We start from the raw sequence: 65,000 nt of genomic DNA, 5'->3' as shown, positions 1-65,000 counted from the left end.
CAGTGCGCCTTATAACCCGATGCGTCTAATGTACGGAATAATTCTGGTTTTGCTTACCGACCTCAAAGCTATTTTATTTGGTACATGGTGTAATGATAAGTGTGGCATTCAAACAGAGATACGTGTAGACTGCAATATGATGGCAATATGACTCAAGTAAATACCAACATTTTAAATGTTACATTGAAAATATAGAACATTACACACGGCGTTCAAAAATCTGTCAAAATGTTTTAGTACGACTTTGGTAAGGTATGAATCCGCACCACTTCATGGATTGTACTGTGCTTCAACATAGGAGTATTATTATGGTGTGTATAAGGTAAGACATATTATCTGGCGTTGTGTTTTGCAATATTATGCAAAAGCAACTCTTCTTACCTTCTGGTACCTGCTGATCTGTATTTGGGATCTGCATAAATCCTGAAAAATTGCTCATTTCCACCTTTGTAGTCCGTGCTGACAACGTAGTCGATAAGCTTCTTCTTTTTGTCTATCTACTTGTTATGTGACATTCATCCTCCGCTGTTGCCATTTCTAATATAAAGTAGTGTAAAGTTCTTACTTATATTTGTGAGTAAACTCGCCATGAAAGCGCTAAAACATACCGGTGTAGTGAGTTTACATTATTCACCCAAGGAACTTTAGTTATTGGAGAGTTCCGGTCGGACGGTTTTTCACGGGACAACATTGTTGTTGTTTCCGGATGAGGAGATGCTGCTCCGTTATTGATTGAAGTAAAGTCTGAATGTCATTCAAACAGTTTGCTCCATCATTTGACACTTCTTCCACACCCGTCCTGGCACGCTACACCGCCACAAAAAAAATGACGGGAAGAAGACGCTGCCGAAGGTGAGCCATGTAAATAAGACCGCCCACAAAACGGCGCATCCTGAAGCGACTGTCAGAAAGCGACTTGAAGATGATCTGTAAAACATCATCCATGCAACATTTTGACCAAAGAACCACCATTACATGTTATGTAGACCACAAGGAAGTGTTTTAAATAATAATAATAATATAACTCCTTTAATGCACCTTATAATCTGTTGTGCCTTAAATATGAAACAAGCTCGAAAATAGACCATTCATCGGCAGCGCGCCTTATAATACGGTGCGCCCTATGGTCTGGAAAATACGGTATACAAAGTGTATCAAATAAAATATTAAAAGTACATTAAATTGCGTATGTTATATTGTAAAATTGGATAATGCATGTGTGATGCCTTCATAATGTGGGATATATATGTTTTTTTGTCGATCACTTTTTTTATTGACAAAGTTTATAGCTGTTTTCCATCCGTGTTAGTGTAAAGACAGAAATGAAGAGCGGAACTAAGGTGTAGTGAAGTAGTTGTCCGCCTTAACAACAAAACGCTACGGGAAACCCTGCATTATAAAAGCTATTGTGCTATGGATAAGATATGTTTTGAGAATGTAATATTTAATTTAGAGAATAATAATTATATTTTTATTGTGGATTATAGGAAATATAAATAATGTGTAATAAAGAGAGGAAACTTGGGAAGCTTCAAGGATTGTTTGTGTCTTCACTCTCCTTAAACATTGCCTGTGTTTTCCAGGGGTTAGACTATGAACACAACCTTTTGTCTACCGAACTCACACCTGTGAGACCTGTAACACATGCATACCTTTATCTGGATTTGCACCATAAAAGGTATTCTATTGAGACATCCTGGATATGCCACATGCATATACCCTGGAAAATGAAGGAAAATGTTATTATTATTATACAACAAATGTAACTAAATGAGGCAATTCCTGAAGGAATTGCATGTGAGTGCTCCAATGCTGAAGTTGAACTGAAATGCTGACAGAATGTAGTATGAATGTAAGAATAGTTTGAATGTTGAAGAGTTTGTATTTACAGGAAAACCGGAATTTGGTTTGGAACTTGGGAAAGTGTTAGTTTGAATGGTCCAGGATGAGTGGAATGTGTTAATGTTGGAATGGTTTGAATAGTCCTGGTCGTGGAACTGTGGACCAGCTCTATACTCTCGGCAGGGTCCTTGAGGGTGCATGGGAGTTTGCCCAACCAGTCTACATGTGTTTTGTGGACTTGGAGAAGGCATTGGACCGTGTCCCTCGGGAAGTCCTGTGGGGAGTGCTCAGAGAGTATGGGGTATCGGACTGTCTGATTGTGGCGGTCCGCTCCCTGTATGATCAGTGCCAGAGTTTGGTCCGCATTGCCGGCAGTAAGTTGGGCACGTTTCCAGTGAGGGTTGGACTCCGCCAAGGCTGCCCTTTGTCACCCATTCTGTTCATAACTTTTATGGACAGAATTTCTAGGCGCAGTCAAGGCGTTGAGGGGATCCGGTTTGGTGGCTGCAGGATTAGGTCTCTGCTTTTTGCAGATGATGTGGTCCTGATGGCTTCACCTGGCCAGGATCTTCAGCTCTCGCTGGATCGGTTCGCAGCTGAGTGTGAAGCGACTGGGATGAGAATCAGCACCTCCAAGTCCGAATCCATGGTTCTCGGCCGGAAAAGGGTGGAGTGCCATCTCCGGGTTGGGGAGGAGACCCTGCCCCAAGTGGAGGAGTTCAAGTACCTCGGAGTCTTGTTCACGAGTGAGGGAAGAGTGGATCGTGAGATCGACAGGCGGATCGGTGCGGCGTCTTCAGTAATGCGGACGCTGTATCGATCCGTTGTGGTGAAGAAGGAGCTGAGCCGGAAGGCAAAGCTCTCAATTTACCGGTCGATCTACATTCCCATCCTCACCTATGGTCATGAGCTTTGGGTTATGACCGAAAGGACAAGATCACGGGTACAAGCGGCCGAAATGAGTTTCCTCCGCCGGGTGGCGGGGCTCTCCCTTAGAGATAGGGTGAGAAGCTCTGCCATCCGGGGGGAGCTCAAAATAAAGCCGCTGCTCCTCCACATCGAGAGGAGCCAGATGAGGTGGTTCGGGCATCTGGTCAGGATGCCACCCGAACGCCTCTCTAGGGAGGTGTTTAGGGCACGTCCGACCGGTAGGAGGCCCCGGGGAAGACCCAGGACACGTTGGGAAGACTATGTCTCCCGGCTGGCCTGGGAACGCCTCGGGATCCCCCGGGAGGAGCTGGACGAAGTGGCTGGGGAGAGGGAAGTCTGGGCTTCCCTGCTTAAGCTGCTGCCCCCGCGACCCGACCTCAGATAAGCGGAAGAAGATGGATGGATGGATGGATGGTTTGAATAGGTTGAAAAATGTGGGAATTGTGCAACTTGGAAAAATGTCCATTCATTTCAATGGGAACTTCCTGGAAATTTGGGATTTTTGGGAAAAGCGGGATTTTCTTGATTAGGTTTGAAATGATTAGGAGCACGAATGTCCTGAATGAGCTGAATTGGTTGGTGTTGGAATTGTTTAAATCGGTCAAGAAATTTTGAAGTAGAAACAGTTTTTTAATTAAGAAATTGTAGTATGGTATTCCTGGAATTTCGTGAAAACCGGGAACGTTTCTAGTTCCTAAACCAACTTGTTTTTTTGTCCTGACTAAGAAATTTTTTTTGACAGTGGAACGGTTGAAATGGGATGAAGGGAAAAGGAGCAGACGAGGGGTTAAAAAAAAGCAGGAATTCCTGGAAATTTGTTGAACGTGAAATGTCCAGTATGAGTTGAATTGTTCGAATCGGTTGAAAAATGTGAAAATGGTGAAAGTTTGAAAAATTAAATTCATTTTAATTCTGGGAAATCTGGGAATTTTTGGAATTTGTCAAGGGAAAGCCCGCAATTCCCGAATAGGTTGAACAGTTTGAAGTTGGAACGGTTTGAATTGGGTGAAAAATGTGGAAGTTAGATCATGCCAAAATCTGGAAGAGAAGAAGAACTAGAGGAATCATAATAGATCAATTTTGGTGTAGAAAACCATATGTGTGAATGTTTTGGAGCATTCACACAATACAAACATAATAATAAACATAATACTCACCCATGCTTGCTTGGGACCTTTAAGGCAAAATCCACAACAAAAAGTCAGAGTTTAAGAGCTTTTATTTGTCTTCCTTTCCAGCACACGAAGAACATCTCCAGCAGTAAGATGATCCAAAATACAAAACAACCTATAAAAATAGTATCTATTCTCACACTGACCGTATGATATCAAGCAGCAGCAATATGGTATTAAATATCAAAGTGGTGACACACGCCTTCTCACACACACGTCACGACGCTCATTTTGCAAAAACAGAGGCGGGGATATCAAGAAGCTGCAACGTGACATTCTGCTTCTTCCTTTATCGGACAAATGACGCTAATAAATACTGAGTGACCATCTGAAGATTGCTGGAATACAAAACCTATAGGGTTCTAAGTGTGACCCTTTTCAGCAGTAACGTTCAGGATTGGTAAGAAAGTCTGCAACCTTTGTATCCACCTCAACACGCCATCTTGTAGCTTTCTAAACAAGCTTTGACCTTTTCCCCCCCGGATTTATAGCTTCCGGGTTTCTAAAATTTCAACCACATTCGATTAAAAGTGACACCAGTTGTGTTGACCTTAGGTTTGGCCACAGAAAATGAGCGAGTATGATCGATCACCATCTCCGACGATGAAAGCCTGAAAGTTCCCGGTTTGTCCGATCCAGGGGAGAACATCGGTGAGTCCGTTAGCTAGAAGCTAATGCAGTGCTTGCTAAAAAGTTATGGTACTGGATGTACTGTACATTCATTGGAAGTGCATACCATGCCAAGAACGCTTAGAGCAGCTTTAGTATAATGCAGGGGTGTCCAAAGTGCGTTGTTTACCTGAAAAAAGCTAATTTTTTAACATCCTGCGGCACAATCGTTAGTGTTATATTCATACTTGCCAACCTTGAGCCCTCCAATATCGGGAGGTGGGGGGTAGGGGGCGGGGGGCGTGGTTGGGGGCGTGGTTATTTACAGCTAGAATTCACCAACTTGAGTATTTCATATATATATATATATATATATATATATATATATATATATATATATATATATATATATATATATATATATATATGTATGAAATACTTGACTTTCAGTGAATTCTAGCTATATATATATATATATATATATATATATATATATATATATATATATATATATATATATATATATATATATATATATATATATATATATTTATTTATTTTATTTACATAAAATAAATACTTGAATTTCAGTGTTCCGGTGGCTATCCATTAGATGGCAGTATTGTCCTGTTTAACTTCTCCGTTCATGATGAGTATATCATTTCGGCCACCGTGTTCAATGGAGAAGTCTGTTCGACATATTTACAGGCAACATACACCTTCCCCTTCGAACTGTCCTGGATGAACTGAAATTCTTGTTTAGTTTTGGAACTTGCAAGCGTATTTCTTCATCTTGCTCGTCGACGGCGTCGCCATGTCTGTAATTTCCTCGTTCTTCTGCTTCGTCTCCTTGTTGTGTGCGCAGTTGTGCACTCTACTCTCTAAAAGCCCTAGATGTTATGATGTCATTGGGCAGGCAAGCTGTTTATATTGTGGGAAAGCGGACGTGGGAACAGGCTGTCCCCACTCAGTCTCAGGTCCGCATTGAGCTGGAGGGGGCGTGGCCTCCAGCTCCGGCTGAATACAGGGAGTTTGTCGGGAGAAAATCTCTGCCGGGAGGTTGTCGGGAGAGGCGCTGAATACCGGGATTCTCCCGCTAAAAACGGGAGGGTTGGCAAGTATGGTTATATTAGCATGGCAGCTATTTTTTTGCAAGCGTACACCAAATATAGCATGCTAACTTTTTTAACTGATTTTTTCAGGTATACATCGCAGAGTAATATATTTTGGTACTTGATCCATGCTACAGTTGGTAAGATTAGCATGCTAGCTTTTTTTTTTAGCTAATTTTACTGGTATACAACTCAGTGTCATAGTTTGGTATTTCACTAATGCTAACTGTAAAGTGGCAATTGATGGTATGTCAGCCTCATACTGTTAGCATGCTATCTTTTTTTAGCCCATTTTGCCCATATTTCTTGTTGCGTGACGCCATCTGGCCAGCGTACTTCGGTTTTGGCTCTTCAGAAATCTCATGAAATTTATACAAAGATTGCATTTTCTGGTTCTTTGAAAATAATCTCAATTTTGTACTGGTTTTGAAGGTGAAAACTACCAAAACAGGCCCCGCATCTTTTTATTTGTCAATCTGTGGCCTTCAGTGGGAAATGTTTGGGAATAGTTTGGTATAATAGTTGTTAAAAATACTCGCGGATGTTTTGCCAGCTGAACCACCGACGGTTTCCTCGGTCTGAGGCCTCTTAGTCGGAGGACCGGGACTGGACCATGTTTTCTTGCTTGCTGTGCATTCCCACTAATCGTCACGACTACCGACATAAATAACGGTCACGCTGCTTACACAAGGTGTGACTTGAAGACGGGAACAGTGCATTTGACAACCAGTTGACCTCAGATTTTCTGTCATCCCAACTCCGCGACTAAACCAGAGCAGAGAAACCAAACTCAACATGAAGTACCAGACTTAGGCAGCGACGACAGTTTACGTCTGAATCCCAATTCTCACATTTACCCTCGTCTTGACCCTTTGCATTCACGTTAACTTTAGCATGCTAGCTTTTTTCAGCTAATTTACAGGTATACATTTCAGCGTCAAATTTTGCCTGCTAAAAATTTGTTTAAAAAAAGTTAGCTTGTTAACTTTTTTAACAAATTCTTCAGGTAAACAACGCAGAATAATATATTTTGGTACTTGATTCGTGCTACAGTTGGTATTTTAGCATGCTAGCTTTTTAGCTAATTTTACAGGTATACATTACAGCGTCAAATGCTACCTGCTATGAATGTGTTTACAAAATTTAGCATGCTATTTTTTTTAGGTATACGTCGCAGAGTAATATATATATATATATATATATATATATATATATATATATATATATATATATATATATATATATATATATGTATATATAAATATATATTGTGTCTTGAAAACCCCTTATTTCGCCACATTCGGGCATTGAAATGATTTTAAAACATTTTAACGCACAATTTTAACTTGAAACATGCCTTTTAAAAATAAAAACTAACTACTACAGTAGTTGTATTTAGTAATTTACAGCATTTGGACAGACAACTTCTACGATTCCTGCGTCAACTCGCCATCAGCAGCTTCTTTATATTTTCATGGATAAATGTCCGTCAAGGTATATATTATTTCAACGTCCTTGGCTGGCGTTATCAACTCATTCTGTGCAGGCTAGCAGTGGGGAGGCTCGTTTCTCGCAACCTCAATTTAACAATTAGTTGAGAGACTGCTCGTATCTGAAAAAACTGGTAAAATACAGTTGTATTCATTGTAATGACACTCATGTTTTTTTCAGGTTTTCAATCCTTTGCTACTCCAAAAAAATGTTTCAAATGTTCTTTTTTTAATCTTAAATTGTTCGTCATACGGGCTAACTAACGCAGCTGTAGCTAATAAATTACGATGTCAGACAAAACATTAATGATTAGATGGCTAATTTAAATTAGCCATGTGCGGAATTCTTTATATCTATTCCAAATTTGCTGGTCACACGAGCTAGCTAACGCAGCAGTAAACTACGATGTCAAACTAGCAGAAAATTGACTTTACTACTTTTCATGAATGACTAGACGGCTAATTTACTTTCAGAATTAACATTAGCCATGTTTAGAATGTTTTTTTTCCCCCATTATAAACTGGCTCGTAACATGAGCTAGCTAGACTGTAGCTTGTAAACTATGATGTCAGACAAGCAAACTACATTTCATGAATGATTGGATGACTAATTTACATCAGACATGTTTAGAATGATTTCTATTCTAAACTTGCTTGACTACCTAATAAAACTATAACGTCAGGGTAGCAAAATATGTACTTTACTACAATGTATTACATTTCATGAATGACTAGACGGACAATGTAAGTTAGCCATGTTTAGAATGTTTTCTATTCTAAACTCGCTTGTCACACGAGCTAGCCAACGCGACTGTAGCTAACAAACTACAATGTCAGGGTAGCAGAATACGGACTTTACTATAATTTACTACATTTCATGATTGATTAAATTGCTAATTTACTTTCAGAATTTACATTAGCCATGTTAAGATTTATTTTTTTTCTATTCTAAAGTCGCTTGCCACACGAGCTAGCTAACGCAGCCGTTGGTATTAAATTACGGTATCAGACTAGCAGCAAGCAGATTTTACTACAATTCACTAAATTTCATGAATTGTTAGACAGCTAATTTAGATTTGCCATGTTTAGAATGTTTTCTATTCTAAACTCGCTCGTCACACAAGCTAGCTGACGCGACTGTAGCTAATAAACTATGACGTCAGGGTAGCAAAATATGGACTTTACTACAATGTATTACATTTCATGAATGACTAGACGGATAATTTAAGTTAGCCATGTTTAGAATGTTTTCTATTCTAAACTTGCTCGTCACATGAGCTAGCTAACATGACTGTAGCTCAGAAACTACAGTGTCAGGGTAGCAGAATACAGACTTTGAAACAATTTACTACATTTGATGAATGATTAGATTGCTAATTTACTTTCAGAATTTACATTAGCCATGTTAAGAATTGTTTTTTTCCTATTCCAAAGTCGCTCGTCACACGAGCGAGCTAACGCATCTCCATCCATCCATTTCTACCGCTTGTCCCTTTTAGGGTCGCGGGGGGTCTGGAGCATCTGTTGGTATTAAATTACAGTATCAGGCTAGCAGCAAACAGACTTCACTACAATTGACTACATTTCATGAATTGTTAGACGGCTAATTTAGATTAGCCATGTTGAGAATGTTTTCTATTCTAAATTTGCTTATCACACGAGCTAGCTAACGTGACTGTAGCTAATAAACTGACGTCAGGGTTGCAAAATACGGATTTTATATAATATAAAATAAGACATATAATTTAAGTTAGCCATGTTTAGAATGTTTTCTGTTATGAACTTGCTTGTCACACGAGCTAGCTAACACGACTGTAGCTAAAAAACTACGGGGTCAGGGTAGCAGAATAAAGACTTTGATACAATTTACCACATTTGATGAATGATTAGCTTGCTAATTTACTTTCAGAATTTACATTAGCCATGTTAAGAATGTTTTTTTTTTCCTATTCTAAAGTCACTTATCACACGAGCTAGCTAACGTGACTGTAGCTAATAAAGTGACATCAGGGTAGCAAAATACGGACTTTACTACAATGTATCACATTCCATGAATGACATATAATTTAAGTTAACCATGTTTAGAATGTTTTCTATTATGAACTTGATTGTCACACAAGCTAGCTAACACGACTGTAGCTAAAAAACTTCGAGCTCAGGGTAGCAGAATAAAGACTTTAAAACAATTTACTACATTTCATGAATGATTAGAATGTTAATTTACTTTCAGAATTTACACTAGCCATGTTTAGAATGTGTGTTTTTTTGTAGTCGCTCGTTACACGCGCTAGCTAATGCAGCTGTTGGTATTAAATTACGGTATCAGACTAGCAGCAAACAAACTACACTACAATTAACTCCATTTCATGAATGATTAGACGGCTAATTTACATGAGCCATGTTTGGAATGTTTTCTATTATAAACGCGCTTGTCACACGAGCCAACACGACTGTAGCTAATAAACGACGATGTCAGGGTAGCAGAATACGGAATAATTTACTACATTTCATGATTGATTAGATTGCTAATTTACTTTCAGAATTTACATTAGCCATGTTTAGAATGTTTTTTTTCTATTGTAAAATTGCTCGTCAAGCGGGCTAGCTCACGCAGCTGTAGCTATTAAACTACGGTATCAGACGAGCAGCAAACAAACTACACTACAATTTACTACATTTCATGAATGATTAGACGGCTAATTTACATGAGCTATGTTTAGAATGTGTTCTATCCTAAACTCGCTTGTCACATGAGCTAGCTAACGCGACTGCATCTAGGAAACTACTCTGTCAAAATATTAGACAATGGACTTCAATTGACTACATTTCCTGAATGATTCAACAGCTAATCTATTTTCAGAATTTACATGAACCATTTTCAAAACTTTTTTTTGTTTTAAAATCGCTCGTCCTGACAACCTAGCTAGCACAACTATTGTACATACTGTAGATTCTGAATACCGTGACAACCGCTTGTTACAGATTATCTGTATCATAGTAACATCCACCAAGCGGCCAGGGGTATCAAGGACACGAGTGGTGTCCTTAAGGTGTGTTTTCCACCGCTTGGCCCCCTGGTTCGAGGGGTGAGGGCTCGGGATAAGACCAAGGGGATGTGTTTAGGGCAAGAATTGGGATTCAGCCTAAGCCCGAGTTGTTCGGCGGGTTACAAGTTAGGCTTTGTTCTGCTTCTGAACATATACCAGCTAAGAAGAGTTTGAAAAAAAAAAAAACAGCTAACTGTGTTTTACATGGCATGGACTGAGGAACACATTTTAAATTGAAGATACCTTTTGGGCTAATGTTGAGACCTTAAGTATTGTTACAAAATGTGAAACACGATCCAAAAAAAAAGCAGTGCCGTGTTCTGTGTACAAAACAATGTATGGTTGCTGGTTTCCCAAGTACTTATCAAAGGTTAAAGGCCTACTGAAATGATTTTTATTTATTTAAACGGGAATAGCAGATCCATTCTATGTGTCATACTTGATCATTTCGCGATATTGCCATATTTTTGCTGAAAGGATTTAGTAGAGAAAATCGACGATAAAGTTCGCAACTTTTGCTCGCTGATAAAAAAAAGCCTTGCCTGTACCGGAAGTAGCGTGACGTCACAGGAGCTAGGATTCCTCACAATTCCCCGTTGTTTACAATGGAGCGAGAGAGATTCGGACCGAGAAAGTGATGATTACACCATTAATTTGAGCGAGGATGAAAGATTCGTAGATGAGGAACGTTACAGTGAATGACTTGAGAGGCAGCGATGGACGTATCTTTTTTCGCTTTGACCGTAACTTAGGTACAAGCTGACTCATTGGATTCCACACTCTCCTTTTTCTATTGTAGATCACAGATTTGTATTTTAAACCACCTCGGATACTATATCCTCTTGAAAATGAGTCGAGAACGCGAAATGGACATTCAGTGCCTTTTATCTCCACGACAATACATCGGCGAAATGCTTTAGCTACGAGCTAACGTGATAGCATCTTGCTTTAACTGCATATAGAAACAAAATAAATAAACCCCTGACGGGAAGTATAGATAGAAAATCAACAATACTATTAAACCGTGGACATGTAAATACACGGTTAATGCTTTCCAGGCTGGCGAAGGTTAACAATGCTGTGCTAACGACGCCATTGAAGCTAACTTAGCAACCAGACTGCACAGAGCTATGCTAAAAACATTAGCTCTCCACCTACGCCAGCCAGCCCTCATTTGCTCATCAACACCCTTGCTCACCTGCGTTCCAGCGATCGGCAGAAGGACGAAGGACTTCACCCGATGCGTTTGGCGGCCCGGAGACGTAGGAAGTCAAGGTGAAGTCGGCGGCTAGCGCGGCTAGCGCGGCTAGCGCTCCAACAAAGTCCTCCTGGTTGTGTTGCTGTAGTCTGCTGCTAATACACTGATCCCACCTACAACTGTCTTCTTTGCAGCCTTCATTGTTCATTAAAAAAATTGCAAAAGATGTCCAGAATACTGTGGAATTATGAAATGAAAACAGAGCTTTTTGTATAGGATTCTACGGGGTACCATAACTTCCGTTACTCGGACTTCGTCACGCGCATACGTCATCATACCGCGATGTTTCAGCCGGATATTTCCAGGGAATTTTAAAATGTCACTTTATAAGTTAACCCGGCCGTATTGGCATGTGTTGCAATGTTAAGATTTCATCATTGATATATAAACTATCAGACTGCGTGGTCGGTAGTAGTGGCTTTCAGTAGGCCTTTAATAGTTTGGTGATAAAATCAACCAACCTTGATTTTATCAGTTGAACGACAGACTTTAAAAAAAAAGTATTTGAGGAGTTGGGAGCAGAAAGTTGTAGCCTCAAATCTAACGTCTCAGCAAAGTTTTCTTCATCTTTTGGTTTTCTGTCGTTGGACTGAACTTTAGTTGCCTTAGAATTGTTTTGTGCTGCCCATTGTACAGCACTTTGGCTACTCCTGTGGTAAATTTTAAATGTACTTTATAAATAAAGTTGATTTGATTTGTGTGTCCACAACACAAATACTACAAGACACCTCAGGAAAATACACGTACTTTGAAGTATTCTAAGTAGTTTAACAGTTAATAAAACCTTACGGTGTGTGAAATGTATCAATGCCCCTTTTTTATAGGGTTAGGGGCCGAATGTACAAAAGAGGACTTTGGCGCTGACGTTTTCCTCGTTCTTTTCTTCTACAGTAAAAGTAGTGATTGCTTCAAAACGTCAAGCTTAACAAGAGCAGGTGTGTCGGAATAAATGAGTCTCCAAAGATCACAGCTGTGCCAGGCAGTGTGGACTTACAGTACCTTCCTTCACTGCCATCACACCTAAGGCACCAACGTTCTTTCAACCCCGTCCCAGGTTAGCCCTTTGACGACATGGGCAGAAAGAGTATAGCCTTCTGACCCGGTCCGGTTTTGCTTCCAGACTTGTACTGGCCGGTCCGCTTCAGCGCCACATACATGGTGGGGTATTTCCTGGAGCGATAGGTGTTGTAGTTGTTGCTCTCGAGACGCTCCAAGAAGTAACATTCCTCAGTTGCTCGTCTCTGAGGTAAAAGACGAAGACGACTTAGACAAGATATCAAAAAGAGTCATTCAACTTTTAACCCAGCGTTGAAATCGCAATCCCCCCAGCATTCCATGATCCGAACCCAACTTAACTGTGCTTGATACTTTTGTATTAACGGGGACAGATGTGGTCGCTCACCGCTCCAAACAGTCGTCCGTCTCTGTTCATGGCCAGGTAGCGATTGGCTCGAACCCCTTTGATGACCACCTCCCCTACTGAGGTCGCCTGCAGCTGAAGCATTACTAGGGGAAAACAAAGTAGAGAGTATCAGAACTGTCCGGACACAAAGTCAGACTGATATACAGTTGATTAATATTGCATTTGGTTATTTGTCGCTACCAAAACAAGGGGAACCATTGAAAGGTATTGTCCATCAACAGTCTTCCTTCTAATCCAACAGGTTAGGGATGGACCTCAAGATGTTACCACAGAACACCTTCCTTAAGAAGTTCAACTCATGGATAGACAGACTACGCAATCATTCACACTGGTCTTTTTATAGCTCTTGTGGATTTGAAGCCACGTAGCGCTTTTTTCCAGAGTTTCCGTCAACACAGGAGTCAACACAGGAGTCAACACAGCTCCGAGTAGACGTCTAAGGCCCAATCCGAATATTCCCCTTCCTCCTTGTCTTAACCCCTTAGCACTCGGTTTTGCGTGTCCACGTCAATCAAGTGGTGTCCGATTTCTCCATCAGGTAAGGGCAAATCCCTCGAAGCGAGGTGAGCTCAGATACCTCCCTAGATATCGAGGGGTAGAAGAAATTTCCCACATCAAATGCCTGCTAAAAGCGATGGCAGACAACAAAGAACAGCCTGAAAATAAAGCTTAATTATTGATTTTCATAATAATGACACTCATGGTTTTGTTCAGATGTTTATCCTTTGCTACTCCACATATAATGTATATTGGCTATTTGTAATTGTTTGTTGTATTTTTTTTTATCTCTTGTTAAAATGATCGAGTCCCAGTATATTTTGCAAAAACTAGCTCTAACTAAATTTGTTTTTTCAAGGTGGATAGAATAAAATGCACAGCTACATAAGCCATGTTTATTGTATGTTGCAACTGCTCCTTAGAACAAGCTAGCAACACGGCTGAAGCTACCGTAGATTATTGCTTCCGAAAACTGTGTTATCTGTTTCTTATCTGCCTCATCAGCAAAGTAACATGATACGTGTTTGTGAAACGTCTGTACATTCAACGGCAAAATTATCAGATGCATTTTTCTGTAATGAGATACGCATCAACTGATCCACTTCAGAAACGACCATAAAAAGGTCTGTTTTCTCGATGTAATCAGGTGAAAGAAAAGGGCCCAGGCAAAGACGACAGCACTTTAAAAGTAAATAAACATTTGTTGCATCTGTTTTACGTCACAGCTGGCAAACGACGAGGGTTGATGACGCGAGACTCGAGCCACGTCCGAATTCCCAGGGGCATATTTTGAACACTTCACCATGACACTAGATTCTAGGCGCCAAGAGTGAAAGGATTAAGACGAAGGGGTAAGAGGGAGAATTCAAATTGGGCCTCGGTTTGGAGCAGTTTTAAGGTGAAGAGCATTTAACCAATCCCTTTCCGCCAAACACACAGCACCCCCATGACAAAGAGGTCAATTTGGGCAACAATCTCCAAGAAACCTAACAGCTGATCCTGAAAGCAGAGGTAAAATTTAGATTTCAGATGCGGGCGAGGACACAAACTGGTCTGAGTTTGGGTGCGGAGTTCGGTTGAAGGGATTAGATGCATGGTTTGGAGTACTAATAATACACGGAAAAACATTTCTTCAAGAACGCATGATGATTCAGCTGTTGATCAAATCATCGACCTTTGCGACAAAAGGCCAGAACTTGAGCCATCGGAGGTGTAATCGGTTTTCTTATTCTCTCTCTCTATGTCCACTACTTGATGTCCATATCCCCCCCCCACACCCCTGATTGTAAATAATGTAAATAATTCAATGTGATTATCTTGTGTGATGACTGTATTATGATGATAGTATATATGATAGTATATATCTGTATCATGAATCAATTTAAGTGGACCCCGACTTAAACAAGTTGAAAAACTTATTCGGGTGTTACCATTTAGTGGTCAATTGTACGGAATATGTACATCACTGTGCAACCTACTAATAAAAGTCTCAATCAATCAATCAATGCCACAACATTTTAAGTCAACAAGTGAAGCACACGACTCCTCTTATTTTGATCTAGTCCAGGGGTCGGCAACCTTTTTGCAAGTTTCATAAATTAAAGAAAATAATGGGAGCCACAAAAAAAATTTTTAAATTTAAAATGAAAAACACTGCATACAAAGCTTAAATTGCTTTGTGCTATGTTAACCAGGGGTCTCAGACACACGGCACGCACTTTAATATGGAAATTTGATGTTAGTGCGGCCTGCGAGTTTTGAATGAATGGCGCTTGATAGCGTCATACTTGCCAACCCTCTCATTATTTCCGGGAGACTCCCGAATATCAGGACGTGATGGCACTGCTTTTGGCGCCCTCTACAGCCGGCCCAAACAGTGTACCTGCTCAACCACATGTAGAATGCAGCTTCAGCTTGCTCATGTAAGTGACAGCAAGTAGTGTTGTGTCGTTCGCGAACGATTCGTTCGAAAGAACGAATCTTTTGAGTGAACGTACTGAACCGAATCACTTCATGAACTGATTCGTTCCTTTCTCAGTTCAGTTGAGCTCCGCCGCGACCATGCCGGTATGAACCCTCGACGTCGGCGAACGACGCAGCCAATGAGAGGGCGGGGGAAGGGACTGAGCGAACGATTCGTTCACCGCGGATTAACGACATGAATCACTCAGTGAACGTCAACGCTCTCACTCTCTGCTCTGCTTGCCCCAATGCCGCGAGTGATTCTCCCCCCGTCACGGGGATATGTTTCATGCCATTGGCATCCGTTCTCCATTCATTCTCCAAGCTAACGGCTAATGTTGACTCAAGCCACATGAAAACAAACACATGTCCCCATTATCTCAACACATAAAGAAAATCCGTGCAGGCTGAGCAGCAGCGACGCGAGGGCGAGGGGCGGAGGGTAACGTGTAGGGCAGGCTGTTTTGAGAAGATTTAAAATAAAAATAATAACTAATGTATGTACACATACATAGGCTATTATTTACACAGTTATTGTAACAAAAATAAATTTCTCCTTGGGGATCAATTCTGATTCATATTATTATTATTATTATTATCCATTCTACTGTAACTGTTGTTGTTGTTGTTTAGTAGCTATCATCATCATTATAATAATGCTGATTTGCAATTAAACTGTACTGCTGCTGCAGAAGTGATTCGGTACACGTACTGAACTGGCCACAGTGTGGCGTTGTCAGTCACTGATTCTAGTGATTCGTACTGTCAAAAGAACTGCAGAAGAGATTTGGTACACGTACTGAACTGGCCACCGTGTGGCGTTGTCAGTCACTGATTCTAGTGATTCGTACTGTCAAAAGAACTGCAGAAGAGATTCGGTACACGTACTGAACTGGCCACCGTGTGGCGTTGTCAGTCACTGATTCTAGTGATTCGTACTGTCAAAAGAACTGCAGAAGAGATTCGGTACACGTACTGAACTGGCCACCGTGTGGCGTTGTCAGTCACTGATTCTAGTGATTCGTACTGTCAAAAGAACTGCAGAAGAGATTCGGTACACGTACTGAACTGGCCACCGTGTGGCGTTGTCAGTCACTGATTCTAGTGATTCGTACTGTCTAAAGAACTGCAGAAGAGATTCGGTACACGTACTGAACTGCGGCCACCGTGTGGCGTTGTCAGTCACTGATTCTAGTGATTCGTACTGTCAAAAGAACTGCAGAAGTGGTTCGGTACACGTAATGAACTGCGGCCACCGTGTGGCGTTGTCAGTCACTGATTCTAGTGATTCGTACAGTCAAAAGAACTGCCGATCCCATGAAAACAAGCCACATGAAAACAAAATGAGAGTAGACTAGTAGAGGAGACAGAAAGAAGGGGCGGGGGGTAAAGTGTAAGCAGGCTGTTTTGAGAAGATTTAAAATAAAAATAATAACTAATGTATGTACACATACATAGGCTATTATTTACACAGTTATTGTAACAAAAATAAATTTCTCCTTGGGGATCAATTCTGATTCATATTATTATTATTATTATTATTATTATCCCTTCTACTGCAACTGTTGTTGTTGTTAGCAGTGCGCGAATGTCTGCACTGTACTGTCTGTACTACGCACGCCCCCCCAATTTTTTTTGGGGGGGGGGGGGGGGTGATTCGGTGAACGAATTTTTTGAACGAATCAATTTAAGGAACCGATTCTAGTGATTCAGTACAGTCAAAAGAACTGCCGATCCCATCACTAACAGCAAGGCGTACTAGGTCATCAGCCACACAGCTTACACTGACGGTAGCCGTATAAAACAACTTTAACATTGTTACGTTACAAATATGCGCCACACTTTGAACCCACACCAAAAAAGAATGACAAACACATTTCTGGAGAACATCTGCACTGTAACACAACATAAACACAACACAACAAATACCCAGAATCCCATGCAGCACTAACTCTTCCGCTCAACCAACGCACGGAGGGGGGGGGGGGGGGGGTTTGGTGGTAGCGGGGTGTATAATCTAGACCGGAAGAGTTAGGGCTGCATGGGATTCTGGGTATTGGTTGTGTTGTGTTTATGTTGTGTTACGGTGGGATGTTCTCCAGAAATGTGTTTTTCATTCTTTTTTGGTGTGGGTTCACAGTGTGGCGCATATTTGTAACGTAACAGTGTTAAAGTTGTTCTATACGGCAACCGTCAGTGTAAGCTGTGTGGCTGATGACTAAGTATGCTTTCCTGTCTCCCACGTGTGCAAGTAAAAGCTACATACAACATGTGGCCGGGCTGGCACGCTGTTTGTAAATGCTAAAGAGGACAATTACTGCAGTGCAATTAGGGCACACCCTTAATTTAGTAATTAGAGTGAAAATAGGATTATATTTGCCCTGGGAGTTATCTAGGAGAGGCACTGAGATCCATAAGTCTCCTGGGAAAATCGGGGGGGTCGGCAAGTATGCAGCTGAGCCGCATCAGAGTGGTCAAAGAGCCGCATGCGGCTCCGGAGCCGCGGGTTGCCGACCCCTGATCTAGTCTGTCTTTTCCATGCTTGTGTTTCATGTTGCCATTGGGGAACCAACTCTTCTCTCTACCTGCATCCAACTGCCTGCATATCGGCGCATCTGACCGCTGATTGGTCAGCTGCTACATGCTATCAATCATTTTGTCGCGGTGCAGTGTCACGTTAGCAACATAGCCAATCGGTAAGATTGTAGACGGTCTAAAGGGAAACAGGCTTCAGTTTTGGCGGACGCTTCACAGTTGGTTCTATTCAATAGAGCGGGACATTATTTTTGGAAGGTAAAAAATGCAGGTGACCAAAACTGCCTTTTGAGAGAGTGCCAAATTGCGTTCCTACCAAAAGGAAGCAGTACTAATATTACTATATCAATAAATATATGGATGTAATGTAATGTGACTGACTCTGACAGAGAAAGGGATGTAACCCAAACATGGTATGCTCTTAATTGCCATTGCACAAGTAGAACGAAACATAATTTTCACCACAAACCCGTTCAAGATTAAACAAACATTGTACAAGGAACATAACGGAAACGATGAGGGGTCACCACTTACGGCGCCCCGTAAAAGGTGGGTGAAAAGTAGCTAAACTTTGGCATTGATGGTAAAAAAAAATTCAATAATCAGCCAATGAATGAATAATAGGTCCAGTCATTAGCTTACTATGCTAAGTGTGCCGTTCTGGTTTATATCACTGACAGCTGTGACTCATTGTTACTGAATGGTAACTCAACTACCTTAAAATAGCTCCTTGAAGTCCATCCATCCATCCATCCATTTCCTACCGCTTATTCCCGGGGTCGCGGGGGGCGCTGGAGCCTCTCAGCTACAATCGGGCGGAAGGCGGGGTACACCCTGGACAAGTCGCCACCTCATCGCAGGGCCAACACAGATAGACAGACAACATTCACACTCACATTCACACACTAGGGCCAATTTAGTGTTGAGCTCCTTGAAGTCAAATCAGGTATTTCTTTGGACGCAGCTCTTTCCAAATGTCCCACTGGATTCCTCAAACAAAACATTGTCCAAACATTAGTTTTTCTCAGGAATCTTCATGGCCACCTCCCTCATCTCTCCTGAAGCGATGATGCTCCTTGAAAAGAATTCATTGTTTGACCGTCAGTCGTATACACCAAACAAGAGCTCGCATTTTAGTTCCACCACGGTTTACTAGAGGTCATGGCTTCCGTAAAAAAACTTTTTGATGAAAGTAGGTGACTAAAAGTGCTTCTTTTGCAAACATGGAATATATCTTTAAACTCTTTATTTGGCAGACTTTGACTGATCTGTATTTTGTATAACTAAACATGGCAAGAGTGACAACAATCCAAGTTTGATCTGGTTTGTGTACTTGTTGGGGAAATACGCAGGTCCCGTTATTCATCGCCACTTAAATTCATGTGCGTCATTACAGCTTTAAGTCGAGGTGCAAGAAAAATCCTCACAGGACATCTTTTGATCTGAGGCCTTCATTTGAAGATGTCACTACTGTTTTTACAGTGTGACGTAAAGCAAAGTGTGAGTCAGCATGCTAAGCCCAAATTACTAAAAAAAAACAAAAGGCATGTTCCATTGATTAGGAAAACTGGAGGACAAGGTTCTCAAAACAGTTAAGACTCTTTCCAAAACTACTTTTATTTAGAAAACATACACAACGTCCCTCCAAAATGTATGTTAGTTTGTCGCCATAACAACAGTTTGCATGAGCTAAGTGCTTAAGGATGAGAAGACTTACTGTGGGGATCGCTCTTCTCCCGGATTCCGTCCACTCCACCATCTGACTTTATCCTCAAGAAGAAGCCCCCGTTTTTGCTGTACAACCTCTTGGGCTCCTTGAAGGTTCCGGGGGGAAAGCCGCCACTGCCGCCGTCTTCAGGCGTGGTAGGAAGCGTAGTGATCTCTCCTGTGGCCATCTTCCCCTCGCTTCCTGGCGACTGCTGTCTGTCTCCTTTCTGGAAGCTGCCCCACTGTAGGCCTCCCACCTCCCACTAACTTTCCTCCTCCCCTCCTCCGCAGAGCTTCACATTAGCTCAGGGGTCGCAGGGCCTCGGGTACCCTTTGACAAGAGAGAATCACAAACAGAAGGTCTCCTTGGTGAGCTTCTGGCTGATTAAAAAAAGTCCACAGAGCTTAAGTTTGCATGTGCTCGCCTGCTGTTTGTAGAGTTGTTCTGATGGTTGGGGGATGGATGGTTTTGCAGTCTTCCTGTGTAGTGGTTTAATCAAAGCAGCTGGCTTAGATCGGTGTGCAAGGCTTTCCCCACTTTGGGCCTCAGTTCGCATGCGCTCTCGGAGCACCAACACACTCGCATATTAAGCTCACGCCCACTAGTGCTCTCCGATTCCACCAATTGGCCAAGCAGACGGCAGTGTCGTGGAGGGGGAGCGAGGTGGATTTGCAGCTTGGACGCTTTCTCTGTGACCCCTTAGCATGCCAAGTGCCGTGGCAAGCAACAGAACCAGTGTGTTCATTCATACAGACTTCTCAAGAGGCAATTCACAGCACTGCATTCCTAACTTGTTGAGTTATGTCTGTAGCGTGCAGGATCACTTTAAATCCAAATAGCCTTACGCTTTGACTATTCTTTAATTTGATGATAATTAGTTAAGATGGAAACATTATTCTGTTTCCAGTTAACGTAACATAACCAATTTGCAATAAATTCTGGGGCGCTATGTTATAAGTGTTGAATAAATAAAGAGCGCCAAGAGACTAAGGAAGCTGAACTACCAAAAACAAACTACTTGAGCAAATCATGTCCCCCTCTAAGGCGTCCCGAGAGATTAAAAGCTGACATGAAGGAGTCTAAAAACAGACTTCGGAATGCCATTCTCCACTCTTCAATTAGAGATGGACTACCGTTGCCGTGTGGCATTCCACACAAGCATGTGTGAAAAGAGTAAGTATCCTGGTGAGCCTCGGCCTGGTTCCACCTCTTTAAGGTATTTTAGTGTCCCTTAGTTGGCAGTTTACAGAACTGTACACAATCATCAGTTAGGTGATCAATAATCCATGAGTAAGGATTTACAAGCCATAGATCCTACTGCAAAACAGAGTGGCTTCAACTAATTGACAAGAGGCCCTTTTACAGGACTTTTCCCAATTACCCAGGGAAATAAAGTTCCCCTTTCTGTTTCCACCAAAAACTACTTGGGTAGATGTAGTTCTTCAGGAACCTTTCAGAGTTCCTCCTACCTAGCTGGGAGTTTTCAAAGCTACCCGAAACCTTTTCGGGGGCAGGCTGTACTGTCGAACGCAGATTGGTTAAATACCTTTGGGGGCGTTCGTAAAACATGTTTTTCAAAACGCACGACCGCCATCGCGGAGTATTCGAGGACGGCTTATTTCTTATTTGTGTCTAATATAACAAACTTGACAATGGAGAGAAAGAAGAACGAAAGGAGCTTTCGAAATGCAGGAACTTTTGTGGGGCATCTTTGTGCTGAAGAACGCTGATCAGTGGAACTTTCTTGGAGTGTTTTTACCCAGCCGTAGTCTTTAAACTATATGAGGTTAATTGTTTATTATTTTTACAAACTTTATTTCGATACCCAAAGCTACGAAAAGTGGACAGACTCTTTTAAATGTATTGATGGAGGAGTATGAGGCCTACAACGACCTCAGCTGCTTACTACTCTGACTTTGTTGGATGAATGTGAAATAAAGGAGGCATCACACGAGTGGTAAGAAGGTAAATAACATCAAATAGTAACTATTTATTTTATTACATGTTGTAAAAGTAGTCAGTGACACTCCATTTGTGTAGTTATTAGCCTTAACCCGAGTGAACAGAATGCTAATGCTAACAAGCCAACGCTAAAGCCGATGTGTTCGTGTGGTTTGCGTGAGATAAACACTGACATTCATTATTTATATATTGTTACAGCTGAAAAGGAATTAAATCATCAATTCATCATTTACTGACAGGACAACTTTCTGGCTGTTGGACATTGCGGACAAAAGCCTGACTTTTTATGACCAATTCAGTACGCTTTTTTAAGTCATATTGTTTTTGTACATTATTGCTTTGTTTCATTTACTTACTTTTTAGTAAAAGAACTGTGACCTACTATTGTGTGTTTATATGGTATCAATGTAGAAATACACCAAACCACTCCTCCATACGTCATCAGCCTGATTTGTAACATAAACTACGGGGCGGTATAGCTCGGTTGGTAGAGCGGCCGTACCAGCAACTTGAGGGTTGCAGGTTCGATCCCCGCTTCCGCCATCCTAGTCACTGCCGTTGTGTCCTTGGGCAAGACACTTTACCCACATGCTCCCAGTGCCACCCACACTGGTTTAAATGTAACTTAGATATTGGGTTTCACAATGTAAAGCGCTTTGAGTCACTTGAGAAAAAGCGCTATATAAATGTAATTCACTTCACTTCACTTCACTTCTGCAAGAACCTATAGTTCCAGGAAGCAAAAGTTCCTAAACTTGATAGAAAAGGGCCTACTGTGTGTGTCTGGTTTTACATTACTTCTCCTTGGGTGTCACCTGTTGCCACACTTGTTGCTGTCCTTTAAAATGTGACAGGAGCCTCTTGTTTGTAACCTGACTGCAACCTTTATGGAGGTATCCATAGCAGCACAAGTTAGCTGAGTAACACAGCCTCATTTCATTTACAAGTCAAGGACCTTTACGACTAGGACTTGGACACTGAAAGTATACTTTTCCAACAACCATTCCCAGTGATCAACCAGCTCTTGTCTCCCCCATGTGGTAAACATTGGTAGCCACGGTTTAGGATTGCTCACAGATTTTTAAAGACTATCTCCTTCACCCAATACATTTTTTCAGTCAACATTATAAACTTCTACTCATTCGAGAGCAACAATCGAAAACATATATTTTATATCATGATTATTGTGACCGAAATTAGCATGGATATGAATATTAAATTTATGGCAGGAACATCTAGTCTACTGTAGTCCTCAGTATACAAGTTTAATTGGTTCTGTAATGCAGCTCGTATTGTAAAAGTGTCGCCCATTGAAATGAGTCAAAAACAAAGTTGTCAATCTCTAGCTATAAGCTAATAGCGAGTAAGACAAAATGTTTTGGTCGGCGTTTACAGGGTTTGCTGTAGCCTTCGCCAAGCCAATTTGCCGTTGAGAGGCTCCTAACCTGAATTTCTGCTAGCAACCTAAAGCCTAACATTTAGCCAAGAGAAAGCTCGTATCCCAAGAAATCCATAAGCTGGGGCACTCTTATCCCGAAGTACCACTGTATATTGATTGTGTTTCATGATAGCAAAATATGACTAACACACATGCACATCTAACTCGCTCTTACATCAGGCGTGTAGTTTGCTTACAACTACTGATTGTGCACCAGATTCCCAGATGCTAAACTGAATAAATAGGTTAAAATTTTTAAATGGTATACTGACCTTGTTGATTCTATTGTGGTTTATCGACAAATTGCATAACGTGATCATAAAAAGTTCAGTTCTGCTTGTGCACCGCGACTGCTTTCTTCCACACCAGTAATGATCTCGGCGTCCGCCTGTAAGACCAGCAAAACCAAGTCCAGGGCTGTCCTCCACGCCTCTACCTTCACGCTCAGATTGTCATAAACTTTTCGAGGTCTGACTGACCTCACAGCTGAGAACTGAGGACTTCTCTCATCCAAATCCAGGACCAGTCGGGATAGTTTGGCGGAAACATTGTGATCTCCTTTAAAGTCTTGCAGTTGTTGGTTGACTGCTGTCTTGGCTTGGAGTTGTGAGATCCCAGCAGAGTTAGCCATGACCGTGGATATGTAATCAACAAAACCCTCGGCCATGAGGTGCAGCACAACGCCACGGAAAGAGTTGGTTTGCCCATCTCTGGGATGCGCAACATTCACTTGCCTTTGCAGGTGATGAACACAAATCATCTCAGACTCTCCAGCGCCGGGCAACACAGCTTTGTCCTTCAGGGCATAATGCAGCCGATAAGCACAAGCCCAAAAGCGGTCCTCCAAGACCTGCAGCTTACTATGTAGGAAGCTCGTGATGACCGCCGTGACCAACTGAGTCCTACAGCTAGGGTAAATATAGACACATGTCCTACGGTCGCTCTGAATTTCTCTCCAAATGCCAACTTTGACCCCGGTGCCGACGCAGTGCTTGCTTAGCTGTGTGGCATATGCAACGGGCACGGCTCCGGTAGCATTTGCCATCTCCTTTATAATTGAGGCCTTAACCTTCCCCACTGTCAGCATACGATGCTTGCAGCAGCACTGGATAACTTCCTCGCCGACAAGTCCGCTAACAAGCAACAGGTCCACTTCTAAGCGCAGCAGAAGCACCAGAATCTTTTGCATCCACTCTTCCTTTTTGCTTAAACTCGGCAAACGTGACTGGTCGTTGACATGTTGCACCCCTGTAGGCTGGTTGAAGCCAAGATGGCGATAAGTGCACGACAAATCGCCATGAATAAGAGCCACATTCAAGGGTGTGTCCTGTAGGCTGTGTGCAACTGCAGACTGGTCAGCGTCGAGAAGAACAACACAGCCTTGGGAAACGTGAGCGTGGTCCTCTGAGAAGCCTGGCAACACACACGTCATCACCTTGTTAACATCAAACACACAATGTGTGTCTTTGAGTCCATATTTTAGCTGCATACAACTGGCTTGAAGAACTAAATCCATTGCATCATCGCAACCGTGCCTCAGTCCATCAGCAAGCTGTGCAATGTCAGGAAGGTGAGGCTGCGGAACTGAAACGCTCTCAGACTCGGTCCAACAAAAATGGCGACTCAGCTTTACTTTGCTTGCTTTTAGTCCTGTGGCAGTCATGTGTCCGGAGTCGGTTGGCACCTTGGTGATGCGTTTCTGTGGTGACTCACAAAGAGCCTCTGGCACCTTGGTGATGCGTTTCTGTGGTGACTCACAAAGAGCCTCAAACGAAATGCTGCTGTTTTTGCAAACGTCGATACACACATCCATGCCCTCCGTCATTGCTGCAGCGATGTGACGCGGCGAAATCCCGCTTCGTAAACACTCCAAGGCTGCGCGACTCCACGCTCCCGCCAAGAAGAGCAGGCACCCTGATCCCGTGCGATAGACCTTGTGGTGGGCTTCGACGCTCTCGTAAACCAGCTGGCCGACGGCGCAGGTGTGCTCCAGGTTGTCCAAGATGCGCAAACACGAGCCGACAAGAGTAGACTCGCCGCTCGCTTCATCCTGGATGAACTTGTACTTCTCATTGGCACCCAATAAGGAACGTGCAGTCGCTGCCAGAACCAACAGTTTCTGCAGTCCAACATGCTGTCGCTGGTTTATTACTGTACTTCCAATCATTATCTAAAATATAAAAGGATACATTGTATATTAGTATAAGCATTCACTAGCTATGTTACTTACAGAAGAATACAAAACCCAACATTTGACTGCTGTAGACCTGCGTCTGGTTTAGATGTACTTACAAACCCCGTTTCCATATGAGTTGGAATACAATAATTTGCAAATCATTTTCAACCCATATTCAGTTGAATATGCTACAAAGACCACATATTTGATGTTCAAACTGATAAACATTTTTTTTTTTTGCAAATAATCATTAACTTTAGAATTTGATGCCAGCAACACGTGACAAAGACGTTGGGAAAGGTGGCAATAAATACTGATAAAGTTGAGGAATGCTCATCAAACACTTATTTGCAACATCCCACAGGTGAACAGGCAAATTGGGAACAGGTGGGTGCCATGATTGGGTATAAAAGTAGATTCCATGAAATGCTCAGTCATTCACAAACAAGGATGGGGCGAGGGTCACCACTTTGTCAACAAATGCGTGAGCAAATTGTTGAACAGTTTAAGAAAAACCTTTCTCAACCAGCTATTGCAAGGAATTTAAGGATTTCACTATCTACGCTCCGTAATATCATCAAAGGGTTCAGAGAATCTGGAGAAATCACTGCACGTAAGCAGATAAGCCTGTGACCTTTGATCCCTTAGCATCAACAAGCGACATCAGTGTGTAAAGGATATCACCACATGGGCTCAGGAACACTTCAGAAACCCACTGTCAGTAACTACAGTTGGTCGCTACATCTGTATGTGCAAGTTAAAACTCTCCTATGCAAGGCGAAAACCGTTTATCAACAACACCCAGAAACGCTGTTGGCCTTGCTGGGCCTGTGCTCATCTAAGATGGACTGATACAAAGTGGAAAAGTGTTCTGTGGTCTGACGAGTCCACATTTCCAAATTGTTTTTGGGAACTGTGGAAGTCGTGTCCTCCGGACCAAAGAGGAAAATAACCATCCGGATTGTTATAGGCGCAAAGTTGAAAATCCAGCATGTGTGATGGTATGGGGGTGTATTAGTGCCCAAGACATGGGTAACTTACACATCTGTGAAGGTGCCATTAATGCTGAAAGGTACATACAGGTTTTGGAGCAACATATGTTGCCATCCAAGCAACGTTACCATGGACGCCCCTGCTCATTTCAGCAAAACAACACCAAGCCACGTGTTACATCAACGTGGCTTATAGTAAAAGAGTGCTGGCCTGCCTGTAGTCGAGACCTGTCTCCCATTGAAAATGTGTGGCGCATTATGAAGCCTAAAATAGCATAACGGAGACCCCCGGACTGTTGAACAACTTAAGCTGTACATCAAGCAAGAATGGGAAAGAATTCCACCTGAGAAGCTTCAAAAATGTGTCTCCTCAGTTCCCAAACGTTTAATGAGTGTTGTTAAAAGGAAAGGCCATGTAACACAGTGGTGAACATGCCCTTTCCCAACTACTTTGGCACGTGTTGCAGCCATGAAATTCTAAGTTAATTATTATTTGCAAAAAAAAATAAAGTTTATGAGTTTGAACATCAAATATCTTGTCTTTGTAGTGCATTCAATTGAATATGGGTTGAAAAGGATTTGCAAATCATTGTAGTCCGTTTATATTTACATCTAACACCATTTCCCAACTCATATGGAAACAGGGTTTGTACATGTTTGTAGTAGGGTTGGTTGGACAGTATACCAGTACTAATTAATAAAAAAAAAGGTACTATACTGCCTTTAAAAATAGTATTTCATTTTTCTTTTCATGCATATGTTGGTGCGAAGTGAATCAACACACACATAGAGCACTTACAAGTGGAAACAGTGCGAAGACAGAAGAGGGAGAATGGATGTATTTTGGCGTTAAAACTAACGATAAAGGTGGAGCTATAAAAACTATGCAAGCGGTGCTTTCCAAACGTAGCTAGTTAACGGCTAACTTCTGTCCGAAGTGTTTTAGCTACTTCTAAGTCACTAATCCTCACCTCAATGGCGACAAATAAACTAGTATTGTCCCTGCAGGACGAGGAATAGCTAAACATGCTTCACTGCACACCGTCAGATCGTTTAGAGAGCGTCATAATACAAGATGGAAAACTAAGCTAAGCTGATATCTCAAAATAAAATAAGCAAATTGAGTCCACACTTGATCGGATGAAAATTAAAACTGTGTACATTAAATGCTGCTAATACAAACAAAAGATCGTATTTAATATGAAGAGATAATACCGTATTTAGATTACACGTCCATTGACCGCCTTCCCAGCATATAGCCCGAGCCTCAACAGTCAATCACTGCGCATGCGTCGTTTGGTTGGTTGCTACAGTGACGGCGGAAGTTCCCAACAATTGGCGGACCAAGTTATGTCCCGCCCACCTTATGATAGGATTGGCTTGCAAATTTACGTCACGGTCATAGCCGTCCCCTTATTGGTTCTCGCGTCACTCTGCTGGGCGGGGCTACCTCATGTTGAATAGTTTGTTGTGGAAAGCCACAAAACCATCGCCTTACTTTGACGATAGAATGAAAGCTGAGTAAACACAGGAGGTTACGCCATCCGTGCTAACTTTCGACAAACGTCACAAAGGCGAACGATATTTCGTATTTTTTCTGGTGGATTGGAGATAGGGTACGTGAAAAGTGAGCGGCAAAAGTATCCTTTTCATCGACTTCCGGTGTCTCGGTGGCAAACAGTAGAGTTTTGAATCTTCAAGTTCTCCTGGAAAACACATTTAAATGGTATGTGTTGTATATTAATGTATGATATTTATTCAGCATATGCGTTAATGCATGGAGGTGTGTTGCTGTGGTATGTTAGCATGGAAGCTAACGCCAGCTGGCATTATGGTGTAGTCCAAACAACTGTTAAGCTATGCTATAGCAACTGTCACGACCTCAACGGTACACGCATGCGCGAAGATACGTCACTTCCTGGAGTCGCAGTATAATAGGACGGAGTTTCTGCGATGTCACGTGCTGTGATATTTGAATGTCTATTCAATGTTCATTTCTTCCATCCATTTTCTACCGCTTGTCCCTTTCGGGGTCGCTGGAGCTGTCACGCCAATTTTCTTCCCATTACAAAAACCTTCCTATCCTCCATTTACTTCCGGGGTCATTTCCGCTTACGTCATTTCCTCTTACTGACGTCATTTCCTCTCTTCGTCGCTGGGTTTTTTTTATTTTTTATAATATAGCGTTAACAAAACGTCTGTATTAATCGGACAAGTATTAATCGGACAAATTAACTTGAGGATATTCCTGACTGCACATTTGACTCGTGGACATATGCGGAAATGAATAACAGTGTACAATAAGTTAATTCATTATCAATCAAAATTATCAAACTTTATTAAAACTAAATGTATTCGTTAAATTCAGTTTTTTTAGTTCTCTGTGTAAGTGAACTAAATTAAAATGACATTTATGTGCGCATATGTACCTCAGTGAAGTCAGATGACCCGTGGTCAGACAAACGACAATATTTAAAATAAGAACATAAAAATAAAGAAAAACCTTGGGTATTTCTTCAAGACTTTAAAATGAGGCAAAAACCGGCATTCAATTATATATTAATTAATATTAGTGAAATGGTTTCAACAGTAATGTTGATTTAAAGTAGTACAGACATTTAACAGTATAATATATTAATTAATATTTTTTGCACGTTACCACAAAGACAGAAGTTTGCAACAGCAGCCCTAACACTCCGCTTGAAATGTTGCGAAGCCTGCTGGTGTTTGACATAAGTCCCCTGGGACAGATAAAGACGAATATCATCCATCGCCTCTTCATCGCAGGGCCAACACAGATAGACAACATTCACACACTAGGGCCAATTTCGTGTTGACAATCAACCTATCCCCAGGTGCATGTCTTTGGAGGTGGGAGGAAGCCGGAGTACCCGGAGAGAACCCACACAGTCACAGGGAGAACATGCAGTTTCAGTTTATTTGGAACATTGATTGAAGCTTTTATTAGTAGATTGCACAGTACATATTCCGTACAATTGACCACTAAATGGTAACACCCGAATAAGTTTTTCAACTTCTTTAAGTCGGGTCCACGTAAATCAATTCATGGTAAAAACATGTATACGATACAATGTAATGCATCACACAATTCCAGTTGTCCAGTTCTTCCTACTCCTTTTCGGATGTGCTGTAATGACACAGCACATCCGAAAAGGAGTAGGAAAAAGCAGAGCTTATTTAATCCTACCCCTTTTCATACCATAGCAATTTTATCCAATGTCCTTGTTCTCTGTAACAGAACAGTGAACAAATAAATAATATACCATAGTAAGCGTACAAATATTAACTACATAAATAATCTTTGTCTCAATAAAAAAGAAAAAAAGGGTTCAAGATGTTCATCATAATTCTTGTTCTGTGTACTTTGTGAACACTTGTTTGAACAGTCTCTTAAACTGAATCATATTGATGCTTTGGTTGATTTCTTTGGTTAATCCGTTCCATAATTTCCACATACTGATATACTAAAGGTTGTAAGTATTGTACGAGCATACAAATGTTTTAAATTAGATTTTCCTCTAAGGTTATATTTCTCCTTTTTTGCTGAGAATTGTTGTACTTGTTTCGTATAAAACACATAATATTAAAAAGGAGTATACAAATTAACAAGGTGTAGATGTAAAAAAAAACAAAAAACAGAGTAAAATCGCAACAATTTGAACCACTTTCACTCTTCTGTCATTCCAATGAATGACATGCGCAATTTATTTTTTAAATATTCTTTTTTTTAAGGAGGAATCTATATCTGAGGACAAGAAAATGTGAATTTATGTAATTAAAGTAGTTGTCATTTAAGGCTGCTGAGAACATCTTTAATGTTTCTGTAAATATTGTATTTTAAAATAACGTTTTTTAAATGGTATTCTTGATTATGACATGCATGTATATTACTGTATTTTAAAATAATGTTTTTTGACTGAAATCTTTAAAGTAACATTTTTATTGAAGTAAAGATGACAGGAACATTACTGCCGTAAAAGACGTTGACGGAAGTGACAAAGTCTTTGCGCATGCGTGCACCAATCGGGGCGTCCCGGACCGATCAGATAGTGACAGAAACGTTACCAACAATTAGCATTCATCCGTTTGTTTTTTCTTGTGCAGGCGTCGTCTTACCGAAAATCAACTCCGGTTGCCGGTCAGAAGAAGAAACCCGCTTCTAAGATTGAGCTCAGTGAAGAACAGAAGCAGGAAGTTAAGGAAGCTTTCGACCTTTTTGACGCTGACGGCACAGGCAAGATTGACGTCAAAGAGCTGAAGGTAATGTTTCCAATGCTTCAAAGAAAAATGGTATTTTGGGACCTCAGGTGTGTTTATTCTGCTGTCAGGTTGCCATGAGAGCTCTTGGCTTTGAACCCAAGAAGGAGGAAATCAAGAAGATGATCGCAGACATTGACAAGGAAGGTTCCGGAACAATCGACTTCAGCGACTTTCTCAGCATGATGACTCTGAAAATGGTAATCTCCCAGTACAATGGCTGCAAGGCCGTTATGACTTTGGCTCCTTGCCGATTATTGATGATGACCCACCACAGTTCAGGATGGATATCAAACACAAATGCTCAAAATGATACAAAATGTAAATCCACAGCATGCTAGCGACTTCTCCAGGAAACAGGACATGTTAGACTTTATCCCACAATTTATGTGGTTATAGTGCAGATACAAAATTCCACAAAAATAAGGTAAAAAACAGGAGCAAAACAAAAAGATAAAAAATTATGCAACCAGCTGCCACTTCAGCGGCGCCATTTCTACATAAAGCTACAAAAATAAAACGAAAATCCAAAACATGAGCAATAAATAATACACATTGCAGGGGCGTCCACGATAACGTTGCTTGGATGGCAACATATGTTGCTCCAAAAGCTGTATGTACCTTTCAGCATTAATGGTGTCATCACAGATGTGTAAGTTACCCATGTCTTGGGCACCCCCATACCATCACACATGCTGCCTTTTCAACTTTGCGCCTATAACAATGGTTCAAATGGTTCATTTCCTTTTTGTTCCGGAGGACACAACGTTGAGAGGCTCCTAACCTGAATTTGAAATGTGGACTCGTCAGACCACAGAACGCTTTTCCAATTTGCATCAGTCCATCTTAGATGAGCTCGGGCCCAGCGAAGCCGGCTGCGTTTTTGGGTGCTGTTGATAAATGGCTTTCCTTTTGCATAGTAGAGTTTCAACTTGCATCTACAGATTCAGCGACCAACTGTAGTTACTGACAGTGGTTTTCTGAAGTGCATGCATAGAAAACCAACAAAACAAAAACACAATTTCAACACCCGATACTGCGGTGCTCCACGCCATCATTTGCTCCACGGCATCGTTTGAGGCCGCATGGCCACAAACTAGCGGACCCAACAAAGCAACCAAGAGAGCCGACTCCGTCCTAGGTTGCCCACTAGCTCTCAGCCAATGTCTCAGAAGTGTCCGATACATGCCCATTCAGTAAAGCTCGTCCATCTGCGCTCTACGCTAACTTTGCAACCCTGTTGCTTCGTCCGCCTCTCCTCCAGTCTCTGGCAGAACCAGCAGTTCATTAGAAATGAATGACTTCATTCACAGTCACAAGCCCCACCACTGCAAGTACATTTCCACTAATATGTTTTACACAGCAATAAATACTTTGTTTTTAATATTGTTCAAAAGTAGTTGTGATTATTTAGGCCATAATCTCATCTACGGTCCGTAATATCATCAAAAGGTTAGAGAATCTGGAGAAATCACTGCACGTAAGCGATGATATTACGGACCTTCGATCCCCCGCAACCAAAAGTGACATCAGTGTGTAAAGGATATCACCACATGGGCTCAGGAACACTTCAGAAAACCACTGTCAGTAACTACAGTCCGTTGCTACATCTGTAAGTGCAAGTTAAAAAACAAGATACTTAATGTTCGAACCGGAAAACTTTTTTTTTTAAAAATATTAGCTCATTTGGAATTTGATTCCTGCAACATGTTTAAAAAAAGCTGGCACAAGTGTCAAAAAAGACTGAGAATGTTGAGGAATACTCATCAAACACTTATTGAACAGGCTAATTGGGAACAGGTGGGTGCCATGATTGGGTATAAAAGCAGCTTCCATGAAATGCTCAGTCATTCACAAACAAGGATGGGGCGAGGGTCACCACTTTGTGACAACAAGGAATCCCTAAATTTGCAAGGAATTTAGGGATTTTACCATCTGCAGTTCGTAATATCATCAAAAGGTTCAGAGAATCTGGAGAAATCCCTGCACGTAAGCGATGATATTACGGACCTCCGATCCCTCGGGCGGTACTGCATCAAAAAGCGACATCAGTGTGTAAATGATATCACCACATGGGCTCAGGAACACTTCAGAAAACCACTGTCAGTAACTACAGTTGGTCACTACATCTGTAAGTGCAAGTTAAAACTCTACTATGCAAAGCCAAAGCCAATTATCAACAACACCCAGCATTGCCGCCCAAGCTCATCTAAGATGGACTGATGCAAAGTGTAAAAGTGTTCTGTGGTCTGACGAGTCCACTTTTCAAATTGGGCAGAATAATCAGAATGACTCCAAATAATCCACAAGGTCAGATAAATGACAGTAAAACAGCAGAAGAGAAGTTACGGGATGAGTAAAGATGAAAAGTAAATAGGTCATAGTAGGGCTGCGCGATACAACTGAAATCTGTATCATGATATAAGTGTTTTATATCGGTCGATATCGATAATTATTATTTTATATGACCTACTAAAACATTTTAATTTCAAATGTAACTTTCCTCTGATTATAATCCATCAGCCATGGGTTGCAAAAAAAGTGCCATAATGTCCAGGTGACTTCCCTTCTTTTATCCACAATTTCTTCATTTTGACTTTCTCTTCTCACTCCATGCAAAGAATCAACCGCCAGACAACCAAACAAGATAGATGATACGGTTAAGCGTCTCACTTCCTGCGTTGCTCGGTTAGCAGCCAACCTTGTTTCGCAACTTGCCGATGCTTCAGACAAAGAAAAAAAAAAAAATATATATATATATGTACAGTACAGGCCAAAGGTTTGGACACACCTTCTCATTTCAATGTGTTTTTATTTAATGACTATTTACATTGTAGATTGTCACTGAAGGCATCAAAACTATGACACCTGTGAAATGAAAACCATTTCCGGTGACTACCTCTTGAAGCTCATCGAGAGAATGCCAAGAGTGCAAAGCAGTAATCCGGGTGACTATTTTAAGGAAACTAGAATATAAAACATGTTTTTAGATTGTCACTGAAGGCATCAAAACTATGAATGAACATATCTACAATGTCATGAAAATAAAAAACACATAGAATGAGAAGGTGTGTCCAAACTTTTGGTCTGTACTGTATGTCGAATGTTTTCTCAAACACTTTTTTTTATTGATGTCGATTAGGTGTCCAAGACGATATTGATATGTTTTATCGCTCAGCCATAGGTCATCGCACGCATGACCAGGGTGAATGCAGGCCAGGAGAGATTGGGAATTAAGACACACTGAAGTGGAGTTATAAAATGACTGTGCGGTCGTGGGTTTTTATTACTGATAATGAACACAATTCATAATATAAATATAATACCAAGACTTAAAATAATCCGAAAGTCAAACCTACTGCGTGACATTTGTGTAATATAAGACGTGTGCAGTGTTTCCCATAAACTGCCAAGATACCTGTGGCGGTGGGGGCGTGGCTATGGGCGTGGTCACCATGACATCGTCGAGCAATTTGCATAATTTACTACAATGATTTGATTTTCTCTAAAAAGGCTCAAAAAATGTATACTTACTAATTAATAATAACAGTTTTGTTTTAAACTTCCATCCATTTTACAATATAATTACAACACTTTATGTACATATTTATATACAGATTTGAACAATAAGTTATTCACTGAAATATATTTATTAATTGTGGTTCTTACAAAAAATATATCTTATAAAATATAAAAGCTAAAATGTCTCAAAGCTCTGCCCCTTTAATTAGTGCATACTAAATAATTTAACTTTAGCCTACTACTACAATTATATTATTTACCAGCAACATAAAGTGAAACAGAGGCAGAGGTGTCCTGCCACAGTCAGTAACAAATAAACAGAAAACAGTAGTGGTAAGATAGACACAGAGCTTCACCAAACATCTGATCCACTGAACAAAGAGCTCCAAAAATCTTGAACTTTAGACTGCCATCAGTTTTGCTCCCTACACTTAACCATGTGTTTCCTACTGCCTGCAGACTTTGCACCCTTTGTTATATACACATGTTGTGTTTCTAATATAAATACATTTAATAAAGTCAAATACAAATAAGGCAACAAGAGAAGTATCCTACACTTCTCTTTTGTAAAGTAAATCTGAACAGCCGATATGGGCATCTACATCAACTATATGCTTTGCCTGAGAAGCTGGAGAGGACAAAAAAAAAATATTTTTATTTATTTATTTTTACATTTTTTTATTTGTGGCGGACGTAATTCTTTCGTGGCGGGCAGCCACAAATAAATGAATGTGTGGGAAACACTGGTGTGGATTCAGTCAACCTTTTCACTGTTGGGATCGTCATCTCTGACCGTAACATCTGGTTTGTGTTTCACATTCCACCAGACTGAAAAGGACTCCAAAGAAGAGATCCTGAAGGCGTTCCGGCTGTTCGACGACGACTGCACGGGGAAGATCTCCTTCAAGAACCTGAAGAGAGTCGCCAAGGAGCTGGGGGAGAACCTCACAGATGAAGAGCTGCAGGTGAACAATCACTCTTTTCTTCCAGTATGCTGGGCCAAGAAAGGGCACCTTGCAGGGGACTAGCTTACAAAATATGAAAGTAGCAGTAGTATGGAAAAACAATTTGCCTCTATAGTGAATATTATAATAATAATAATGGATTGGATTTTATATCGTGCTTTTCTATTATTAGATTCTCACAGAGAAGTGGGAACCCAACATTCATTCACACATGGTGGTAAGCTACATTTGTAGCCACAGCTGCCCAGGGGTAGACTGATTATTATTATTATTATTATTATTATTATAATTCTGGAAAATCCTGGAATTTTTTTGAACTTGGGAAAAAAAGTAGTTTGAATTTCCAGAATGGTGGAATGTGTTTAAGGTGAAATGGTTTGCAGCGGTTGAAAAATGGAAATTGTGAAAGTTTGAAAAATGGCTAATTCGTTTTGAATGGGAAACATGTCCTGGAAAACCTGGAATTGTGTGAATTTGTCAAGGAAAAGCCCGCGATTCCCGAATAGGCTGAACAGTTCGAAGTTGGAACGATTTGAATGGGATGAAAAATGTGGAAGGGAGAGCGCGCCAAAATCTGGAGAAGAAGAAGAACTAGATGAGGCAATTCCTGAAGGAATTGTGTGTGAATGCTCCAATGCTAAAGTTGAACTGAAATCCTGGAATTTTTTTAGAATTGTTGATGTAGAGCACACAATTTTCTAATCAGGCTGAATATTTTAATAATAGTGAAGCTATTATCAATTAAGATTGATGACACCAAAAGACTTCAAATCAATAGATATGATCAAAATAGTATCAATCTCACGGAGATTCTCGAGCCATTTTGAGAGATAACGAGGAAACCTTTAATTACTTTAAGTAGTTATTACAACACTGTTTAAAAAAAAAAAATATATATATATATATATATATACACACATTTATACACATTGATTGATTGATTAATTGAGACTTTTATAAGTAGGTTGCACAGTGAAGTACATATTCCGTACAATTGACCACTAAATGGTAACACCCGAATACGTTTTTCAACTTGTTTAAGTCGGGGTCCACTTAAATTGATTCATGATACAGATACAGTATATACTATCATATATACTATCATCATAATACAGTCATCACACAAGATAATCACAATGAATTATTTACATTATTTACAATCAGGGGTGTGGAGGGGGGGGGGTTAGGATATGGACATCAAGTAGTGGACATAGAGAGAGAGAGAGAGAGAGAGAGAGCGAGAGATCAGAAGGCATAAGAAAAAGTATCTGCATTTGATTGTTTACATTTGATTGTTAGCAATCCGGGGAGGGTGTTAGTTTAGGGTTGTAGCTGCCTGGAGGTGAACTTTTATTGCGGTTTTGAAGGAGGATAGAGATGCCCTTTCTTTTATACCTGTTGGGAGCGCATTCCACATTGATGTGGCATAGAAAGAGAATGAGTTAAGACCTTTGTTAGTTCGGAATTTGGGCTTAACGTGGTTAGTGGAGCTCCCCCTGGTGTTGTGGTTATGGCGGTCATTTACGTTAAGGAAGTAGTTTGACATGTAGGTGGAGGTCTAGCAGTAACCTGACTAGCTTGTTCTGAGATGTTTGGAGTTTAGATTTGAGGGTTTTGGAGGTGCTAGGGTACCAGGAGGTGCATGCGTAATCGAAAAAGGGTTGAACGAGAGTTCCCGCCAGAATCCTCAAGGTGCTTTTGTTGACCAGAGAGGAGATTCTGTAGATAAATCTCGTTCGTTGGTTAACCTTTTTGATTACCTTGGTTGCCATTTTATCACAGGAAAGGTTAGCCTCTAGAATGGAACCTAGGTAGGTGACCTCATCTTTCCTGGTGATAACAATGTCACCCACTTTTATGGTGAAGTCATTGACTTTCTTGAGGTTGATGTGGGACCCAAACAGGATGGATTCTGTTTTACCCAAGTGTATGGATAGTTTATTGTCAGCGAGCCAGGTGCAAGTTCTACACAGCTCAGCACTGAGGATTTTCTCCACCTGTGACTTGTCCTTGCCGGATACCAGCAGGGCAGAGTCATCCGCAAACAAAAACAATTCACAGTCGCATGCCGATGACATGTCGTTTATGTATATTAGGAACAGTAAAGGTCCCAATATACTGCCTTGGGGGACTCCACAGCTCACCGAGAGGGGGGGGGACACGGTGCCGTTCACCTCTACCACCTGCTCCCTCCCCTCCAAGTAAGATTGCATCCAGCTCCATGAGGTTTTGTTAAATCTGATTGCTCTGAGCTTATCCAGCAGTATAGCGTGGTTAACGGTGTCAAAGGCCTTCTGAAGGTCCAGCATGACCATGCCGCAGTATTTGTGGTCGGTCAAATAGAGAAGGCATGTGTCAGTGGAGTGGTTAGTTCTGAAGCCGGATTGGAATTTATACATATACATATATATATATATATATATATATATATATATATATATATATATATATATATATATATATATATATATATATATATATATATATATATATATATATATGTATATATACATTTATACACACACACACACATATATATATATATATATATATATATATATATATATATATATATATATATATATATATATATATATATAAACATATATATATATATTTCATTTTATTTTATTTTTTAAACCAGTGTTGTGAAAATTACTTACAAAAAGTAATTAAAGTTACTTGTTACCTTACCAAAAAAGTAATTGAATTACTAACAGAATTACTCTTTGATAAATGTAATTAATAACGAGGGGAGGTAATTAATACGTTACTAAAAATTTTTTTTTTATAATCTGGCATATGCAATTGAGACGTTTCATATGAGAGCTTAAGCGGGGCCTGTTGCCTAGTGACTACATCGAGGGTTTCAGCGGAGCAGTGTTTGTTAGCTTTAGCAGTTAGCAGCTCTCTTGAATCTTTCCACCGGATTAATACCTCGGCTTAATAAAGAGATTGAATGTGGTCACATCTTCTTGTCAACAAACGGGGTATTGCTTGGAAGGCAAGTTGATGTGATTTGTTGTTCAATATTCCCATTGTGTGCGTACGTTGTTGTCTGCTGTGTTGCCTCTTCCTGTTTGATATCAAGTTCATTTTAGTGCGATACTGCTTGTTGCTTTCAACTGTAAAAACATATTTCCTGCGTAGGACTTGCTGCTCTTATGACGCCGTCTTGTCGTCGATATAAAACCACATAAAATGCGTACTTGCCAACCTTGAGACCTCCGATATCGGGAGGTGGGGGGGGCGTGGTCAGGGGGCGTGTCTGGGGTGGGGGCGTGGCTAAGGGCGTGGTTAAGAGGAGAGTATTTACAGCTAGAATACACCAAATCAAGTATTTCATGTATATATATATATAATATATATATATTTATACATATGTATGAAATACTTGACTTTCAGTGAATTCTAGCTATATATATGTATATATATATATAATATATATATATATATTTTTTTTAATTTTATTATACATATAAATAATAAATAATTACAAACACTGTTAAATGACAACGTGTATCATTGTCAGTTATCAGTGCACTCTGAGGGGACATTTCTGCAGCAAATTGTTAAAAACGAAGAAAAAACAGTAAAAATATATTTTTTTAAAAAGACAATGTAATAGAAAAAAGTTTGATAGTAATAACTAATAATATGCAATTTGTCACTTATTAGGCTGACATGACGTTTTGTTTTAAAATGGCTGTTTTACTTAAAAAACATCATTAAAAAATATTGTGGTAAAGGTTTGGACAACCATTACTTATTAGAATCAACATTTCAGCTTTTTTTCATTAAATTGTCTTTTTTTTCTCTTAAAATTTTACTGTAAATATGCTGCACTCTGTCCACCCCTGTACCAAACAATGTATTAGTATCAATGTAGTAGTATCGACATCTGGATCGATCAGCCCGACTTTACATTGAAGCTCTAGCAGTTAGCTTAAGTGTGTGGCATGCTTCGCCATTCTTTTTCGTCTAGTCCTCCAGTGATGATAATACTTGGAAGCAACTGTTTATTTTCAGCCATGGCGGCACGTACCCTTTTAGAAGCGGCTTCGCACTGCGGATAGTCAACGCGTCGCAAGTTTCTTTCAAATTGGAGCCTCCCAGTGTCATTTTGACCAACACGCCAACGTTGTGTTGCAGGAGATGATTGACGAGGCGGACCGAGACGGAGACGGCGAGGTCAACGAGCAGGAGTTTCTGCGGATCATGAAGAAAACCAACCTTTACTGAACTCAACTACGCCTTTGGATTGTCTCATTTTATACCTTTTTTCTTTTGTAAATACAAACTTCTGTGACATGGTTTTTGTCCAGGAAAATAAAGTTTTGGAACTTCACATTGAGAACGAATCACGACGAAGGACCTCTAAAGTCTCTCTCACTTTACGCCTGAAGAAAATACTTGTTGGTTTTGTTTTCTGGTGTTCTTTACTTTTTTTTTAATACCAGTAGAGTTGCACATTTCATATATTCCTTTCAGCATAGCTGTTTATGCAGATATTTATAATCCAGCAGAGGGCGCCATTGTTAAAAGGCAACACAATATCAGTGCAGTGTTCATACAGCCAGTGATGCGCGATACCACTGATTTTCTTTCCCATCCAATACCGAGTACCATAGTTTAAAAAACTGTATATTGGGGAATCATCTGCCAGCGATATACAATCACAGCATTAGCTCAAATAACTCAAGTATCAAAAGTATTTTGATTTGACAATATTAGAGCAAAAAGATCTGGTATCAGCGGTATCAATATTTTAGTATCGACTATAGCGCACACTGAGGTGTCATTTATTCTTCACTAGTTAAGACAGTAAAATTAAAATACTGTATCTTTAAGAAAATATATCCGACTCATGCAGAAAGTGGCCTAAATGGTTGCCATAGTAACAAGTGATGCGAACACACCTCCTTACCATGAATTGATTGACGTGGACCGACTTAAACAAGTTGAAAAACTTATTCAGGTGTTACCATTTAGTGGTCAATTGTACGGAATATGTACTGTACTGTACAATCTACTAATAAAAGTTTCAATCAATCAAACCTCACAGGAACAGCATACATTCGTTTGTTTTGTTCATGGCAACATTTGTTCAAAAATAAGAACAAAATACACTATAAAGGGTTGCCACAGTAACAAGTAGGGATGTAACGATAAACGGTGATAAAGATAACAGACGATTAATATTACCGTGTTAAAATGATCAGAAAAACCGTGATTGATAACCACACTTTGATGAATTTATGGACCGACTGGCGTTAGCAACCTCAAATACTAACATGAAAGCAAAAAACATTAGCGTCTTTCCCTATTAAACACTGAATAATTAAGATATTCACATTGGACATAACGAATGTGCGGTCTTTGCATGAAGTGACCGACAGTGACAGTGTGATGTTCGCGGACGAATCGAGTCTTTTGAACGGCTCTTTTATAGGAACTAAGAGAATTAGCGTCTTTCCCCATTAAACACTGAATAATTATGATGTTCGCTGACGAATCGAGCCTTTTGAACGGCTCTTTTAAAGGCCTACTGAAATGAAATTTTATTTAAACGGGGATAGCAGATCCATTCTATGTGTCATACTTGATCATTTTGCGATATTGCCATATTTTTGCTGAAAGGATTTATTAGAGAACATCGACGATAAAGTTGCAACTTTTGGTCGCTGATAAAAAAAAGCCTTGCCTGTACCGGAAGTAGCGTGACGTCACAGGTTGAAAGGCTCCTCCCATTTCCCCATTGTTTTCAATGCAGTTAGAGCGATTCCGACCGAGAAAGCGACGATTACCCCATTAATTTGAGCGAGGATGAAAGATTCGTGGATGAGGAACGTTAGCGTGAAGGACTAGCATGCAGTGCAAGACATATCTTTTTTCGCTCTGACCGTAACTTAGGTACAAGCTGGCTCATTGGATTCCACACTTTCTCCTTTTTCTATTGTGGATCACGGATTTGTATTTTAAACCACCTCGGATACTATATCCTCTTGAAAATGAGTCAAGAACGCGAAATGGACATTCACTGTGACTTTTATCTCCACGACAATACATCGGCGAAACACTTTAGCTACGGAGCTAACGTGATAGCATCGTGCTTAACTGCATATAGAAACAAAAGAAATAAACCCCTGACTGGAAGGATATAGAAAATCAACAATACTATTAAACCAGCCTGGCGAAGTTTAACAATGCTGTTGCTAACGACGCCATTGAAGCTAACTTAGCAACGGGATCTCACAGAGCTATGCTAAAAACATTAGCTATCCACCTACACCAGCCAGCCCTCATTTGCTCATCAACACCCGTGCTCACCTGCGTTCCAGCGATCGGCAGAAGGACGAAGGACTTCACCCGATGCGTTTGGCGGCCCGGAGACGTAGGAAGTCAAGGTGAGGTCGGCGGCTAGCGCGGCTAGCGCGGCTAGCCCGGCTAGCGCTCCAACAAAGTCCTCCTGGTTGTGTTGCTGTAGTCCGCTGCTAATACACTGATCCCACCTACAACTGTCTTCTTTGCAGCCTTCATTGTTCATTAAAAAAATTGCAAAAGATGTCCAGAATACTGTGGAATTATGAAATGAAAACAGAGCTTTTTGTATAGGATTCTACGGGGTACCATAACTTCCGTTACTCGGACTTCATCACGCGCATACGTCATCATACCGCGATGTTTCAGCCGGATATTTCCCGGGAATTTTAAAATGTCACTTTATAAGTTAACCCGGCCGTATTGGCATGTGTTGCAATGTTAAGATTTCATCATTGATATATAAACTATCAGACTGCGTGGTCGGTAGTAGTGGCTTTCAGTAGGCCTTTAAGGTAACGTGCGGAGTTCCCCAGGGTTCGGTTCTTGGCCCTGCACTCTTTAGTATTTACATGCTGCCACTAGGTGACATCATACGCAAATACGGTGTTAGCTTTCACTGTTATGCTGATGACACCCAACTCTACATGCCCCTAAAGCTGACCAACACGCCGGACTGTAGTCAGCTGGAGGCGTGTCTTAATGACATTAAACAATGGATGTCCGCTAACTTTTTGCAACTCAACGCTAAGAAAACGGAAATGCTGATTATCGGTCCTGCTCAACACCGACATCTATTTAATAATACCACTTTAACATTTGACAACCAAATAATTACACAAGGAGACTCGGTAAAGAATCTGGGTATTATCTTCCACCCAACTCTCTCGTTTGAGTCACACATTAAGAGTGTTACTAAAACGGCCTTCTTTCATCTCCGTAATATCGCTAAAATTCGTTCCATCTTGTCCACTAGCGACGCTGAGATCATTATCCATGCGTTCGTTACGTCTCGTCTCGATTACTGTAACGTTTTATTTTCGGGCCTCCCTATGTCTAGCATTAAAAGATTACAGTTGGTACAAAATGCGGCTGCAAGACTTTTGACAAAAACAAGAAAGTTTGATCATATTACGCCTAAACTGGCTCATCTGCACTGGCTTCCTGTGCACCTAAGATGCGACTTTAAGGTTTTACTACTTACGTATAAAATACTACACGGTTTAGCTACCCACATATGCGGTCCTCTCCAAGGTTTCTCATAGTCATTCACCGACGTCCCACTGGGGTGAGTTTTTCCTTGCCCGTATGTGGGCTCTGTACCGAGGATGTCGTTGTGGCTTGTGCAGCCCTTTGAGACACTTGTGATTTAGGGCTATATTAATAAACATTGATTGATTGATTGAGATATATCCATACATACATGTTAATCTAAACATACATGTATAAATCAATACATGCATATACTTACATACATATACATACGTGTATACACATGCATATATAATAATAATAATAAAGTACCAATGATTGTCACACACACACTAGGTGTGGTGAAATTAACCTCTGCATTTGACCCATCCCCTTGTTCACCCCCTGGGAGGTGAGGGGAGCAGTGAGCAGCAGCGGTGGCCGCGCCCGGGTATCATATTGGTGATTTAACCCCCGATTCCAACCCTTGATGCTGAGTGCCAAGCAGGGAGGTAATGGCTCCCATTTTTATAGTCTTTGGTATGACTCGGCCGGGGTTTCTCGACCGATCTCAGGGCGGACATACATATACACATCTACATATATATATATATATATATATATATATATATATATATATATATATATATATATATATATATATATATATATATATATATATATATATATATATATATATATATATATATATGCATACATACACATATACATACTGTATATACATATATATATATATATATATACTGTATATATATATATATATATATATATATATATATATATATATATATATATATATATACACATATATATATATATATATATATATATATATATATATACATACATGTACATATATATCTATACATACATATAAATCTAAACTTATATATATATATATATGCATACATACACATATACATACTGTATATACATATATATATATATATATATATACTGTGTATATATATATATATATATACACATATATATATATATATATATATATATATATATATATATATATATATATATATATATATATATATATATATATATATATATATATATATATATATATATATATATATGTATATATATACATACATATAAATCTAAACATAAATCCATACATGCATATAGATACTTACATACATATATACATACATGTATATACATATAGGTGGGGAAGGGCGACATGAACGACCGACAGGTTCTGCCTCGCAACAGGTGTCCGTGCCAGAGTGACCAGATCAGGAAACTTCCTCATCTATCCGTGCCACAGGTGTCCAAAGTGCAGTTTTTAACGGCACATTCTATAAATATATATATTTTTTTAAACTAACATGAAAAATGGACTAAAAGAGCATCCAGGTAAAATGTAACGAGAAAAAGTTGCAATATTGTTTTTAAACTGTCATTGCTTAAAAAATAATAATGAATCAAAATTAATGTTGTAATTAATTATTGACCTATTTAAGGCTCCAATTATTCACTTCAAATATTACACTTTGAACATTTTTTCAGGGGAAATATTGTATATTTTGTGTTTGTCATTAAAAACATGTTTATTATGACAAAAATGGCATATAACAAAAAAAAAAGGAAGAAATTATAATGACAGATCTGAAGTTGATCTTGAGATTAAAGCATTGAAAGTAGAACAAAAAAATGTATGTTTTATTTTTAACACTTTTATGAGTGGGAACCTTTTGGATCCCTGAAATGTTTAGTGGGATTTCCTTTTAATCCTTTTAATCATTGCTCAAAAAATAGTAATAAATCAAAATCAATGTTGTTATGAATTATTGATATATTTAGGCTCCAATTACTTCACTTTAAATGTTACACTTTTCAAACCTTTTTGACGAAAATACTGCCTATTTTGTGTTTTTGCCATAAAAACAGGGTTTTCTTTAAAAAACTTTTTTCAGCACGTGCCAGCTCAGAAAACACTTGGCTCTTGGCCTCCTATCAGCACAACAGTTTGGCCAACACCTCTCACATCGAATACACAAATTGTGACAACATGCACGACACGCCGCCTCACCTCATTAACTCTTAGTCACAGCAGCTGATGGACGCTGTATTGAGAAAATAAAAGTAACATCAAATCGTTTTTCTCCTTCGCTGTTTACTTTTAGTGTGGGGACAACGCACGGCGGGAAGCGAGGGAAAATGACGTTAAACCAAGCCGTTTACTCCGAGGGGAAATGTCCGGAGCAAAGTCTGTGTCGTCAGTCCGCCATGATTATCAAGCCAAACAACACTTGTTTTCGGTCATTAAAAAATTAGAAGGTGTTACTAACCGTCTGGAATTTTATCGCAAATTATCATTATACCATTTATTGTTACAACCCCCGTCCATTAACAAGTAAAAAGCAAAGTTGGTCATTTTTTTAGGGCATTACGGCAAGTCACAAGGGCGGTCATGGTAGTTGCCGCGGATGCCATGGTTAAATTTGAGCCCTGTATTATATATATATATATATATATATATATATATATATATATATATATATATATATATATATATATATATATATATATATATATATATATATATATATATATACAGTATATACAATATATGTATATTCATACATACATATACATATATACACATACATATATTGTATATACATACATATACACATATAAACACAAACATATACATATATACAAACATACATATACACATATAAACACAAACATATACATATATACACATACACACACATATATACACATACGTACATACATATATGTATATATTTACATGTATATACAGCTATGTATATACATACATATGTATATGCATATATGTTTGTATATACACACACACACACACACACACACACACACACACACACATATATATATATATATATATATATATATATATATATATATATATATATATATATATATATATATATATATATATCATACTTGCCAACCCTCCCGTTTTTAGCGGGAGAATCCCTGTATTCAGCGCCTCTCCCGACAACCTCCCGGCAGAGATTTTCTCCCGACAAACTCCCGGTATTCAGCCGGAGCTGGAGGCCACGCCCCCTCCAGCTCAATGCGGACCTGAGACTGAGTGGGGACAGCCTGTTCTCACGTCCGCTTTCCCACAATATAAACAGCTTGCCTGCCCAATGACGTCATAACATCTAGGGCTTTTAGAGAGTAGAGTGCACAACTGCGCACACAACAAGGAGACGAAGCAGAAGAACGAGGAAATTACAGACATGGCGACGCCGTCGACGAGCAAGATGAAGAAGTACGCTTGCAAGTTCCAAAACGAATGGAATCAAGAATTTCAGTTCATCCAGAACAGTTCGAAGGGGAAGGGGTATGTAATTATGTTGCCTGTACATTTTGTAGAACAGACTTCTCCATTGAACACGTGGCCGAAATGATATACTCATCATGAACGGAGAAGTTAAACAGGACAATACTGCGATCTAATGGATAGCCACCGATACACTGAAATTCAAGTAGTTTTTTTTTCCTATGTAAATAAAATAAATATATATATATATATATATATATATATATATATACAGTATATATATATATAGCTAGAATTCACTGAAAGTCAAGTATTTCATATATATATATATATATATATATATATATATATATATATATATATATATATATATATATATATATGTATATATATATATATATATATATATATATATATATATATATATATATATATATATATATATATATATATAAAAATATATATATATATATATATATATATATATATATATATATATATATATATATATATATATATATATATATATATGAAAGATATATGAAATACCCGAGTTGGTGAATTCTAGCTGTAAATAACCACGCCCCTAACCACGCCCCCTAACACACACACACACACACACCCCTCCCGATATTGGAGGTCTCAGGGTTGGCAAGTATGACACACACACACACACACACACACACCTCCCGATATTGGAGGTCTCAAGGTTGGCAAGTATGACATATATATATATATATATATATATATATATATATATATATATATATATATATATATATATATATATATATATATATATATGAAAGATATATGAAATACCCGAGTTGGTGAATTCTAGCTGTAAATAACCACGCCCCTAACCACGCCCCCTAACACACACACACACACACACCTCCCGATATTGGAGGTCTCAAGGTTGGCAAGTATGACATATATATATATATATATATATATATATATATATATATATATATATATATATATACAGTATATGTCCTGATACCAATATTTTGGTACCGGTACCAAAATTATTTCGATACTTTTCGGTACTTTTGTAAATAAAGGGGACCACAAAAAAATGTCATTATTGTCTTTATTTTAACAAAAAATCTTAGGGTACCTTAAACATATGTTTATTATTGCAAGTTTGTCCTTAAATAAAATAGTGAACGTACTAGAAAACTTGTCTTTTAGTAGTAAGTAAACAAACAAAGGCTCCTAATTAGTCTGCTGACATACGCAGTAACATATTGTGTCATTTATATTCTATTATTTTGTAAACATTATAAAGGACAAGTGGTAGAAAATGAATTATTAATCTACTTGTTCATTTACTGTTAATATCTGCTTACTTTCTCTTTTAACATGTTCTATCTACACTTCTGTTAAAATGTAATAATCATTTATTCTTCTGTTGTTTGATACTTTATATTAGTTTTGGATGACACCACAAATTTTGGTATCAATGCGATACCAAGTGGTTACAGGATCATACATTGGTCATAATTTAAGTCCTCATGTGCCCGAATGCAGCTGCGATAAGGCTCCAGAACCCCCCGCGACCCCAAAAGGGACAAGCGGTAGAAAATGGATGGATGGGTGTCCTTGGACGTATTTTCTGAGTTTATAAACATAATATGAATTTAAGATTTTGTGATGGCAAAAAATATTGACGTAATCATAGTAGTATCGACTACATACATGCCTGCACTTGGTATCATTACAGTGGATGTCAGGTGTAGATCCACCCATGGCGTGTGTTTACTTTGTGACGCCGGTGAGCTATTGTATCCTCCTACGGTGTGTAGCATGTTTAGCTATTCCTCAACCTGCAGGGATGATACTTGTAAGAAACTTACTTTATTTGTCGCCATGGAGGTGAGGATTAGTGATTTAGAAGTAGCTAAAACACTGCCGACGGCAGATGGATGTTAGCCGCTAGCTAGCTAGCCATGTCTTAAAGCACCTCTTCCTGAGGGCATTTCAGTGTTATAACTTTACCTTTATCTTTACTTTTTAAGCCAAAATGCGTCCGTTCTCCCTTTTCTGTCTAAACACTGGCCAAATACTTGAGTTTTGCCGGGAAAAGGAGGTAGACACTCATTGGAGCTGCTGTGTGGTTGAATTGCATCTTGTACAATAAAGACAAGACAAACAAAGAACTTGTATAAGCCTACATTCCTGGGATTATTACACTGGTGTCAGAAGTAAAAACGGCGATTTCGAAAGAGACTTTGTCGCTGCGTACCGCGCATTAGCCAGTTAGCTTCAGTCTGTGAGTAAGCTAGGACCGCAAGCCATTTAGCATGTTTAGCTATGGTGAGATTAAGTTTAAAGTTGAGTGGGATGACGCTGTTTTGGAGCGGGTGACCGTCGAACAGCCGGGCTCCTGCTCGCACACAAGCGGCCCGTCGGCCCGTGAAGACGTAAAGATGTCGCCGCTGCCGCCGCCGCCGCCGCCCACGGCTTCCCCGCACGGTGCGTCCCCCCCCCCCACCGTCTGCTGCCTCAGTGAAGACGCCAAAATTTACCGGTGGATCAGATTGGGAGGCGTTCCATGCTCAATTTGAACTGTTGGCGGACGCTAGAAGGTGGGAAGCAAGGGACAAAGCATTGCAATTGGCTTTGTGGTTGGAGGGAGAGGCTCTTTTGTGCCTCCTGCTGCTGTATCCTGAACATCAGCGGTGCTACGCAGCCCTGGTGGGTGAACTCAAGAGGAGGCACGGAGATGGTCTCAGCCAACGCCTTTAAAAACTGAACTGAGAGGGAGGTGCAGGAAGCCTGGCGAGCCACTCCGGGAGCTCGCCAATGACATTGAGGGCCAGTTGCGCCGTGCATATGGTCACCTGCCTGCTGATGCACGGAACGAGCTCGCGACTGACCGGTTTGTTGGAGCCATTACTCCTCTTGACCTGCACGTGCAAGTGCAGCTTCAGCACCCAAGGTCCTTGCAGGAGGCACTGGAAGCTGCCGTCGAGAGGGAGATGCTGGGGAGAGCAGCTGCAGCTGGGGAACTGGAAGTGAAACCCCATTCAGTGAGGGTGGCATCGTCACACCCGTCTAGTGACAGGGCTCCGGCTTGGGCGACAGAAATTACCCAACTACTGAGGGCGGTGACTCTGCAGGGTCAACTTGGCCCGCGCCCCATGCAGGTCTGCTGGGGATGTGGCCAACCTGGACACTTTTGCAGGGAGTGCCCTGCCACTCGTTGTGAGCCGGGAAACGGCGCCGGGCCCGGGCCCAGTGGCTATTGACCTTCCGGGAGCCGGAAGGGTAGGTCGGCAGGTGGTTGGAAGAGTTACAAGGATACAACTTTGAAATAGAACATCGGCCAGGTGCTCGCCACTCCAACCCGGACGAGCTCTCGCGCCGGCCGTGTGCACCAGACGGATGTCGTTACTGCGAGCGCAGGGAAGCTTGGGAACAAGAGCGGCGGGCAGAGGGCGCAGAGTGTGCGGCCGTCAGTCAGGCTGATAACGTTGTCTGCAGGGAACTACAGACTGTGGCGAATGCTGATTGGAGGCACGCGCAGGAAGAGGACAAAGACCTTCAGCCTGTCTTGCAGTGGGTAGAGGCTCGACAACGCCCGCCTTGGGAGGCGGTGGCACCGTTCTCCAAGGCTATCAAGGGCCTGTGGGCCATGTTTGACTCACTACGGGTGTCCCAAGGCATGCTGCAGCGGGCATTTAAGGCCGCGGCCACGGGGGAAGAACAGTGGCTGGTGGTGGTGCCAAAGGGACTGCAAGGGGCAGTGCTTAAGGCAGTGCATGGGGAAGGTGGGTCTGGACATTTCGGGGTCGCCAAAACACTTAAGCGGCTGCGACAGGGGTTCTATTGGGGTAGGCAGAACAGAGAAGTGGAAGACTTCTGCCGCCGCTGTGACCCCTGCGTTGCCCGCAAAGGCTCACAGGCACCACTCCAACAGTTCCCAGTGGGGTGCCCCATGGACAGGGTGGGAATTGACATTACAGGACCGTACCCACGGTCTGACAAGGGGAACCGCTATGTCCTCTCCGCCATAGACTATTTCACTAAGTGGCCAGAGGCATACGCCATTCCCAACCAGGAGGCAGAGACCATTGCTGATGCCCTGGTGGAGGGCATGATAAGTCGGTTTGGCGTCATGGCGTCTCTGCACAGTGACCGAGGCACACATTTTGAGTCATTTACAGTATATGTGTACATGTATCTATGCGTTGATAAATATACTGTATTTATGTTTTTATTTGTCAAAATGCAAGCAGTTTTGTTGCTAGCCAGCTAAAAATGTGTGCCATCTTCCAACCAAGCACAAAGTTAGTTGTTTCTGCCAGGTCAGCAGTGCTAGGATATTTAGTCAACGCGCACAAAGTACACCCTTGGTTACAGCTCAAGATAAGCAGAGGCGGCCACCCCCCACCCCCACCCTCCTGGCACGCTTCCTGTGCGTTTACCATCATGGCGTGCACTCTTGCTCTTTGTGTCAACCCTGTCAAGTTTGTCCCAGGTGTGTTGCCATAGTCAGGAAGTAGTCTTTGCCATGAGGGTGAATGTCTTTTGTCGCACTTCCTACACACCAGCAGTTTGATTAGAGCGTGCGTCTTAGTTTTACTTTTCACTACCAAATGTGGAGGTGTTGAAATCGCCATGGAAACTAATGGTAATGAGTAGCATGTCTTTGGCATACCCAATGTATATTAGCATCGAGCGAGCACAATTTTAAAAGCAGACCCTTACTTTTCAGTGCTTTGTTGGTGTGGAAAAAGACAACATTACCTGGAGACAGGTACGCCGGTTTGCCCGCCACGTGTTTAAGCCAGTGCTAGTTCTGCAACCGGATTTGGAAAGGAGTAGGAAGAAGCAAAGTTTTAGTCATTCAATAACTAGTTGACTAAATCAGGACAACTTGTATGGAGTGACATTAATGCCAAAATTCCACAAAGACACAAAAAATGTTTTTACTAACACCCAACAATTTGCAAATAAATAAACTTTTTTTTTTTAAATAAACAATTGGCAAGTAAAAAATAAACAATTCTTCAATGAAAAAAAATGATTCACAAGTAAAGAATTTTTTTTTCTGCAAGTAAAAAAAATACACATTTTTTCTATCCATCCATCTTCTTCCGCTTATCCGAGGTCGGGTCGCGGGGGCAGCAGCCTAAGCAGGGAAGCCCAGACTTCCCTCTCCCCAGACACTTCGTCCAGCTCCTCCCGGGGGATCCCAAGGCGTTCCCAGGCCAGCCGGGAGACATAGTCTTCCCAACGTGTCCTGGGTCTTCCCCGTGGCCTCCTACCGGTCGGACGTGCCCTAAACACCTCCCTAGGGGACCAGATGCCCGAACCACCTCATCTAGCTCCTCTCGATGTGGAGGAGCAACGGCTTTACTTTGAGCTCCCCCCGGATGGCACAGCTTCTCACCCTATCTCTAAGGGAGAGCCCCACCACCCGGTGGAGGAAACTCATTTCGGCCGCTTGTACCCGTGATCTTGTCCTTTCGGTCATAACCCAAAGCTCATGACCATAGGTGAGGATGGGAACATAGATCGACCGGTAAATTGAGAGCTTTGCCTTCCGGCTCAGCTCCTTCTTCACCACAACGGATCGATACAGCGTCCGCATTACTGAAGACGCCGCACCGATCCGCCTGTCGATCTCACGATCCACTCTTCCCTCACTTGTGAACAAGACTCTGAGGTACTTGAACTCCTCCACTTGGGGCGGGGTCTCCTCCGCAACCCGGAGATGGCACTCCACCCTTTTCCGGGCGAGAACCGTGGACTCTGACTTGGAGGTGCTGATTCTCATCCCAGTCCCTTCACACTCAGCTGCGAACCGATCCAGTGAGAGCTGAAGATCCTGGCCAGATGAAGCCATCAGGACCACATCATCTGCAAAAAGCAGAGACCTAATCCTGCAGCCACCAAACCGGATCCCCTCAACGCCCTGACTGCGCCTAGAAATTCTGCCCATAAAAGTTATGAACAGAATCGGTGACAAAGGGCAGCCTTGGCGGAAATGCAGACCAAGCTCTGACACTGATCATACAGGGAGTGGACCGCCACAATCAGACAGTCCGTTACCCCATACTCTCTGAGCACTCCCCACAGGACTTCCCGAGGGACACGGTCGAATGCCTTCTCCAAGTCCACAAAGCACATGTAGACTGGTTGGGCAAACTCCCATGCACCCTCAAGGACCCTGCCGAGAGTATAGAGCTGGTCCATAGTTCCATGACCAGGACGAAAACTACACTGTTCCTCCTGAATCCGAGGTTCGACTATCCGGCGTAGCCTCCTCTCCAGTACACCTGAATAGACCTTACCGGGAAGGCTGAGGAGTGTGATTCCACGATAGTTGGAACACACGCTCCGGTTCCCCTTCTTAAAGAGAGGAACCACCACCCCGGTCTGCCAATCCAGAGGTACCGCCCCTGATGTCCACGCGATGTTGCAACCAAGACAGCCCCACGGCATCAAGAGCCTTAAGGAACTCCGGGCGAATCTCATCCACCCCCGGGGTCTTGCCACCGAGGAGCTTTTTAACTACCTCTGCAACCTCAGCCCCAGAAATAGGAGAGCCCACCGCAGATTCCCCAGGCACTGCTTCCTCATAGGAAGACGTGTTGGTAGGATTGAGGAGGTCTTCGAAGTATTCCCTCCACCGATCCACAACATCTGCAGTCGAGGTCAGCAGAACACCATCCTCACCATACACGGTGTTGACATTGCACTGCTTCCCCTTCCTGAGGCGGCGGATGGTGGTCCAGAATCGCTTTCCATGGCTTCCCCGAACTCCATGTCCGAGTTTTTGCCTCTGCGACTGCTGAAGCCGCACATTGCTTGGCCTGACGGTACCTGTCCGCTGCCTTCGGGGTCCTATGAGCCAAAAGAGCTAATCGTTTCACTTGCAGAAAATTGTTTTTATGCTTGCAAATTGATTTTTTAATTAGAAGAAAATAGTTTTTATATTTGCGGAGCGTTTCTTTCCTTAAAGAAAATAGTTTACTTGCAAATAATTTTTTTACCTGAAGAAAATTGTTTTCGTGCATGCAAGTGAATTTTTGTCCTTGCAAAATTATTATTATTATTTTTATCAAAAAAATAAATAGTTTTTTTTAAATTGTGAATTGTTTTCTTAATTGAAGAAACATTTTTATTTTTAATCGTTTTATTTATAAATTTATTGGGGTTTTTTTTACTTCCGAATTGGTTTTTAATTCAAGAAAAATGTTTTGATTGGGAATCGTTTTTTTTAATTGAAGAAAATCTTTAATTGCGGAAAATTTATTTTTAACATGTGAATCGTTTCTTTAATTGCAGAAAGTTGTTTTCATACTTGCGAATCATTGTCTACCTGAAGAAAATTGTTCTAAAATAAAAAAAAAGTTTTTACTTGTATAAAATAGTTATTTAAAAAAAATTGTGAATCGTTTTCTCAATTGAAGAAAATCGTTTTTCTTTTTACTTCAAAATTGTTTTTAATTGAAGAAAATGTTTTTTGTTGTTGTTTTTGTTTTAGTTGTTTTTTTATTTGAAGAAAATCGTTTTCTTAATTGAAAAAAAAGTTTAATTTTTTTTTATAACTTTTGAATATTTTTTTTTTATACAAAGAAAAATGTGTTGTTTTTTTTAATTGTGAATCGTTTTCTTAATTAAAGATTTTTTTTTTTTTAAATACGAATTGTTTTATTTATATAAAGATAATTATAGTTGGGTTTTTTTTTACATCCGAATTGGTTTTTAATTAAAGAAACATGTTTTGATTGTAAATGTATTTTTTTATTGAAGAACATTTTTAATTGGAGAAAATTATTTTTTTACCCTGCGAATCGTTTCTTTAATTACAGATAATTGTTTTCATACTTGTACCTGCATAAAAAATTTTTTTTAATTGCCAATCATATTATCAATTAAAGAAAATCGTTTTTCTTTTTACTTTAAAATTGTTTTTTAATTAAAGAAAATGTTATTTTTGGTTGTTGTTTTTTTTAAATTGTTTTTTTAATTGAAGAAAATTGTTTTTTTAATCTTAGGAAGTTTTTTTTTTTTTTTTACTTGCGAGTTGTTTTTCTGATTGCATAAAATTGTTGTAACTTGCAAATCATTTTGTTTTTACTTGCATAATATTTTTTTTTTAATTGTAAATAGTTTTCTTAATTGAAGAAAAGAGTTTCTTTGAATTTTTGAATAGTTTTTTTTATTTGCAAATTATTTTTTATTTAAAAAAAATATTTTTCTTACCAACGAATCCTTTAATCAAAGAAAATAGATGTTTTTTTAGCTGCGGATCGTTGGACGCGAGTAAAAATATTTATGCATGTTTGTGGAGTTTTGGCAATTTGTACAATTTCCCAAATTTGCACGTATTTGTTATTTTTTGCAAATATTAGCTCATTTGGAATTTGATGCCTGCAACATGTTTCAAAAAAGTTGTCACAAGTGGCAAAAAAGACAGAGAAAGTTGAGGAATGCTCATCAAACACTTATTTGGAACATCCCACAGGTGAACATGCTAATAGGGAACAGGTGGGTGCCATGATTGGGTATAAAAGCAGCTTCCATGAAATGCTCAGTCATTCACAAACAAGGATGAGGCGAGGTTCACCACTTTGTGAACAAATGCGTGAGAAAATTGTCCAATAGTTTAAGAACAATATTTCTCAACCAGCTATTGCAAGGAATTTAGGGATTTCACCATCTACGGTCCGAAATATCATCAAAAGTTTCAGAGAATCTGGAGAAATCACTGCACAAAAGCAGCAAGGCCGAAAACCCACATTAAATGCCTGTGACCTTCGAACCCTCAGGCAGTACTGCATCAAAAAGCGACATCAGTGTGTAAAGGACATCACCACATGGTCTCAGGAACACTTCAGAAAACCACTGTCAGTAACTACAGTTGGTCGCTACATCTGTAAGTGCAAGTTAAAACTCTACTATGCAAAGCGAAAACAATTTATCAACAACACCCAGAAACGCCGCCGGCTTCGCTGGGCCCGAGCTCATCTAAGATGGACTGATACAAAGTGGAAAAGTGTTCTGTGGTCTGACGAGTCCACATTTCAAATTGTTTTTGGAAACTGTGGACGTCGTGTGCAAAGAGGAAAAGAACCATCCGGACTGTTCTAGGTGCAAAGTGTAAAAGCCAGCCTGTGTGATTGTATGGGGGTGTATTAGTACCCAAGGCATGGGTAACTTACACATGTGTGAAGGCACCATTAATGCTGAAAGGTACATACAGGTTTTGCAGCAACATATGTTGCCATCCAAGCAACATTATCATGGGCGCCCCTGCTTATTTCAGGAAGACAATGCCAAACCACGTGTTACAACAGCGTGGCTTCGTAGTAAAAGAGTGCGGGTACTAGACTGGCCTGCCTGTAGTCCAGACCTGTCTCCCATTGAAAATGTGTGGTGCATTATGAAGCCTAAAATACCACAACGGAGACCCCCGGACTGTTGAACAACTTAAGCTGTACATCAAGCAAGAATGGGAAAGAATTCCCCCTGAGAAGCTTCAAAAATGTGTCTCCTCAGTTCCCAAACGTTTACTGAGTGTTGTTAAAAGGAAAGGCCATGTAACAAAGTAGTAAAAATGCCCCTGTGACTACTTTTTTGCAATGTGTTGCTGCCATTAAATTCTCAATGATTATTTGGAAAAACAAATTACGTTTCTCAGTGTGAACATGAAATATCTTGTCTTTGCAGTCTATTCAATTGAATATAAGTTGAAAAGGATTTGCAAATCATTGTATTCTGTTTTTATTTACCATTTACACAACGCGACAACTTAACTGCTTTTGGGTTTTGTAGAAAACATTTGTTGAATTGTTGGCCAAGATAAAATCTATTTTGAGGAAAAAGAAAGTTTTACTTTCTCCTGACAGCACGTCTTAAAATGACGAAATATTAAGAGGTTGCACAAAACATAACCATAAATGTGGGTCAGGAAGGGGGGAATTTATTCTGGTTGTTTCTGTGATGCACATACAGGAGAGGGACTCCAGAGAAGACGGGAAGAGTGAGAGGAACTCCCACCTACTTTTTCCACTTGCGCTGACTCAGCACGCCAGGGTGAAACAGGGGTTTTCTCTCTCTCTCTCTCCCCTCGCTCTCACTTCCGCCCTCCACTCTGTGACGTTCTCACGGTCTCTCCGCGCACACGCTGAATTCCCCCCCGGGTCCATGTGACGCCCGAGGACGGACCATGACAGAATGGGACGGAATGGCGAGGAGCGCGGTTGACTTCGAAAAAGACCATTTTTAATGACTGAAATCATCGATACAATTAACTATGTGATTGTTGTCATCTACAGGGCCTTAGGGTGGCATAGGCCCTATAGGCAAATGCTAAAGGCGCCGTCCCTCAGGGGGCGCCACGCCAGTGCCACAAATGTTGGAGAAAAAAAAAAGAAAAAAAAAGTTGGTACTATTATTTCTAAATACAAAAAATAATCCCACGTTAATTAAAATGCAAAGTAAAGCCTATTTAATAGAAATATTATTTGTTACAACATTACGCCCCCCCCCCCCCTCCCCCCGCACGGTGTGCCCCCTCCCTTCCCGTATCATGACTCTTTTTGGACGTCACCACATCAAAAAATCAACACAAGATGTCAAAACGGCCAAAACTGTCAGGTGCCCAGGGAAGAAAAAAGAGAAAAGAAGAGGAGAAACGAGAAAAAGACAGAGGTAGCAGGTAGGTAACGTTAGCCTACATGAAATTATTTGTCTGTTACAGAATGTGATAGTAACCTGGCTTTTTAGCATTAAGCTAATGTTACATGATTCGGCAATTGCTAATCAATAAATAGCTAGTTCTGCTTTAACGTCGGGTTAATATTGTGGAGGGGGCTAAATTGTTATGGAAAATAATAATGTAACGTTAGGTAATTACAGTACTCCTACCTTACATTCCTCAGGGACATTTGTATTAGATCTTTTAAGCAGGTGTTTTTTGTTTACATTGTTATTGCCTTCTGGTTAGCGAATGTTTGCCCTGCAGGTAATAGTCACTTTTCCACCCCTTTATATATTAGGTATAGTTGTAAGCCTAGTTGTTAAAGTGCACATCATTAATGTTAATTAAGCAATATCACATGAGAGGGAATGCTGTTTTTTAATTTGAGCACTGCTGTGATTCGGTTAAAGATAATCATAACACAACATTCTCATATAATATGTTAATTTGCTTTCTTTAAGTAAAAAAAAGGTCAAAGACAAAGCTATTCGGTTTCTTGTGAGTATATACACTTCACTGCCGATGTGGGGGGGCGCCACCTAAAATCTTGCCTAGGGCGCCAGATTGGTTAGAGCCAGGCCTGCATAAACTACATCAATTAAAAAAGAAGAAGAATGATTGCGAGCTCATTTACATATTTGTACAAAACCCAAAACCAGTGAAGTTGGCACGTTGTGTAAATGGTAAATAAAAACAGAATACAATGATTTGCAAATCCTTTTCAACTTATATTCAATTGAATAGACTGCAAAGACAAGATATTTCATATTCACACTGAGAAACCACTTTTTTTTTGTGCAAATAATCATTAACTTTAATTTAATGGCAGCAACACACTGATGTCGCTTTTTGATGCAGTACCACCTGAGGGATTGAAGGTCCGTTATATCCATACTTGCCAACCTTGAGACCTCCGAATTGGGGAGATGGGGGGTTTGAGGTGTGGGGGTGAGGGGTTGAGGTGGGCGGGGGTGTATATTGTAGCCCGGAAGTGTTAGGGCTGCAAGGGATTCTGGGTATTTGTTCTGTTGTGTTTATGTTGTGTTACGGTGCGGATGTTCTCCCGAAATGTGTTTGTCACTCTTGTTTGGTGTGGGTTCTCAGTGTGGCGCATATTTGTAACAGTGTTAAAGTTGTTTATACGGACACCCTCAGTGTGACCTGTATGGCTGTTGACCAAGTATGTCTTGCGGTCATTCACGTGTGTCTGGAGAAGCCGCATACAACATGTGACTGTTTGTATGGAGAAAAAGCGGACACAACGACAGGTTGTAGAGGACGTTAAAAGGAGTGCCATCACGGCACGCCCTCAATATTGTTGTCCGTGTGAAAATCGGGAGAAATTCGGGAGAATGGTTGCCCCGGGAGATTTTCGGGAGGGGCACTGAAATTCGTGAGTCTCCCGGAAAAATCGGGAGGGTTGGCAAGTATGGTAATATCATGGCTTACGTGCAGTGATTTCTCCAGATTCTCTGAACCTTTTGATGATATTACAGACCGTAGATGGTGAAATCCCGAAATTCCTTGCAATAGCTGGTTGAGAAATGTTGTTCTTAAACTGTTCGACAATTTGCTCACGCATTTGTTCACAAAGTGGTGACCCTCGCCCCATCCTTGTTTGTGAATGACTGAGCATTTCATGGCACCCACCTGTTCCCAATTAGCCTCTTCACCTGTGGGACGTTCCAAATAAGTGTTTGATGAGCATTACTAAACTTTCTCAGTCTTTTTTGCCACTTGAGCCAGCTTTTTTGAAACATGTTGCAGGCATCAAATTCTAAATGAGCTAATATTTTAAAAAAATGAAGTTTTCCAGTTCGAACGTTAAAGGTCTACTGAAATGATTTTTTTTTATTTAAACGGGAATAGCAGATCCATTCTATGTGTCGTACTTGATCATTTCGCGATATTGCCATATTTTTGCTGAAAGGATTTAGTAGAGAAAATCGACGATAAAGTTCGCAACTTTTGCTCGCTGATAAAAAAAAGCCTTGCCTGTACCGGAAGTAGCGTGACGTCACAGGAGCTAGTATTCCTCACAATTCCCCGTTGTTTACAATAGAGCGAGAGAGATTCGGACCGAGAAAGTGATGATTACCCCATTAATTTGAGCGAGGATGAAAGATTCGTAGATGAGGAACGTTACAGTGAAGGACTTGAGAGGCAGTGATGGACGTATCTTTTTTTGCTCTGACCGTAACTTAGGTACAAGCTGGCTCATTGGATTCCACACTCTCCTTTTTATATTGTGGATCAAGGATTTGTATTTTAAACCACCTGGGATACTATATCCTCTTGAAAATGAGAGTCGAGAACGCGAAATGGACATTCAGTGCCTTTTATCTCCACGACAATACATCGGCGAAATGCTTTAGCTACGAGCTAACGTGATAGCATCTTGCTTTAACTGCATATAGAAACAAAAAAATAAACCCCTGACTGGAAGGATAGATAGAAAATCAACAATACTATTAAACCGTGGACATGTAAATACACGGTTAATGCTTTCCAGCCTGGCGAAGGTTAACAATGCTATGCTAACGACGCCATTGAAGCTAACTTAGCAACGGGACCTCACAGAGCTATGCTAAAAACATTAGCTCTCCACCTACGCCAGCCAGCCCTCATCTGCTCATCAACACCCGTGCTCACCTGCGTTCCAGCGATCGGCAGAAGGACGAAGGACTTCACCCGATGCGTTTGGCGGCCCGGAGACGTAGGAAGTCAAGGTGAGGTCGGCGGCTAGCGCGGCTAGCGCGGCTAGCGCGGCTAGCGCGGCTAGCGCTCCAAAAAAGTCCTCCTGGTTGTGTTGCTGTAGTCCGCTGCTAATACACCGATCCCACCTACAACTGTCTTCTTTGCAGCCTTCATTGTTCATTAAACAAATTGCAAAAGATGTCCAGAATACTGTGGAATTATGAAATGAAAACAGAGCTTTTTGTATAGGATTCTACGGGGTACCATAACTTCCGTTACTCTGACTTCGTCACGCGCATACGACGTTTCAGCCGGATATTTCCCGGGAAGTTTTAAATGTCACTTTATAAGTTAACCCGGCCGTATTGGCATGTGTTGCAATGTTAAAATTTCATCATTGATATATAAACTATCAGACTGCGTGGTCGGTAGTAGTGGGTTTCAGTAGGCCTTTAAATATCTCGTCTTTGCAGTCTATTCAATTGAATATAAGTTGAAAAGGATTTGCAAATCATTGTATTCTGTTTTTATTTGTCATGTCTGGGATCATGTTTTGTTTAAGTTATGTTCTGATTGGTTTTTGGACTCTTTATAGTTCCTGCTTTTTCACTCCCTTGTTTTTCCCCCCATCATAAAAAATGTTTATTCTCCCCCAAAAAACAGCATAAAACATAAGAAATATATAACAACTTTACATCCATGGAGCTGTTGAAGCATTTAAAGTGTTGTGTTAAAAAACATCATATATGACTTGTAACACTTTTACTAGTTTGTCCATTTTCCAGCAACTGTCATTGTTCCAAAAATAATAATGCATCAAAATCATGAATTATTGACCTATTACAGGCTGTATTTACCTCATATTAAGTAATCCACTTTGCAAATTGTTTTTGGAAATTATGCATATTTTGGGTTTTTCCATCATATTTTTTTTTTTTTTTTTTTTTAAATGAGAACAGCATTAAACATAACAAATATATAAAAACTTTACGTCCATGGAGCTGTTGAAGCATTTAAAGTGTTGTGTTAAAAAGTAACATATGACTTACTTGTAACACTTTTACTAGTTTGTCCATTTTCCAGCAACTGTCATTGTTCCAAAAATAATAATGCATCAAAATCAGTGTTATGAATTATTTACCTATTACAGGCTGTATTTACCTCATAGTAAGTATTCCACTTTGAAACTTGTTTTTGGAAATTATGCATATTTTGGGTTTTTCCATCATATTTATTTTTTTATTTCATTTTTTTATGAGAACAGCATTAAACATAACACATATCTAAAAACTTTACGTCCATGGAGCTGTTGAAGCATTTAAAGTGTTGTGTTAAAAAATAACATATGACTTACTTGTCACACTTTTACTAGTTTGTCCATTTTACAGCAACTGTCATTGTTCCAAAAATAATAATGCATCAAAATCATGAATTATTGACCTATTACAGGCTGTATTTACCTCATATTAAGTATTCCACTTTGCAAATTGTTTTGGGAAATTATGCATATTTTGGGTTTTTCCATCATATTTTTGTTTTGTTTTTGTTTTTTAATGAGAACAGCATTAAACATAACAAATATCTAAAAACTTTACGTCCATGGAGCTGTTGAAGCAAATAACATATGACTTACTTGTAATACATTTACTAGTTTGTCCATTTTCCAGCAACTGTCATTGTTCCAAAAATAATAATGCATCAAAATCATGAATTATTGACCTATTACAGGCTGTATTTACCTCATATTAAGTATTCCACTTTGCAACTTGTTTTTGGAAATTATGTATATTTTGGGTTTTTCCATCATATTTTTTTTTTTTATTATTTTTTTATGAGAACAGCATTAAACATAACAAATATCTAAAAACTTAACGTCCATGGAGCTGTTGAAGCATTTAAAGTGTTGTGTTAAAAAATAACATATGACTTACTTGTAACACTTTTACTAGTTTGTCCATTTTTCAGCAACTGTCATTGTTCCAAAAATAATAATGCATCAAAATCAGTGTTATGAATTATTGACCTATTACAGGCTGCATTTACCTCATAGTAAGTATTCCACTTTGCAAATTGTTTTTGGAAATTATGCATATTTTGGGTTTTTCCATCATATTTATTTTTTTATTTCATTTTTTTATGAGAACAGCATTAAACATAACAAATATCTAAAAACTTTACGTCCATGGAGCTGTTGAAGCATTTAAAGTGTTGTGTTAAAAAATAACATATGACTTACTTGTCACACTTTTACTAGTTTGTCCATTTTACAGCAACTGTCATTGTTCCAAAAATAATAATGCATCAAAATCATGAATTATTGACCTATTACAGGCTGTATTTACCTCATATGAAGTATTCCACTTTGCAAATTGTTTTTGGAAATTATGCATATTTTGGGTTTTTCCATCATATTTTTGTTTTGTTTTTGTTTTTATATGAGAACAGCATTAAACATAACAAATATATAAAAACTTTACATCCATGGAGCTGTTGAAGCATTTAAAGTGTTGTGTTAAAAAGTAACATATGACTTACTTGTAACACTTTTACTAGTTTGTCCATTTTCCAGCAACTGTCATTGTTCCAAAAATAATAATGCATCAAAATCATGAATTATTGACCTATTACAGGCTGCATTTACCTCATATGAAGTATTCCACTTTGCAAATTGTTTTTGGAAATTATGCATATTTTGGGTTTTTCCATCATATTTATTTTTTATTTCATTTTTTTATGAGAACAGCATTAAACATAACAAATATATAAAAACTTTATGTCCATGGAGCTGTTGAAGCATTTAAAGCGTTGTGTTAAAAAGTAACATATGACTTACTTGTAACACTTTTACTAGTTTGTCCATTTTACAGCAACTGTCATTGTTCCAAAAATAATAATGCATCAAAATCAGTGTTATGAATTATTGACCTATTACAGGCTGCATTTACCTCATATTAAGTATTCCACTTTGCAAATTGTTTTTGGAAATTATGCATATTTTGGGTTTTTCCATCACATTTATTTTATTTTTTTATGAGAACAGCGATAAACATAACAAATATATAAAAATTTTACGTCCATGGAGCTGTTGAAGCATTTAAAGTGTTGTGTTAAAAAATAACATATGACTTACTTGTAACACTTTTACTAGTTTGTCCATTTTTCAGCAACTGTCATTGTTCCAAAAATAATAATGCATCAAAATCATGAATTATTGACCTATTACAGGCTGTATTTACCTCATAGTAAGTATTCCACTTTGCAATTTGTTTTTGGAAATTATGTATATTTTGGGTTTTTCCATCATATTTATTTATTTTTATTATTTTTTTATGAGAACAGCGATAAACATAACAAATATCTAAAAACTTTACGTCCATGGAGCTGTTGAAGCATTTAAAGTGTTGTGTTAAAAAGTAACATATGACTTACTTGTAACACTTTTACTAGTTTGTCCATTTTACAGCAACTGTCATTGTTCCAAAAATAATAATGCATCAAAATCAGTGTTATGAATTATTGACCTATTACAGGCTGCATTTACCTCATATTAAGTATTCCACTTTGCAAATTGTTTTGGGAAATTATGCATATTTTGGGTTTTTCCATCATATTTATTTTATTTTTTTAATTTTTTTATGAGAACAGCGATAAACATAACAAATATATAAAAACTTTACGTCCATGGAGCTGTTGAAGCATTTAAAGTGTTGTGTTAAAAAATAACATATGACTTACTTGTAACACTTTTACTAGTTTGTCCATTTTCCAGCAACTGTCATTGTTCCAAAAATAATAATGCATCAAAATCAGTGTTATGAATTATTTACCTATTACAGGCTGTATTTACCTCATATTAAGTATTCCACTTTGCAACTTGTTTTTGGAAATTATGCATATTTTGGGTTTTTCCATCATATTTTTTTTTTTAATGAGAACAGCGATAAACATAACAAATATATAAAAACTTTACGTCCATGGAGCTGTTGAAGCATTTAAAGTGTTGTGTTAAAAAATAACATATGACTTACTTGTCACACTTTTACTAGTTCGTCCATTTTACAGCAACTGTCATTGTTCCAAAAATAATAATGCATCAAAATCATGAATTATTGACCTATTACAGGCTGTATTTACCTCATATGAAGTATTCCACTTTGCAAATTGTTTTTGGAAATTATGCATATTTTGGCTTTTTCCATCATATTTTTGTTTTGTTTTTGTTTTTTAATGAGAACAGCATTAAACATAACAAATATATAAAAACTTTACATCCATGGAGCTGTTGAAGTTTTTAAAGTGTTGTGTTAAAAAACATCATATATGACTTGTAACACTTTTACTAGTTTGTCCATTTTCCAGCAACTGTCATTGTTCCAAAAATAATAATGCATCAAAATCATGAATTATTGACCTATTACAGGCTGTATTTACCTCATATGAAGTATTCCACTTTGCAAATTGTTTTTGGAAATTATGTATATTTTGGGTTTTTCCTCCATCATAAACCCCTCCCCCCCTCCCCCCTCCCAAACAGCATAAAACATAAGAAATATATAAAAATGTACGTCCATGGAGCTGTTGAAGCATTTAAAGCGTTGTGTTAAAAAGTAACATATGACTTACTTGTAACACTTTTACTAGTTTGTCCATTTTTCAGCAACTGTCATTGTTCCAAAAATAATAATGAATCAAAATCAGTGTTATGAATTATTGACCTATTACAGGCTGTATTTACCTCATATGAAGTATTCCACTTTGCAAATTGTTTTTGGAAATTATACATATTTTGGGTTTTTCCATCATATTTATTTATGTTGTTTATTTTTTTATTAGAACAGCATTAAACATAACAAATATATAAAAACTTTACATCCATGGAGCTGTTGAAGCATTTAAAGTGTTGTGTTAAAAAGTAACATATGACTTACTTGTAACACTTTTACTAGTTTGTCCATTTTCCAGCAACTGTCATTGTTCCAAAAATAATAATGCATCAAAATTAAGTATTTCTTATGTTTTATGCTGTTCACAACATTTTTTTATGATGGGGAAAAACCCAAAATATACATAATTTCCAAAAACAAGATCCGAAGTGGAATACTTAATATGAGGTAAATACAGCCTGGAATAGGTCAATAATTCATGATTTTGATGCATTATTATTTTTGGAACAATGAAAATTTTCCAGCAACTGTCATTGTTCCAAAAATAATAATGCATCAAAGTCAGTGTTATGAATTTTTGACCTATTACAGGCTGCATTTACCTCATATTAAGTATTCCACTTTGCAACTTGTTTTTGGAAATTATGCATATTTTGTGTTTTTCCCATCATAATATATATATATATAAATATATATATTTTCAGGAACAGCATAAAAAATATATAAAAACTTTACGTCCATGGAGCTGTTGAAGCATTTAAAGCGTTGTGTTAAAAAATAACATATGACTTACTTGTAACACTTTTACTAGTTTGTCCATTTTCCAAAGGTAGAAATGATGGTCATAACAAACACAATGTTCAAACATAAGGGTGTCCATATGTGCACTTGGCACCAGGACACCCGAGGCCGCAGTTCCACGATCGACTTTGTAGTTGTGTCATCGGATTTGCGGCCTGTTTTGGACACTCCGGTGAAGAGAGGGGCGGAGCTTTCTATCGATCACCACCTGGTGGTGAGTGGGCTGCGATGGTGGGGGAGGATGCTGGACAGACCTGGCAGGCCCAAACGCATTGTGAGGGTCTGCTGGGAACGTCTATTAGAGTCTCCTGTCAATTCCCACCTCCGGAAGAACTTTGAACATGTCACGAGGGAGGTGCTGG

The 65,000-nt window shown here is 39.7% G+C and overlaps 3 protein-coding genes across 4 annotated transcripts; 1 reads left to right on the top strand and 2 right to left on the bottom strand.

Moving 5' to 3' along the window:
- Nucleotides 1-11,398: 11,398 nt before the first annotated feature.
- On the bottom strand, nucleotides 11,399-20,293 carry fgf2 (fibroblast growth factor 2). The gene is made up of 3 exons (XM_062039749.1): nucleotides 19,596-20,293; nucleotides 12,863-12,966; nucleotides 11,399-12,701 (listed from the first exon to the last, which is right to left on the bottom strand). The coding sequence occupies exons 1-3, from the start codon at nucleotides 19,771-19,773 to the stop codon at nucleotides 12,516-12,518; spliced, it is 468 nt and encodes a 155-aa protein (XP_061895733.1). The 5' UTR covers nucleotides 19,774-20,293; the 3' UTR covers nucleotides 11,399-12,515.
- A 1,290-nt stretch (nucleotides 20,294-21,583) lies between these two features.
- On the bottom strand, nucleotides 21,584-27,469 carry bbs12 (Bardet-Biedl syndrome 12). 2 transcript variants are annotated; one of them, XM_062039748.1, is made up of 3 exons: nucleotides 27,370-27,469; nucleotides 24,716-25,156; nucleotides 21,584-24,670 (listed from the first exon to the last, which is right to left on the bottom strand). In XM_062039748.1, exons 2-3 carry the CDS (start codon nucleotides 25,151-25,153, stop codon nucleotides 23,303-23,305), a joined length of 1,806 nt encoding a protein of 601 aa, XP_061895732.1. In that variant the 5' UTR covers nucleotides 25,154-25,156; nucleotides 27,370-27,469; the 3' UTR covers nucleotides 21,584-23,302. The 2 variants fall into 2 exon arrangements, with proteins under 2 accessions (XP_061895732.1, XP_061895731.1); XM_062039747.1 differs by having other exon boundaries at nucleotides 21,584-25,156.
- A 120-nt stretch (nucleotides 27,470-27,589) lies between these two features.
- cetn4 (centrin 4) lies at nucleotides 27,590-39,267 on the top strand. Its single transcript, XM_062040016.1, has 5 exons — nucleotides 27,590-27,880; nucleotides 30,280-30,435; nucleotides 30,504-30,632; nucleotides 34,782-34,919; nucleotides 39,072-39,267. Exons 1-5 carry the CDS (start codon nucleotides 27,878-27,880, stop codon nucleotides 39,159-39,161), a joined length of 516 nt encoding a protein of 171 aa, XP_061896000.1. The 5' UTR covers nucleotides 27,590-27,877; the 3' UTR covers nucleotides 39,162-39,267.
- The last annotated feature ends 25,733 nt before the right edge of the window (nucleotides 39,268-65,000 follow it).

This window comes from Entelurus aequoreus, linkage group LG28 (assembly GCF_033978785.1).
Source record: "Entelurus aequoreus isolate RoL-2023_Sb linkage group LG28, RoL_Eaeq_v1.1, whole genome shotgun sequence".
NCBI classification, from domain to species: Eukaryota; Metazoa; Chordata; class Actinopteri; order Syngnathiformes; family Syngnathidae; genus Entelurus; species Entelurus aequoreus.
This window is presented reverse-complemented; position numbering and strand designations above follow the sequence as displayed.

Coding starts and splice junctions, on each gene's coding strand:
- fgf2 (XM_062039749.1), bottom strand. CDS start 19,773: ATGGCCACAGGAGAGATCACTACGCTTCCTACCACGCCTGAAGACGGC. Junction 12,967..19,595: donor GGAGAAGAGCGATCCCCACA/GTAAGTCTTCTC, acceptor GTTTTCCCCTAG/TAATGCTTCAGCTGCAGGCG. Junction 12,702..12,862: donor ACGGACGACTGTTTGGAGCG/GTGAGCGACCAC, acceptor CTTTTACCTCAG/AGACGAGCAACTGAGGAATG.
- bbs12 (XM_062039747.1), bottom strand. CDS start 25,153: ATGATTGGAAGTACAGTAATAAACCAGCGACAGCATGTTGGACTGCAG.
- cetn4 (XM_062040016.1), top strand. Junction 30,436..30,503: donor TTGACGTCAAAGAGCTGAAG/GTAATGTTTCCA, acceptor TTCTGCTGTCAG/GTTGCCATGAGAGCTCTTGG. Junction 34,920..39,071: donor TCACAGATGAAGAGCTGCAG/GTGAACAATCAC, acceptor GTTGTGTTGCAG/GAGATGATTGACGAGGCGGA.